Below are 72089 nucleotides of genomic sequence, written 5' to 3'. Positions count from 1 at the left end.
AAATACTGGGTATTGACGAGGAAATAAATGCATTTATTTGCAATGATAAAAATTTCACTCATGAATTGCTTTTGGGACTGGATTCAATAAAGAAGTTTGGGTTGACCCATGACGGGAATTTAAACATCCAACTTCAGAAAAACGCCAACCCAAGATCAAGAAAACATATCAGCCCAATAGGAGACAAGAAATACAACTATTCAGAAATTGAAACCAAAGAGTATAAGTCACAAATATTGAATTATGAGATAAATTTCAATGAGGGCATAGATGTGAATAAATTTGATATAGATACTACGTACTTGGAAGATGAACAAATAACAAAAATTTATACATTATTAGATGATTATAAACACATATTTGCGAAAGATAAATTTGATGTTGGGCAAGTGAAAAACTATGAAGCATTTATAGACCTACAAGTGGACAAATATTGCTCAAAAAGACCATATAGGTGCTCCTTAGGTGATAGAGAAGAAATTGAGAAACAAATTGGTCAATTGCTGAAGAATGAATTGATTGAAGAATCATATAGCCCATTCGCAGCACCAGTGACATTGGCATTTAAACGGGATGAAGGGAAAAAGTCAAGATTGTGTATTGACTTCAGAGACCTTAATAAAATTATTGTTCCACAGCCACAGCCGTTCCCTCTAATAGAAGATCTGATGGTAAAAACAATAAATTGTAGGTATTTTACTACGCTTGACATTAATTCTGCTTTTTGGTCTATACCATTGAGGATCAGTGACAGAGCGAAGACAGGCTTTGTCACACAGGAAGGTCATTATCAATGGACATGCCTGCCTTTCGGTTTGAAGACATCTCCGGCAATTTTTCAAAGGATCCTGACTAATATAATAAGAAAACATAACCTGTCTAATTATGTAATGAATTACATAGATGACATAATGGTATTTTCAAAAACTTTTGATGAACATATGGACCATTTATCGAAGCTGCTGAATGCAATAGCTGAAGAAGGATTCCGTTTGAAATTAACAAAATGCAAATTTGCAGCACAGTCAGTAAGATTTCTGGGGCATGTAATAAAAGGTAATATAATCACACCTTTGAAAGATAACCTCAAATCTATAGCAGAATTTCCAGCACCACAAAACAAGAAACAAATAAGACAATTTCTGGGTAAGGTAAATTTTTATAATAAATATATTCCTAATGCTGCAATAACTCTTGATCCATTACACAATTTACTTAGAAAAAACATCAACTACGTTTGGTCAGCTGATTGTGAAAAAGCTTTCCAAACAATAAAAAGCAATTTATGTTCAGCCCCAATTTTGGCTATTTTTGACCGAGACGCGCCAACTTTTATTTACACTGATGCAAGCATAAAAGGCATTGGTGCAATATTGAAACAAACACAGAAATGTGGAGAAATCAAACCAGTGGCATACTTTTCAAAGAAATTGAATGAATACCAAAAAAAGAAGAAAGCTATATTTTTAGAATGTCTTGCAATTAAAGAAAGTTTGAAATTTTGGCAACACTGGCTAATAGGAAACTCATTCACAATTTATACGGACCACAAGCCACTGGAAAATTTAAACATAAAGAACAGAACAGACGATGAACTGGGAGACATGACTCATTACCTATCCCAATACAACTTTGTAATAAAATACCATCCAGGTAAAAACAACACCGAAGCGGGCTGTCTAAGCAGAAATCCTGTGTATGAAAGTCACGAAAACGAGGAGGATAATTTGAAAACAATAAATATTATAAAGATTGAGGAAATATTAAATGACCAGGAAAAAAATTCAAATTTAAAGAATAAGCATATTTATATTAAAGAGAATGATATTTATTACAAGTGGAACAACAAGAAAAAAAAAATCGTTTTGTCTGAAGACTATAGTAAGGCATTAATAAAAAAAGTGCATGAGCATTTCTGTCATATAGGAATAAATCAGATCGAATCAAAAATAAGACCTTTCTACACAGCACCAAACCTACTGGATAATATAAAGTTGATCTGCCATCAATGTGAAGTTTGTATAAAAAATAAAACACGATTGAATAGAAAGTATGGACTTATGTCACAATTAGGACCGGCAGAAAAACCTTTCCAAATTATGTCCATAGATACAGTAGGAGGATTTGGTGGTAACAGGTCTTCAAAAAGGTATCTACACTTGTTAATGGATCATTTCACACGTTATGCTTATATTTCATGTTCAAAGACACAACTGGCTAAGGACTTTATAAAATTGATAGACCAAGTGATTAAGGACAATAAAGTGGAGATAATGCTTTCAGATCAATATCCAGCACTGAATTCAGAGGAATTTAAAAAATATTTAAGGGATCACTCTGTTGACTTGATCTTTACGGCTGTGGATGCTCCTTTTTCTAATGGTCATAATGAAAGGTTGAACCAGACGCTGGTGAATAGGATTAGGTGTACCCTGAATAGCCAAGAAAAAAAAAATTCTTGGACAACCGTGGCAAAGGATTGTGTAAAAGCCTATAACTCAACAAATCACACAGTGACAGGTTATTCGCCTCTATACCTGTTAAGTGGAGAACCAACAGATTTACTACCAATGAACCTAAAAAGAAGACAAATTGAACCCGGAGAACTGGAAAAAGACCGAAAAATAGCATTTCTCCGATCAAAAAAAAATGTCATGAATTGAACAAAGCCATTTTTGACAAAAATAGAATAGATTACAAGTTTAAAAAAGGTGATATGGTCTACATAATGGACTGTAATAAGTTGAATAGATCTAAAATGGATGAAATTAGAATTGGTCCTTTTGAGATACAAGAAATGATATCAAATTCGCTATGCAGAATCAACACTGGGAAAAGTAAAAAGTCCTTGGGACTTTATCATGTAACAAAGCTCATTCCTCAGTTTGATTATTCAAATTAACCTCAGTCAATTTGCACATTTCTGGGGGGGAGATGTAAGCTTTGTATACTGTCTGCTGTGTACGCGGCCTAATATTTATACCGTGTGTACGCCGCCTTAAAAGTTTGACGTAGCGACACTGACAGGAGATTTAAGAGGGTTATGAGTGGAGTAGAATAAAAGCCTGCTCGTAAAGTGATTTAAATAGCTAACTGTGGTTGTAAGAAATATAAGTAAATCATATAAATTCATTAAGTTTAATAATAGTATCGATCTACAAAAATGTTGGAAGTAAAAACCTTTAATTGTCGATTTTTCTATTTTTAGGTTAGTATATTGCGTGTATAACCATTTAGTCTAAAATTTCAATTCATTTGAATATTGTAAATTTAAAATAACATTAAATGTTTCTATTTTTAGATAAATCAAATTGTGCGTTTTTGCTCCCCGTATCATCCAACATATTATATACGTATAAATATTTAACACATACTCCGAAACGTTAAGTGTTAAATGTTAAAAATATTAATAATTTGAAGCCTGCAAAAGTTGCCTTATAACATTAAAGTTCTTCTAAACAAATATAACATTTGCTCATAACAACGGTACTGCCATTTTATATCTCGACTGTGTAAGTAAGAACTTCTAATATAGTGTTCTTATGATTTATATCAAAATGAGGTAAAATGAAAACATAAATATTTGACCCAATCAAATTCCTGTAAAACGGCCGGCTAGGCTACTACATGCCTATTTAATAAACTCAGATAGCAAACTTAAGACAATCTGTACCAACCAACATTTGTATCGATTCTCAATTTGTTGTATTTAAATATATCCAATAAATTAACTTACGCAGTTTTACGCAGGCGATCCCACTGGCTATCTAATGAAAGGCTTGAATCAAGCTAGGTAGTTATTTTTATTTAATTCCAAGACCTCAACAAACATCGTCCTTGACATCTGCCGTTTGCCGCCATAATACCCTTTTGTTTTTTTTTAAATCACGAGTACAGCGTTACAGCCAATTAAATATGTGGCCAGCATTATTTTTCGAGTGAAAGGTTTTAAACTAATTTTAATTTAATTTATTTTTATAATGTTGAAGTAACGCAGTAAGGTATAATAATAAATGTGACCTTACAATAAATACTAAGAAAAAATGTAAAATGGTGACGGTCATCGTGGTGGTGGTCATTAAAGTGAGAGAACAGCCTGAAACATTGCATACAAAAATGCATATGTATGAAAAAAAATTTTTGTATGACAATTTTGATATATTTTTTTAACAAAATGTTTTTTATCGGACTATAAATACCCACAAATACCTCATACTTTGTAATGATATCAAAAGAATACAAGTTTGAAATATTACATACAAAAATACATGCATATGAACTTTTGTATGACAACACTGATATAATTTTTCACCATAATATTCAAACTGTTAAAATCGACAAACACCTCATTAATTAGAATGACGTCAGAAGGAGACAGCAGCTTGAAATATTACATACAAAAATGCACATGTATTTTTTTTTGTATGACAACACTGAAATATTTTTCCACAAATTTGTACAGTATATATGTACCACTAAACACCTCATACAGAAAAAATACGTCAAATGGTGTCGGTCATTAAAGGGAAACAACAGCCTCAAAGTTTACATCCAAAAATACAAATGTATGAAAATTATTATTTTTTGTATGGCAATAATAAAATATTTTTTCAAGAAAATGTGAAGTCTATTAGTACCTACAATCACGTCATACATTATAAGGCAGTCAAAAATATACAACAGCTTGAAATATTACATACAAAAATGCATATGTATGAAAATTATTATTTTTTGTATGGGAACACTGAAATGTTCTTTTACCCAAAAGGTTAAAACTGTTAGTATCTACAAACGCCTCATACATTGGAATGACCTCAGAAGGAAACAACAGCTTGAAATATGGCATACAAAAATGCACTTGTATGAAAATTATTTTTTTTTATATGGCAACACTGAAATATTTTCAGTACCATTAAACCCCTCATACAGAAAACTGACATTTAGTGATGCTGGGCATGGTGGTGGTGGTCTTTAAAGGGAGACAACAGCCCGAAACACCACATACAAAAATACAAATGTATGAATTATTATTTTTTGTATGGCAACACTAAAATATTTTTTTACCAAAATGTGCAGATTATTAGTATCTACCAATGCCTGATACATTTTAATGGCATCAATACAAGACAACAGCTTCAAATATTACATACAAAAGTACATACGTATGAAGATTATTATTTTTTGTATGGCAACACTTAAATATCTTGTTACCTAAATGTGAAGTCTATTAGTACCTACAATCGCGTCATACATTATAAGGTTGTCAAAAATACACAAAAGCTTGAAATATTACATACAAAAATGCATATGTATGAAAATTATTATTTTTTGTATGGGAACACTGAAATATTTTTTTACCCAAATGTCTTAACTGTTAATATCAACAAATGCTTCATATATTGGAATGACCTCAGAAGGAAACAACAGCTTGAAATATGGCATACAAAAATGCACTTGTATGAAAATTATTATTTTTTATATGGCAACACTGAAATATTTTCTCACCAATTTATACAGTCTATAAGTACCATGAAACCCCTCATACAGAAAACTGACATTTAGTGATGCTGGGCATGGTGGTGGTGGCCTTTAAAGGGAGACAACAGTCCGAAACACCACATACAAAAATACATATGTAAAAAAATTATAATTTTTTGTATGGCAACCCTAAAATATTTTTTTATCAAAATATGTAGAATATTAGTACCTACAAACGCCTCATACATTGAAATGACATCAAAAGGAAACAACAGCTTGAAATATGACACACAAAAATGCACTTGTATGAAAATTATTATTTTTTATATGGCAACACTGAAATATTTTTCCACCAATTTATACAGTCTATAAGTACAGGTAAACGCCTCATACAGAAAACTGACGTAAAGTGATGCTGGGCATGGTGGTGGGGGTCTTTAAAGGGAGACAACAGCCCGAAACACCACGTACTAAAATACAAATGTATGAAAATTATTATTTTTTGGATGGCAACACTAAAATATTTTTTAATCAAAATGTGCACAATATTAGTACGTACAAACGCCTCATACATTCTAATGTTACCAATACAAGACAACAGCTTGAAATATTACGTACAAAAATACATATGTATGAAAATTAATACGTTTTGGATGGCAACACTAAAATATTTTTTTACCAAAATGTGCAGTCTATTAGTACATATAAACGCGTCATACATTATAACGTTGTCAAAAATTTACAACAGCTTGAAATGTGACATACAAAAATGCACATGTATGAAAATTTTTATTTTTTGTATGGCAACACTGAAATATTTTTTTACACATTGGTACAGTCTATAAGTGCCATTAAGCGTCTCGTACAAATAAATGACGTCAAATGGTGGCAACAGCCTGAAATCTTCGATAATCCTGTAGGAAATGCATTTGTATGAAAACATTTTTTTTGTATATGGCAACATTGGATTTTCGATTTTTTACATAGGGTCCATTTGAAATAAAAAATATCTCCCATACATAACTTATATGCTCTGTCTACGGTTTCCGCCCAAGTACTCAAAAAGTGAAAATCATGAAAAAAAATTCTGTATCCCAGTGTTGCCAGTTGATTAAGATGAAAATGATCAAATGTCATTACGGCACCCAAAAAAAATAGTCCTGTGAAAAAAATTCATTAAAAATATTTCTCCTTCTACTTTTTACATTTTTGAATGAAAAGTTCCAAAAAATGTATGAACGATGAAAAAAAAAACTTTACCTGGCAACACTTCGAGTCGAGCTCCATGACCGCCCGATACAAAGCGACTCGCTCAAATGTTGCCAACCTCAAAATATTTCACTTCGAAAAATGCATTTTTTCGTACATTTTACAAAATGGCAGACACAAGGTGCGCCATCTGGTTTAAAAAAAATAATGTTGCCATATGATAAAATTGAGGATACACACCGGCGAATAAAATAAAAATATCGAAAAAATATCAACAAAACCACCGCGCTACAACCCCGCCAACACAACTCGAAAAATGAAAGATTTCAAACTCAAATATCTCGGCGGCCATCTTGTTTTTCCATTTTTTTCTAATTTTATCGTAACATTCGTCCCATAATTAGCCGAAAATGATACCAATCTCAGGTAGGCGCGCAGAATAAAAAAAAAGTTGAAAATCGCAGGAGGGCCGCCATCTTGAATTTTGTATGTTTCCCATTTTTCCTATAACCACCATAATATACCGAAAAAATATCTCATACATTATTACTACCCCCCACCAATAGTTTAGGCTGGGCTACTCGAAATGTCAAAAAAGTGAAAAAAAAAATCTAGCTCCCAGTGTTGCCAATTAATTTGGATGAAAATGGTCAAATGTCATTACGACTCCCCTGAAAAATACCCATGTAAAATATTTTCATTAAAAATGTTTCTCCTTCTACTTTTAACATTTTTGAATGGAAAGTTCCAAAAAAAGTATGAACGAAGAAAAAAAAACCTAAACCTGGCAACACTTCAAGTCACGCTCCACAACCGCCCCATACAAGGCGATTCGCTGAAATGTTGCCAACCTCAAAATATTTCAATTCAAAAAATGCGATTTTTCATACATTTTACAAATTGCCTGACGAACGATCCGCCATCTGGTTAAAAAAATAAATAAATCCGATTTGGTAAAATTGAGCGTATGTCCGGGGAAAAAAACGAAAAAAATCAAAAAAATATTAAAAAAAAAACATCAGTGCCACCCCGCAAACATACCTCGAAAAATGAAAAATTTCAAACTCAAATATCTCGGCGGCCATCTTGTTTTTTCAACTTTTTCTAATTTCATCGTATCAGTCGCCCTCAAATTAGCCGGAAACGATACCGATCTTGGATAGGTGCAAAATAAAAAAAAAAGTTGCCTAATCCAGCTCGGCCGCCATCTTGAATTTTGAAAGTTTCAGATTTTTCCCATAGACATGGAGGCAAATAAAAAATTCCACTTATACATCAAACCCTCTCCCCACCACTCCTTCAGGTCGATGAAGTCGATTTTTCGTAAAACTGAAAAAAAAATCCTGCGGCCAGTGTTGCCAGTCGACATCGACGAAAATGGTCAAATGTCATTACGACAGCCAAAAAAAATATTCTTGTGAAAAATGTTCATCAAAAATATTTCTCCTTCTACTTTTCATATTTTTGAATGAAAAGTTTGAAAAATTGTTAGAGTGGGGAGAAAAAAACTCAAACCTGGCAACACTTCGGACCGAGCCCCACGACCGCCCCGAACAAACCAAATCGCTAAAACATTGCCAACCTCCAAATATTTCACTTCAAAAAATCCGTTTTTTCGTACATTTTACAAATCGCCTAACAGACGACCCGCCATCTTGTTGAAAAAAAAAATAAATCCAATTTGGCAAAATTGAGAATATATTCGAGAAAATTTTAAAAAATGGCAACAAAATATTAAAAATCCCAAGAGATACGACCTCCCAAAAACACCTCGAAAATTGAAAAATTTCAAACTCAAATATCTCGGCGGCCATCTTGGGTTTTCATTTTTTTCCAATTTCATCGTAATACCCACCCGAATATTATTCGAAAAAGAAACAAACATCAGCATAAAGTCAATAAATAAAAAAGTTAAAAATTTTAAATCGGCCGCCATCTTGAATCTATGGCATCTCATATTTTTCCCTTTGCCTCGGGGGGGAGAGGAGAAAACCCGCCATAGACAACAAAGTCGCTCCTAGACGGCAACATGGAGAACGCATGCCATTCCTTACAGGATTATATATATATAATAATAATATCAAATTAAAACGCGGATAAAACGGTTGAAATCACAAAAAGAGTTATAAATATAGAACGGAACATTAGATCTAAAATAGTAATATTTATCATCTATGAATAAAGCTAGGCGCAGACCAGCGGTCGCGCGCCAGTGGTGCGCGGCGGCGTTCGTGGAAGCCGCTTTCATGTCGGCGCCCCGTACTTGGAACGCTCAAACACAATTTTCAGCACATTCACGAATATTTTTGTGCATCTTGTTGTTCCGATACGCAGCGACGGATTCGATAATTTGTTTTAATTACTAAGTTTATGTTTGGTTTGAATTAATGCTTGAAATAACTGCAAAACGTTTTATTTTCTTGTCCATGTCTTCAACAAAACATGAAAGTTACATAAAATCATAAGAACAAATGAAAATTTCGACTTGTAATAATTTTAACATACGGTTATTTTATTATTTACCATCAGATTTGCAGCAAAAACTTTAGAAATGTATAAAAAAATCAAATATTTATCTTGACCGGATCATATTCATATAAATTTCGTTATTAATTAAGCGTGCAGTACGTATCTATTTACCTGCTGTATTTTTATTGGCAAGTGTAGAGATGAAATGATTGAACAGCACGTTTAATTTAGCAAAGCAACATACCTCGTCGAGATTGCTCGGCGCTCAGTGGCGCAATGGGCCGCGGTGAGCCGCCGCGCACCTTGTCGCGGCTCATGTACCTCTGGCGTGCCTGGCTCATTACATCATATAAAATATTCCTACTCATATGTCATATGAGAGCAGTCATAGCTTATTGGTTTCAATTTCACGATACAACTCCTAATGTTCAAGGTAGAAATCTAGGCCCCCGATTTTGAGAGCTATAGGCATGCTTAAAAATAAGGTTAAGTGAAAAAACTTTGTCAGCTCTTCAAATTTTTCTCAAAATTTTGCGAAGCGAACCGCATTTCATTAAATTGATGGACTTATAAAAAAATAAAATAAAATAAAACTATCTCATTCTAATAACTCTTACATTACGATATTATTTTTAGGTTGGTAAAAACGATGATGACATGACTTTCAGTGCATATACCTATTTGATTAAATTCCTACGAGTATGAGTAAAGGAGCGATCAAGCTTAAAAAGGAATCACGAAGTAATGAAATATTTACAATAAAATAAAATAATACAATTTCAGTACAACTATATAATACGTTGAACACTTGAAGTTTGAAATGAAAAAACAATGCTACGTTCAATTGCCCACCTCGAAGCAATGCTTACACAGTGCTCAGTAGAGCGTTGAGCCGCACTGAGCCGCATTGAGCCGCAGTGAGCCGCGATGAGCTGGAGTGAGCTGCAGCGAGCCGCGCCGCCGCGTGCGACACACCTCGTTGCGACATATGTACCGTGTTGCTATTCAGTACCCACCATTAACTTCATCAGGTATAAATTCAAGTTGTCTACAGAACACAGAAAGTAAATTGAGATATTATTTTTCTACATAATACTTACATTTTAAAATTATATAATTTATAGTTTGTGGTTTATTAACATTGTATTCGAAAGTTCGGACCAAATTCGTTCAGTGGTTTTCCAAATTAGACCGTAGAAACTGATTCACTCAATGACAAATAAAACTTGAAATAACAGTGTTTATTAGGCTACCTTCATTATATCAAGGCTTTATATACCTACTTAGTACCTACGTATCTAAAAATAAAATACGTTGTATTTGTCTCTCGTATAACATGAATAAAAAATTGTATTAAGATTAGAAAGGTAATTTTAAAAATTGTTTAAGAGGAAACTGTTAGTGATTTACAAAACGTCATCAAATGTAATAACACTCATACTTCGATTTCGATACACTCGACTATTTGACAATTTTGTGATATCTTGTAGCCGTAGCGGTCGCATTTCGTTGCGACGGTCACAATATATTAACACGCGTGTTTTAAATCGCATCACTTAGTTCCGCGCGCTTTCCCACTGAAACACTGTTGAAATTTTCCCAGTCGGCTATAAAAATATTAAGAAACAAACCGTGAAGACGGTTATATCGTAACAGTTGAATGAAACTTCATTACCTGATTGAATTGTAGAATCATTACTTACTCGTAACATAAAATATAAGTAAGTAGCGAACGATCATGTAAGTAGGTAATTCGTCTAATGGTATCTAAGTGCACTACATATAGTAGTTGGCCATACAAGTGTTGCTGCTTTTAAAAATGTCGGAAAATCTTGTATAAATAATACCTTCCTATATTTTATGTACCTACACCTTGAGACCACATTTCCCTTCAAACCAGAACGTAGCTATATTTAGCAGTACCTACTGTTATTAACTTATTATGCAGAAATAGGTGCGATGATTCTATCCGCAAATAGGCAAAACATTGGATACTTTAATTATTTATTTATAAAGGCCGTTAAACAATAACGAATGTCCTTCAGATATTTATGGTGGACGGGGCTGGTCGTTAATCAGGCTAAACGTTTTATTAGCTGGGCTTGTGCGGCGCGGTTCCGCCATCCGTCGTACAAACAGAATGGCGTGACAGTTGGCGGAGAGCTGGAGATGGCGGTGGGTTCCGGCTTTGATCGTCGCGAGTTCGCGACACGGATTGATTCATTGTTACGTGTGGAGTTGTGGACATCTTCTTTTATTATGTGATTGTATGTACCTAGGTACTGTAAAAACACTAGTCATAAAATATGTAAACTGTATAAAATGTATAAACTGTATAAAAGTTATTTGAATTACATGCATGACATTTTGGACCAGATTACTTTGATATAAATACCAATTTTTTATGATTATTTTATTTAATGCATAAAAATAATAATTTAATGAAAATAGCTCTCCATCTGACTTTGGCGTAGTCTGGTAAAAATGCATCCGTTTCATACATAAATCTGTTCAAGTGTACATACTCTCGGTGAAGTAACGATAAGTAACTTACTCATTTATTAGTATTACACATGTAGTCAATTATGTACATTGTTTACTTTCTTGTTCATTAATCAGACTAAACGTTTTATTAGCAACGCTTGTTCGGGACGCGGTTCCGCCAGATCCATCGCAAGTGACACGCAAACAGAACAAAACAGGCCGTTTGGCGGAGAACGCCTGTAAATGGCGGTGGCGTGGCCGTGCTTTGATCGTCACGACGGATTGATTAATTGTCACGTGTAAGTTGTAACGTTCACTGTTCAGACGAGCGACAAATCAAAGCAGAATTATGAATACCGTGTCTAAATGACAAGGGACATAAGTTGTTATGGACACGTGAATAGTTGCGTTAGTAAAAGTTATATTCAACATTTTCACGGACTGAAGTAAAATTGGACTAAAAGAAAACAAATGCAGGTAGTTTCTCTGTTATTAAAATACCCTAAGGTAAATCTAGGAAGATTAAGAGTTGACTAAATCTATCTAAGGTAAGTTTATAAGTACAATGATAAATACGTGTAATTGATTATTTTGTAATTTGTGTAATAAGTATTTTATGGTCGACAAAATATGGATAGTTAATATGGATGACGTGAGTATTTTGTGCATGTGAAATATATTTTTTTAGTTCTCGTACACAAGTGTACACAAAATAATCTTTTATAGGCATTCAACTATAAAACATCAAATCTTTGTTCACGTATAACAATCCGATTAAGCTATTACTCCAAGAACTTTCCGTGGGACGTAAACCCGATCAGCCGTGCATCCTTATTCCGAGGAATACGAGGTACGAGGGGCTGAAAAAAGCAATTAGCTGAAATGCTGTCTCCGGCTAAATCTGAGCGGCGGCCGAGCGTTCACGCATGCTATGAAAAATGGCCGGCGGACACTCGCGCACACAACGCTTACCAAATTAGATACAAAAAATACATAAGTGTAAAATTAACAGTGTCTAAATAATAGCGTTATTTATTACACTCATACGACTAACATTGGTTTAATGGATTTTTGTTTTATGTGGCGTGTAAAACTATAAACTTAATTTATATGTACGATTGCGAAGTGTAAAACGTTTATTTTGTTGTCTGCATTTATTACTGTTAATACTGCAAGCAAAACATCATCGTTTTTCGTAAACATTATATGCTATGCGCAAAACTATAATATCTATCAAATAATGATCAATAAATTGCTGTACAAATAACGTCTTGAATATGTGATGTTCATGTTACATGAGATATTCCAACTTAGTCCTAAGGGGTAACATCAGTATCAGTGGCCGATCTTAGGTAGACCACAAATTTTAGCAAATGATAGGTCAAAAATCCGTTGAACTACTTACTCGAGTAGCACTTCAATGTTATAAAATAGTCTAAGCACATATTTAGTCGTCTGTACCGCTGTTTGTATTCATCACGCATTTTTCTGTTTGACGGCGCGGTCACGCTGTCGTGCGCGCCGCCAGGACGGGCTGACGCTGCGGGGACACGCGGAGTTCCTTCCACATTCCGCACTCTTCGGATATTTCATCTTGCCACAAACATTTAATACGTAGTTATTAATACTTTCAAGATTATTATCGTTCTTTTAGTGGCGCCAAATTTAGTAATTGTTCGGTCCTATTTGACCTATTTGGGCTCAATAGCAGCGGTATTTGCGCTAAACTGTTCTAGTTTTAAATCATTTTGATTTACTCTTAACGGGTAGAAATACACCAGTGATCAAAAATGACTGAAGTAACCTGTACCTACATGTAGAAAATGTGGTCTGGACACCATCAGTAGACTTCAGACTGCAGAGCATAAAAACTTGTTTTTATTAACCGACTTCAAAAAGGAGGTGGTTATCAATTCGGCCGGTATCCTTTTTTTATGTATGTACACGAATTACTCCGCCGTTATTGGACCGATTTTAATCATTCTTTTTTTATTGTATAGAAACGAGCTGGAAGTTGGTCCCATTTAAATATGGTTAGGATCCGTCGATGGGTTCTGGAGAAAATGAGGGGAACTCCTCCACCCATGTAAATATAACAGCCATGACTTCGCCGTTTATGAACCTATTTTAATGCCTTTAATTTCGTGTGTGTACAATTGCTACAAGTTGGTCCCATTTAAATATGATAAGGATCAGAGTGGGTTCTAGAGACAAAATATGTAACTCCTCAACCGATGGGTATAATTGAGTTTTGTTTGAAGATATTTGGTGTAGGTTCTAATGAAATTGCAAAACCAGTTTATCATTGACTATTTAAGAGTCTGATAATGTGGCTCGGAGACAAAATATGTAACTCCTCAACCGATGGGAATAATTGAGTTGTGTTTGAAGATATTTGGTGTAGGTTCTAATGAAGTTACAAAGCCAGTTCATCATTGACTATTTAAGGGTCTGGAAATGTGGCTCGGAGACAAAATATGTAATTCCTCAACCGATGGAAATAATTGATTTGTGTTTGAAGATATTTGGTGTAGGTTCTAATGAAATTACAAATCCAGTTTATCATTGACTATTTAGTTAGGTTAGGTTGGAACATATAAGACAATATAAAAATAGTTTTCGTAAAATGTTGTCTTTGTTCGTTTAGTTGTTCGTTGGATAACGACGTAAACAGCGTGTTTAATATGAGCGCCGACTATCCAACGAAATAAATAGATCGCCGACTTCAGAAATATGTACTAAACTAACATTTATTTTAATTATTTTTTACTTTGTAGTGACATAGAAGTCGGTTGTATTTTTTTGTTATTTTTTTTGTGTAAGAACTTTGTATAATAAAAACAAGTTTTTATTTTGTGGTTCCTAGCTCGAATGTTAAATTTCTGTCATTGTATGAAGACAATGATACCTCAGAATACCTAGGTATAAAAATAGATAGGTAATGGTAATATAAATATGTTTGTCGTACCTATTGCTTAATTCTTAGGACAGATGTGAGTAGGTACTTATAAAGAATGCTTCAGTAGGTATTAGTAATGTGGTGGGTAGGTATGGGGATTAGTCCATTATAATTGTTATGAAGGTGGTAGAACCCTTTGCGGTTCCACTCCGGCGGCACCACCAGCTACCTATTTCTATCTAATAACAGCAGTGTTAGGCGCTGCTGTATTCCGGTTTGAAGGGTGTGGTAAGGGAGACAGACTTTTCCGAGGCGTTCCAGCTTAGTCCTCAGGGGTAGCGGCGCATCTGTGGCCGACCTCGGGTAGGAGTACCTAGTCCTGTCTGGGGTTGATTACAGATGTCCATGGGTGGCAGTAGCCACTTACCATCAGGTGACTGCATGCTCGTCTGCTACTCCTATATTATAAAAAAAAATGTTAAGTATAAATAACTCTTTATAGGCATTTTCAAATTTAGTATTTTTTCGGCACACGTTACTTCCTCATGCCATACAACATAATCATAGGCTGTCAGTACCCTGTCATACATTGATTGAATCAAGGCGGTTTGGCAACAGCGGCGCGGTCGGGCTCGCGTGAAATTAAACTGTCCCACGGACGCTCGCCAGATGATTTATTGGCACCTATAAGATCCATCAACCTTTTAAAAAGTAGGCAAGATGCATAACAAAACTAGGAAGTAGATTAAAAAAAGATTATACGCCTTAGACATCGTTACTTCAAGCAGACAGGCAGTACCATAGTTATTTAATATGACTGTACCGTGTATCTGTTGTGTGCAATGCACGGTGCAATGCGTAGGTAGGTCTGTACTTGGGATTGCAATCCTGGAAATTTAGAATGGGAAACCAGATTTATAAACACAATGCTGTCCCTACTAATTTATATGCATCTACCAATACCTATATGACATATAAAATTACTTTTTCAAATAAACATTTCATTTTGGACGTGTGCTCCCGAGTTGACTCCCATCTTAACGCGCTTCTTCTCGCTCTCTTACACCACAGGACTAGTACCGTCTTCGTGGAAGGTTGCTTTTGTTCATCCGATCGATCGCAGTGACCCGGCCAACAACAGACCTATAGCAATAATATAGGGAGGTTTCCCTGCTCTCAAAGCTAATGGAGCGTGTGACAAATGCACAGCTCCTAAGTTACCTCGATGACCACCAGCTGATCAGCGATCACCAATATGGTTTTCGCAAAGGCCGTTCAGTTGGTGATCTTCTAGTGTCCCTTACACACAGATGGGTGCAAGCCATTGAGAGCAAAGTTGAGGCGTTGGCAGTTAGCCTGGACATCGCCAAGGATTTTTCCTTAATGTGTCTGTCTGATGATGAGAATAACGCCATCTAGTATTCAATAGCAAAATAGTGTAAAGTGGCATTAGCTAATGATAAAGTTAAATTATTACATTACTAGCGCCATCTAGTATCTAGTAGTAGACACGTTACTACAATGTTATTTTTTGTTTTAATTATTTTTAGGACATTTATCTATTTAAAAGCAAAAAAAATAATCTGCTGATATTTTTTATATTTCAAAATTATATTTTTACTTATATAAATATTATTAAATAAGGTGTATGTATATGGCAATACTTTCATTATGCACTGTCTTGCTTTTGCTTGTCTGTATGAATGTAAATTTCAGAAATTCAGATTGAATTTGTGAAGTGCTAATGTTCATTTATTCATATTATAGTTATTCCTCATATTATGGGCACGGAAATAGCTGTATCTTTTAGTGCGTTACGAGCCCAGTTAGAAAATGAAAGGAGTAGTTTGTTTAAAATAGATGAAAACATTAAAAAGATAGTACAAACAACAGGACGTTTTTCTAACGATAGGTTAGTGTTGGCTTGTCATTCATTTTATGATTATGATTAGTATTTTTGTGTAATACATATCGGTAATTTATAGGTTTAACCCTTCGGGAGACTATGCAAGAGGAGGGTCTCGCCAAGGCCGGAATTCATACCCCGACGCGGGCAATAACTACAAAAATGATGATTTATTCAACAAACGTAAACACGAGACTAAAACTGTATTTAGTAGGTGAGTTTAATTTAAAATAACAATACATAGGCTAATACATTATACACCATCTCGGTGCACCATGAATTCTGCTACTAATGACATCATTTCATTATCTCTAAGATCGGAGCTAGGTACTTGATTACTTTATGTACTTTTAATTAATGTTATTTAATGACATTCGTTCCGGTCAGCCGATCGGTTTTAGTATTTATGTCTCATGTATCCCTTTTTTTATAAAGTTTACATACAAAACTACTATAAACTTTTATATATACACAGTTATTTATGCATTAGAGGTGGATGTCTAAAATGCTGAACATTGCACATTTTTGTTATGTTATAATTGGCATAGAAATTAATCGATTATTGTTACAGCTATCACAATGTTAATCTATATTTATTGTAATCACAGTATGAATATTGATAACAAATGGCGGAACAACTTCCGATATAACAAACTTATTAACTCATACTTTAATTATGTGTACAAATAACCATTCTGGCATTATTGCATTGGATTCTACTTTCTAGCACTATTTTTATTTTTGTTTATAGTATTGTATATTGGTTGATCAATCCATCCATCCATCAGCCTCTAAGTATCCACTGCTCGATATAGGCCTCCCCTAATCTGCGCCATTCAGACTGATTTTTGGCTGACTCCAGTCCGCTTCAGATCATCAGTCCGCCTGACCAAGGTTGTTTTGTACTCCTTTGCCGAGACATGATCTCCATTTGAGGACCTTCCTACTCCATCGTTTGTGTCCTGTTTATTGAGTGAAAACAACTCTAAATTGTATATTAATTATTGTTCAGGCTCTCAGCAAGAGTAAATGACAGTGATGGTGAAGATGATGGGCCGGGTACAAAAAAGGCGCGAGTGCCGTCAGCCGTGTGCCGGGAGCTGCCGACACGGGCGGCTGTGCTCCGCGCCCAGGGCGATGACGAACAAGCTAGAAAACGCAACCGGAGAATATTTGGCTCTCTACTTGGCACATTACAGAAATTCAAGCAGGAAGAAATTACCCTTCAGACTAAGGTAAAATTTGTGGCCAGGTTGATTTCATTTACTCGTAAAATTTACTAGAAGTTGTGACTTGTACATTGTAGGAAAAAGTAGTCTATTTACTTACATAATTTTAATGCTTTTATGATGTTTTTCATCATAGCATCATGTCTACAGATCCTATTATACAATAACATTCACATCATAAAAAGTCAATTAAAACATTCAGTCTTTTGCTTTAACTATACCTATAATTCATTTCTAGGAAGAGAAAAAAGCTCAAGTGGAAAGAAAAATAGAAGAACAAGCACGGTTAGAAAAAGAAAGGGAACAGAAAGAACGGAAGACATTGTTTGCTGAGAGGGAACACAAAAAGTCCACTATTAAGGCCTTGGAAGCCAAGATGGGCAGGGTTCAGGAGTTTGAGAAGTGGGAAGAGTCACAGAAGACCCTGGGTAACTTCATCCTCACCAAAGTGAAGCCGCACATATACTGGCTGCCAAAGAAAATGTCGGAGAAGGCACAAGAGAGGTTGGACTCTAGTAGAAAATACCATGAGAGTAAGTATGATTCGGTTTTGATATGCATGTTAACAAATTTAATATTGTACTTGATGCACGTAAATCATATTGTTCAATATTACAGCAAAGTACGGTCCTTTATATCGCAGTAAGTATAAAGTGTGCACAACTACTTATCAATAAATAAAGGAATTTTATTTATAAGCCTTTCTCATAATTATTGCTAATTTTTCTTTTATTACTAAATTCGAATAAGAAGAAGATTGTATTTTTGGCTGTATTTTCTTTCTAACTAACATTTTAGCATTGAAGATTTATTTTATAACCAATAACACCAAATGGATGGTTTTGTACAGAATGCATGGTAAGAAAGAGGGAGCAGCTTCAAGAGGAGCTGCAGCGAATAGAGGCGAGGTGTCTTCGACCACGAGGACCTGGTGCTAAGGAAAATGATCCCGAGAACTCACATGAAGATGAAGATAAATCAGGACAAGTACATAAGGATGTTGAAATTAAGGTTAGAATACAACAAATTAACATAAATTACAGTAAATACGACACAGACATTGTTGGAACTGATTTCAAGGCATGCGAAATACTTCAATGTTTTTGATTTTGTAAGTCAATTTGTGTTGTAATTTTTTTTTTAGTATTAATAATGTAAATTAGGCACACAGATGTGGCACTGATTTTTCATAAAGAAACACCTTTCAAAAAGAAGACACCTATAATATGTTCAAAAAGAATTTCTATAAGAATGAATTATTAATAAATCCAACTAGAATTGAATTTGATTGTTCAAACCACATACCTATCAAAAAAACAAATACAGGTCTATGGTTCAAACACAACAATACACTAGCTTCATTTGTACAACTTCTTGCAAGATTGTTTCTAACTAACTTAGTGTATTTTCCAGGATGAAGACAGAGGCCGAAAGCGAGACAAGTTTGCTATGGACGTGGATTTGGAAAAGGATGACAGTGATGGAGATGATAGACATGATGATGCAGCTGAGAATCAGGCTATTAAAGAAGAGAAAGGTAAAGAATAAGTATTAATGATAATAACTAACACCACCCGCGTGATGACCTGCGTGGCGGAGCGGTCACCATACCCATCTGACGCGCAGAGGGTCCCGGGTTCGATCCCCAGCCAGACAGAAATCTAATTGATGAATTTAGGTTTCTGTCTCTGGGTCTGGGTGTTTGTGTATTTGTCTGTGTGTGTCCATGGCAACCATGACACAGGGAATCCTAGGTTGGGTCAGTGAGTTGAAAAAGCGTACCAATGTACAACAAACTTAAGTATATGACTGTGTATGTGAAGATGAAGGGTTCCTTTATGTATACAGCAAAGTCAATGCAATTTTAGGTAGTAATTTTAGGCAACAATTAATAAGGAAAATTTTATTTATTGGAATACTAAAGTGTCGCGATAAGATAATTATTTAATAATGCAGATGTGTTAATTGTATTAATTATGAATCTTGTTGTTTTGAAAATTAGTGCATTATGTAGCATTAATAAATTGGAAAAAAAATCATATCAATTTATTTGTTTATTACAGAGTCAGATGAAAGTAAAATGGATACAACAGCAGAACAGGACATCACCCCAGAAGCACCGGAGGCAACAGTAGAGAAAGTGGAAAACATGGATACAAGCGGAAGCAAAACAAGTGTTAATGATGCAGACAAACCCACTGAGCCCTCGGAACCTTCAGATCATTCCTAACTGTTTAACCATAGTGAGAACCCAACAAGGAGTTTACTTAAATTTGAGCCTGGATAAATGAATAAATCAACTTATTTAACTAATTCAATATATAAAAGTCAGTATTTAAATATGTGCGCCTAAGGAATATTATTAATTCTATAAAGAAAAATCAGGTTGAACAGAGTCAATTAGATGATATATATTTTGTATTATTTTTACAAGCTGGGAACATAGAATATTATAAAACATTAGTATGGTAGATAAGAATACAATAGAACTAAGACTTTGCTCTTCTTTACAAAACTGGGGTTCTAAGATTATATTGCCCCTTTCTCATAATGTCCTTTCTCGCAGAGTATGGACAAGGATATACATTTTTGGGAAAAAGTCTTGCAGATTATGCACTGAGACTTTGCTAGAAATGGATATCTTCAACTAAAGGTACATTAGGTATGTCACTGCACATTAAATTGCATAGTTATTGGAATAATTCTTCCTCAATATGCCTTATAAGTATAAAATGCCTTATAACATTTTGTTACAATACCATATAGTCCGCTATAGACTGAAAATTCAAAGTTTACATATTTTAACCAGACTCAAGTTTAAGTTCCAATCCTTCTGGCCACTGCGTACTGTGTAGTGAAGTGTGCGCTATATAGTGTATTAAGTAAAATAGATAACTTGTGAGCATCGGAATATATTTGCCCAATCATCGTGAAATAAAACATCAAATCTTATAAGGCTTTTATTTTATTAAAAATGTCTAGTACAAAAAGGTGTAATATAAAATAATTTGCGACAACACATATCTTGGCAGGAATGTTAAATAATACAATTAATTTTGTTGCATAAAAAGTATTAATTAATTAGGCAGGTTTTCTTAATCCTGCTGTCTTCAGGCCCTACATATTAATATTATTTTGAATTAGTAAATGCTATGCAGAATATAAAAGCAAGTACAAGGGTACTAAAATAAATAAATAGTTGACACTATAGGAATACTATTTGCAACAATATTTACGTAATATCAATATGTGTGCATGTGTACAATTTATAATATCCCTATATACCTTTCACATAAAGTGTATACCTTTATAACAATTATAAGCACAGTTATAAAGTAAATTGCAATTATACAATTGTTATGTTATTGCCTTTTTTTGCATATAGGGCTTAAAATGGCCCATGACTCACTCATACCTCACTTGACATTGTAAAATAGCAAAAATATAATAAATACATTAAGTTGGTCATAAAATACAAGGGGCGTAATCAATCGAGCGTAAATATCCGTGAAGCGATGTCGTCTAGCATCCAGTCCATACCGTCCAGCAGATTCTCGCCGGTGACGGCCGAGCAGCGCACGATGCGCCAGTGGTGCGACTTGATGCTGTCCAGCTCTAGTGCCTGATAGGATCACATAGTACATTAGAAACAGGTCCAATTTTACTTGCGTTTCCTTATGCTACGGAAGTTTTATCGTTAGTATGATCAGTGTTAACAAAACGAAATATTATTTCATGTTACTTTTAGTTCATTGGAGCATTGGATTGTACACACATTTTTGAGATAATTTACAATTAATGATTTTTGAAGAACCCTAATTAATTTTTAAGGCACTACTATGAAAACTAGGGCTAAAATTACAAATTTCTATTCCTATTTTAAGAAACAAATTCTACAGACATAATTATTATCATATAATTCAATTCATTTAAGAAAGCTCCTTTAAGAATTATAGTATTACTACGAAAGCTACTTCCAGAGCTATTTCATTGCAAAATCTTAGAACTAATTGTATTTTTTCTTTAATCAGAACATATTCATATTGTTTCAATCAACCAACCTCTCTAATCTCCTGCAAGTTGAGAGCACCAGGCAGATCAGACTTATTGGCCAGCACCAACAGAGTGGCTCCAGCAAGCCTCTCCTCCCTGAGCAGAGAATGCAGCTCGTGCGCGCAGTCCGCCAGTCGCCGCGCGTCCGCGCTGTCCACTACCCACGCTACACCATCTGTGCTCTCGAAGTAGTTCTTCCAATATGATCTGTAACAAATAATGGAAAAATGTTAAACCCACAGGTGTTGCCAAGAGTAGGCCCCGTCCTCCAGCAATTCAAAAACCATGTCATACATTGGAATTCTACCATTCCTACTCCCATTACCTACCTCATCCATACCTCCCCTCCCTCTTTGCCTCCCTAAAATCCACCATTTCATATACCAGTTGAAAAATTGACTGACTGGCAGGTAGACTTGTAGTTTTTGGTATTGGTTTGAAGTACTAAAAAAGTTTGGATGAGCATGGAAATAATGATTATTTAGTTCACAAATATGTCTTATGTGTCAACAAAGAAGTATGGGAATGAAATAAGGGATCACAGTGATCGAGAATTTGCACCCACATAGATCGACACAATAGTTACAAGTTTTCTTATATATTTGCTAACATAACAATTTCAAGTAATTTGTAAGGCATCTTACATGTATCATAGAAGTACATATAGTACATTACAATACGAGGACGAAAAATTTTTTTCTGACAAGTGTGAGTTTGCAGGCCGAGCCGCAGGCGAGGACTGCAATCACACGAGTCAGAAAAACATTTTTCGTCCGCGTGTTGTATAAAATTTTATATTACGGGGTCGGAAATGGGGGTTTTGCGCACGCGAAGCGTGCGTAAAACGTCCATTTACGCACGCCGTGATATAAAATATATTATTTAGTGATAGTTATCCTTACCTTAAGGACCTCTGCCCACCCACATCCCATATATTCAGTTTGTAGCCCCTATGCTCCAAGGTTTTGATATTGAAGCCTAGTGTGGGAGATATTGTGTCAATAGGTTCTCCATTGAACCTCTTCAATATTGTGGTCTTGCCAGCATTGTCTAGTCCTCTGAGAGATAAATGTAAGGGTATGGTCTGTTTTGATATTGTATTAAAAAGGTATTACACACTGTATTGTTTTTTTTTTGTGAAAGTAGGCCATAGCTCTTGTGCTGTGTAAATAATGATCAAGAAACAAATTTAAATTAAAACTGTACATATAGAAATATATTTCAGTTTTGGATCCCTATGAAGGATAATAAGAATTGAATCTTTGTTTTAAAATCCAATTTTGCAGTAAGCCCTATTAAAAATTAGCAGTTTATTATCTGCTTAGATATAACAAATGAAGACACTCAAGTTTTATGGTTTTTAAAAAACAAACCCTAACCCTAATGGAGTTAAATACGTTTTAAAAGCTCTTAACGGTATATAATAACAGTTGAATATACTTTAAATTACTTAATAAGATACCACCTGTATAAGGTTCAACATTTAAAACTAAGTAGAACAAAAATTAATTCCCAACTTATTAGTTCAGGAGACGCGAAAATAAATAAAGAATAAGTTATATTAATAGAAACTAACTTCATATCGGTATACTTTTCGTAAAACTTCCACGAAAATAAAAAGGATACAGCATAAGTATTCGCATTTCCTTCTCCTTCTGCCGCAGTTTCTTCAAGATGGTTAGGAAACCCATTTCGAAAAACTTAAATTCTTATAACTTAACCTTTTCACATGCCTTTCTTATTTCATTGAGGAAAAATAATTATTTATGAGAAAATTTAAAACGGTGATGGAGAAACAAAAATATTGAATCATGAAATGAAATTGAACAAATGTCAATGTCAACGTTTGTCAAGTATTACTTATTATCACAGATTACGTATTTTTTATCAATTTTCTGAAATGGGAGATATGTATATATAGTGACAATAATACTGACTAATATATCTGCAGTAAAATCATTTATTTATATTTTTCTATATAAATACTTAATAATGCAATAATTTTGATAAATCATGGTGGTGAAAATTATAATATATTTTATTAATTCAAGATAAATTCGCCATGACTGAATGTGAGTATCTAACATAAGGTTACTTTACTGCAGAGTATTATAACTACATTTTTAGTTGTTCCATGATTGTAATCAGATTTAGATCTAACGAGATTAAAATTTACAATACTAATGAAAGCCTGTGCATGCAACGGTTATTTCTCAGCGTTGTAGATGTTTAAATTTAGAATTAGAAACAATGATATATAGTATGTTCATCATTCGGTAATATTTGTTTATTATCACTTTATACTAATAAAATCTATACACTCAACAAGTACGAGGAAGGTGACTGTACTATATACGAAACACTCTGAACTCTGGGTTTTCGTCCAATATAATATTCTATTTATAAATTTCATCTAGGGTTTACCGGAGTGCTAAAGTATGTCTGGGTGTATATGATTTATATATTTGTTTTTTGCTACGGTATCTGTGTTACTACTTAGAAAACCCTACATTGAGGAATTGAGAGATTGAGGGGGAAATTTTAAAAGCAAATTACACATAAAGTTGATTGGATTAAGTTATATTCTTAAATTTTGTAAAAAAAAACTTTTACGCGTTTAAATAAGAATTATCAACATTTTTAGAGGATTAAGTGGAAAATATATTTATTGATGAATTAATGTATCGTTTAAGTACACAGCTTAATATTTAAGCAAAAACAACCCTTTGTTTTCTTTTTTCAGGAATCCAATAGGAATCCATTATTGACCATAGAGATTATAGAGAACATCCATCCATGGCCGATCTCGTCGCTGTCAAGTCTCTATTTCTATTTCAATTATGAAGCACCTTCAATGATTTTATGTGAGTTTATAGTGTGGAAGTGATCGTGTGGCGGCGCGGTCTTGGTGATAGGGCTTGTTGGTCGGCTGCACCATGTTCAGCGGAACGGTGCGCGTGAAAGTGTGTGAGGCGACGGGTCTCAGGCCGACCGACTTTCAGAAAAGGCACAACATGACCTTCGGGAAGCCAGGTGAGCCTCATCCGTACGCATAAATCACTCCGGGAAAACCCAGAATAAATCATTACACAAGCTTTTGAAATAACGAAGCATCGAGATGTTATAAATTTACGCTTAAAAAACGCATTACATGTTTACCAAAATGGGTGTTGCTATTATTTGTAAATACGCGATATTTTTGCAGACGATCAGCCTATAGACCCATACGTCTCGATCGACGCCGACGAGCACCATCTAGACCGTTCAAGCACGAAGCCTAAAACTTTTGATCCCGTGTGGAACGAAACTTTTATACATGAGGTGCACAATGTCACTAGGTATGTACAACCACCACTTGTTATAGAAAATGATTTCAAATTGGTTACTTTAAGAAACTAAAACTTTTCTTTTAGTTTGGGTATCACCGTTTTCCATGATGCTGCCATTCCTCCGGATGACTTTGTTGCAAACTGCACAATTCCTTTTGAAGATCTGATACATAGAGATAAGGACGCCACAGATTTTTGGGTGAGTAAATTCACTTTATGAAATGGTTTTCACTCCGTACACTTTTAAGTTAAACTGACAGTAAAATATATCTTCTTTAATCTTGAGATAAGATATGTGGATTTCAACCAGGAGTTGTTATCTAGAATCAGTGCAGTGTTTGTTGTGTGTGATAAATCTGTTTTCATAATTGATAAACAGTCTGAGATATGACTGACTGTTATAGAATGCCATTATGTTTGAGGAAGATGATTCAGTAGTACTTGATAAAGGAATCGTTTGATTCAATGATAAATGTGAATAAATTGTGTCAAAATTATACAACAAATTAATCATATCAAAGTGCTATATAAAAATAGTTGTAGGGAAATTGTGAAATATTTTTTGTTTTTTTAATGATGTGTAACCGACACATATGATGGCTGGTTGGAAGCTGATCCTATGTTCAGATCCACAGTATGCACATCTCGATGAGGAGGTGGGTATTATATATTAATTACATATGTGTTTGTGTCATAATACGTGATTCGTATTGGCAATGATGGAAACATTATCCTCATGGCTTTCCCTACTCTAACTACATGTATAATTAGTTGGTCAGATAAAATGGGAATTATGTTCTGTCAAAACAATGAACAATTACATTTATATTGTTATTTTTAGTTTTTCATTGAAAATTAATGATTTTATATGTGAGGAAGGAACAAAGAAGGGAAACCAAATTTTGTTTATGTAATAAAACTAGAAAACAGGATATTGATTAACATGAGGTGTTATGTACTTTTATGGACCTTTAGCCAATCCAATTAAAATATCAGAAACTGCTTTAATCTTTAATTTAATATTTAATAATTTATAATATATTCACAAACTCTTATGAGAGAAAAATTTGAAAATATACCAGATTAAAGAAAAAAAAAAACATTTGTTACATGGCTGAACTTTCATAAGATTGGTAAATAGACTACAGAACTATGGGTTTAGGCCATTATGTTAATGTAAAAATGTGTGGTTAAGGTATAAAACTAATTTCTGAGATCAATTCCCGTATGTTTAATGGTACTATTTGTATTATTATGTCCATTTGTCTATGATCATGTAGTTTTTATAACTCTAGACAAGCACAAAGTTTGTGTGCTCTTATCTCCTACTGCATTTTTTTGGATTCCTTGCTCATCGATGAATTGCCACAATGGTATGTAAATTGTACAGTGTTACGAATAAATATGAAAATTGATTAGTCACTAAGGATAGGTATGAGGAAATCAGTGATATTTTATTACCTTATGAGCAATTTATTTTAATATTTACTGCTGATAGTGATTATTTTAATTCATTTTCTTTGTCTATAGGTGGATCTTGAACCTCAAGGAAAATTGCATCTGAAAATTGATCTGAAATGGAATTCTCAAGGTGAGTGAACATGTTTGTTGAAATCATTACCAGATGGCATTTAATCATGATTAAGCTAAGATAGAATACTGATTGGCTTTAAAAATATTTCTAATAATAACACTCAAAATATTTTGGGATAATACCAGTTAAATTATTTCAGTTAATGTGTCATCAGTTTCATGAATAATATTAATGATGTAATACAATGTTTTAAAAGATTTTGTATCTGTTTATATGTACTTGTACATATAGACAACAAGTCCATGTGGTGAAGGTAAATAAAGTAAAATGCATAATAATAAACTCTTATGGGCTTGATACTCAGACAACTCGACAGCCCATGATCCTGGTCACACCATGATTTTTTAATTTTGTGATTTTAAAAGAAGTCAAATTTTTGAACAAGTTTTTGTAATTGGGAATCATTACAGTACAATGTGGGAGATTGAGTTTGCCAACAGGATCTTACTTGTATATCTTGTATGTTTTTTAAAATATTATAGTAGTAAACAAGCATGTCTACCTGATGGTAAGTGGCTACTGTCGCCCATGGACTTCTGTATTCAACCCCAGATAAGATTAGTTTCCTACCTGAGGTCGGCCACAGATGCGCCCCTACCCCTTGTGTCTAAGCTGGTATGTTTCTCTTATCAAGAACCAGACCAAACCAGAACGCAGTAGTGCTTAATACTGCTGTTATTAGGCAGAAATAGGTGGGGAGGTGGTGCCGTCGGAATCGAACCAAAGAGGGTTCTACTACTTTCCGTATGATGCTTAACTTTAGTGACCATAAGGAGTAAATGTATATATAACGTGTGGTTAGGGAGCGGCGGGTCGGGCGCGAGCGCGGGCGGCGGGCGGGCGCGCGCGGGCGGCGCGGGGCGCGAGTTCAAGGAGGGCGCGGGCTTCGCGCGCCGCCGCGGGGCGCTGCGCCGCCGCGTGCACCAGGTCAACGGACACAAGTTCATGGCCACCTTCCTCCGCCAGCCCACCTTCTGCAGCCACTGCCGGGAGTTCATATGGTGAGCACCGCCCACATCTACACTTCGTTGTACGCAGACAGCACTAAGAAAACAAGATAATTATAACGAAAGAAAGAAATATATTAGGAGGATCAAAAAGTATTCAAAATTTCGTATGCTGGCGAAATAGTTGTTTATTAAAGAAATCTTAGATAATAAAAATAATTTCCATGATTTTCTAACGGTGTTACAAAATGAAAGATATTATTTTATCAATATCATTTAAGATTTATTTAATAAATAATTATGTTTTGCTGGCAAACAAAATTCTGATTACTTTTCAGTTATTACACCCACTAAAATTAAACTTTTAATGTAACCTAAAATATTTGTATTTTATTATGTGACATTATAAGTATGCACTTTATCTAAAACCAATACATAAAATAATTGGTCAAATATTATTTATGTTCATATTATGAATGTCGGCTACAATTTTCGGAATAATTACATATGTCATTAATATAAGCAGAAATTAAAATGCCATGTAACATCAACACAGCCTCCAATTATGGGAAAGGACATGAGCTTAGTATTTTGACCTAAAAATGGTTACAGCCAATTTGTCATATTATGGTATACATATAAAAGTAAACATATATTTTCAAGATTAATTCAACACTGCTTTATTTTGCTGTATAACAAGTGTACAGGTCATGAATTATGTACACAGTCCTTTATTTGTATGTAATTTGTATTGTAATACATAATTAATATTCAATCAACAGTTTATCTCAGAAGTATGCAAATTTTACTGCTAGAGAATCCATATTAGGTACTACATATGTGTATTTGTTTGCAGGGGTCTCGGCAAGCAAGGGTACCAGTGTCAAGGTAAGTCACAATGGTACTCGTATTTATCTATGATTTTTTTGCCTGATCCAATAGGCACAATAACAGATTTTGGTCTTTTTCCTTTTATGTAACTGTAGGCAAAAATAACAAATGTTATGGCGTCCTGATGACATCACTCCTTAGTGCACAAAGACTGACTGAGACATGGCGACACTCGCTCTAATTGGTGTTTTCTTTAACATTGCCAGCTGCAGTGTATTTTATTTTTATTCTATGGAAAAAATGATTAAACAAAGTTTTTGTTATGATGGCGTCATTTCTTAAAGTTAGTTTAGCATATATTTTTGTCTACAATTATGTATTTCATGATTCCTTAATACTACCATCATACATCGTATATATTATATAAGTGCAATCACTTGTTGCATCTGGGGTATAAAGATGTAGGTACATGGCAATATCGACACGCATTTCAAGTGGCCCAATTGTTAAAATGTTACCTGTTTGTCCGAAAAAATCTAGTCATAATATAGTCTTGTTGGATAGAATGAGGGCATATTAAGCCGTCGCGGCTGTTATCATTGGATAACAGTCGTTAAACTTTATCAAATGTCTCGTGAGCTGCTTTATGTTTAAAAACATTTCACAGGTCATTAACCTTTGTTTTCCTCTACTTATCCTTATACACCATTCTAGAGTATGACAAAGGCACGTCTCAGGTATCGAACAGAATAAAGCTTGCTAAAAGGGTTGCAATTATTCACCTTAAAACCAGATGCACTCAGGGTACCTTTCCAAAAAAGGTATGAGAGGTGCTGAGTTATATATAAGGTTGAATCTAAGCCACGTAAGATGAACAAGCAAAGAAAATGTGCTATGAAAACGCCATAGCTATATCGGTCGCGATCCTAAGCTGTTATTTCTCCATATAAAAAACGCAGCCGTGCTACCAGAGCTAAGTTAAGCAATGACAATCAAACAATGTTGACACATATCCATAGCTTAGCCATCTCTCATACCTCTTGTGGAAAGACACCCTTGTCTGTGTGTAATTAAAAATCTTTAGGATTGTGAATCATTAACATTTTTGCATATTAGATGCTTATAATTTTTATTTTGTTTTGACAGTGTGCACGTGTGTGGTGCATAAGCGATGCCACTCGTCCGTCGTTACCAAATGTCCCGGCATGAAGGAGGAAGTAAGTATCATTTGAATTTTCTGTTATCATACTATTTTTAATGAGCGTGAACCTCGGGATTTTTAATAAAGATATTTAGAGCGCGGCACTACCCACTTAATACCTGGTTAATGACAAGTTCTTTGGTTATCAATTTAGATCTCCTATATATAAATATACTTAAAAGTTCCATTTTAGCCCTCTTGACTTATATGAGAGGTAGGATACAATTTTTGAAGGTGAAAGGGGGTGTAAGGGGCCATACTTTTCCGAGGCATCCCAGTAAACTGGGACTAAAGTCTTCAGCGGTATCGGCATCTGTGATCGACGTCAAGTATGGAACTAATCTTATCTAGGGTTGATTATGTCTATGGGCGGCAGTAGCCACTTACCATCAGATAGACATGTTCGTCTGCTACTTCTATATTATAAAAAAACGGCCCGCGTGGCGGAATGGTCACCATAGCGGTCTGACGCGCTAAGGGTTCCGGGTTCAATTCCCGGCCAGATATCTGAATAATGAATTTAGATATCTGTTCTGCGTCTGGGTGTTTCTTTTCTGTGTTTATGTATTCTTCTCTGTCTATGTCCATGGCATCCACAATAAAGGGAATCCTAGTGTGGGTCTGTGATTATAGAAAGTAGAATCCGGTTATGTATTTTTTTATTATACATGTAGCCCAGGGTAAGAAGGCTTGCTATTAGAGTTATAGTCCGCTCTGAATTTGTTGCGCGCAGGTTTAGTCAGCATATACTCCGTAACGTAAGGGCACACTAGCGCAGCTATGTACCCGTGGGCGAGAGCGGGTAGCGGAGGATGCCGGGGGCGTCCCGCGTTTTTTTTTTTTTTTTTTACAATATAAGAGTAGCAGACGAGCATGCAGTCCACCTGATGGTAAGTGGCTACTGCCGCCCATGGACATCTGTAATCAACCCCAGATAGGATTAGATATTCCTACCTGAGGTCGGCCACAGATGCGCCGCTACCCCTGAGGACTAAGCTGGAACGCCTCGGAAAAGTCTGTCTCCCTTACCACACCCTTCAAACCGGAACACAGCAGCGCCTAGCACTGCTGTTATAAGGCAGAAATAGGTGTGGCGGTGGTGCCGCCGGAGTCGAACCACAAAGGGTTCTACCACCGTCAGTCGTTGTCTTCGTCCCGCCGATATCTACAATTTGCTATTGCGACGCGACTTTTCTATATTCGGAGCGGACTAACAGTTTGGCGCGGACTAAACTAGTGAACTACGAATTGTGTGTGAGTGAGAGTTTTGTGTGTTCGCAGCAACAGCACGGCGGGCTGTGCGTGTCGGGCGGGCAGCGGTTCAACGTGAACGTGCCGCACCGCTTCGTGGTGCACTCGTACAAGCGGTTCACGTTCTGCGACCACTGCGGCTCGCTGCTCTACGGGCTCATCAAGCAGGGGCTGCAGTGCGAAGGTAATGTACTACTGTTGTCTTGTAAATAACTTTTTTTTTAATATATTGCAAAATACGTGAATGTATAGAAGATTGTGTTGAAAATCCTTTCTATTTAAGGTTTCTGAAGATTATGATCTTTTACCCATAATATAAGATATTTTTTAGATATAATATAATTTTTAGAAGTTCTTAACTTCTTCACCTATTAAAAAAAGGTGCAGCGCTACTGTGTGTAAACTGCAATATTCTTATGAGTAAGCAGCAAATCTGTGGTCAATGTAGGACTCCTATTCTATATTGTGCTCAATAAATAGTATATAGATTGCAATGGTCACTTACCATCACATTGTTGCTCGTTTGTCAAAAAAAAAAAATGTAAAAGCACGTATTTCATATTCAAAATTTGTCGAATTTGTCCTCTTCAATTTGTAATTGGCTTGTAGAGTGTAACCTACATACCTCCTTATATCTCTGTATAGAAAACCTAATATTTTAGAGAGGAAAAATAAGAAAAGACAGTTAGGATGTCATGTCAATTGTGTTGATACGAAAATTAATATTTTATGTTTAAATCTTTCATTATTGTTCGCCTACTTTCGTTTGTTAATTGTATATATATAAATCTATAATATAGTGAGTCGTGTAAATAGCTTCGGAGTATCATTTCCAACAACACCATTACACATTCTATATTGGTGACCACCGACTAAAGCACGCCATTTAAGAAGATGGAGAAGTACGCGATACCTGTGGAAGCTACTCTGAACCTTATGGCAAAGCGTATAAGCGAACTTATTAGCGAAGTGGCAGAACTCAAAACTAGTCGGATGCCACGGAATCGGTTGCATTCACGTCCTAGATATAGACATCGCTCCCGTAATCACTCGCGATCAGCGCAACCGCCATCTAACCATCCGCACTGCTGGTACCACTTCACTTACGGGTTACGTGCGAAGAAATGCGTCAAGCCTTGCAGTTTCGTTGACTCGGAAAACTCACTGGGCAGCCGGAATTAGCGGCCAACCACTGCCCTTCATCTACAGGCCGCCTTTTTATTACTGATCGCTACACGAAAATGCTATTCTTAGTGGATACTGGTTCAGACCTGTGTGTTTTCCCGCGTTCAGCTTGCAAGGTGCCCTGTACCAAATCTAGCTTTGACCTTGTAGCAGCCAATGGTTCCGTGATTCATACATATGGTCCCATCCACCTGGATTTGAACCTTGGACTCAGGCGTTCTTTCAAATGGAAATTTACGATAGCCGATGTTACAAAACCAATAATCGGAGTAGATTTTCTAACTCATTATAATCTTCTTGTGGATTGCAAAAATCGGAGACTTATAGATAACACTACCACTCTCACTGTGTCTACCCTATGCATGAAGATTCCTGAGGACGTCGTGTCAGTTAAAGCAGTAGCTGGAGACACCCAATATCACGAGATCCTGCGTGAGTTCCCAGAGGTAACTCGTCCTATGGGTATGGTTACAGCACCCAAACACAACACAGTGCACCACATCAGAACCACACCTGGACCTCCTGTCACCAGCAGACCACGACGTTTGGACCCAGTCCGTCTCAAAGCTGCTAAACAAGAATTCGAGGGTATGATTTCTTCCGGTACTGCTCGCCCTTCAGAAAGCCCTTGGTCCTCAGCCCTGCACCTGGTTAAGAAGAAGGATGACGGATGGAGACCTTGCGGTGATTATAGAGCTCTTAACGCCCGCACCATACCTGACAGGTATCCCATCCGCCACATTCAAGATTTTTCATATCAATTGTCTGGATGCACCATTTTCTCCACTATAGATTTAGTAAAAGCCTACAATCAGATACCTGTCAACCCAGATGATATTCCCAAAACAGCCATAACAACTCCCTTTGGCTTATATGAATTCCCGTTCATGACTTTTGGACTAAGAAATGCTGCACAAACTTTTCAGCGATTCATGGACGAGGTTTTACGCGATTTTGACTTCTGTTATGGTTACTTAGATGATATTTTGATTTTTTCATCTTCTGAAGAGCAGCACAAAAGTCATCTACGCCAGCTTTTACATCGCCTCAAGGAGTACAGTGTGCTTATCAACTCTGCGAAGTGCACATTTGGAAAATCTGAGGTGCAATTTCTTGGATATCTAGTCTCAGCAGATGGAACCAGACCTATGCCAACCAAATTCCAAGCCATCCAAGACTTTACTGCACCTAAGACGGTTAAGGAGCTTCGCCGTTTTCTCGGCATGATTAATTTTTATCGCCGATTCATTCCTAATGCAGCTCAGATCCAGGCACCACTCACCTCAGCACTAGCTGGTCCGAAGATTAAAGGTGCCCATCCAGTCCATATGACGCCCGAGATGACTGAAGCATTTCAGCGTTGTAAGGATTCGCTTGTCCAAGCTACGCAATTAGCACACCCAGACCCTTCTGCTGAACTAGCCATTACAACTGACGCTTCTGACTCAGGCATAGGCGCTGTTTTGCAACAAAGGAAAAACAAAGATTGGGAACCACTTGCTTTCTTCTCTCACAAACTAACACCATCGCAAAAGAAGTATAGTCCATATGACCGCGAATTATTAGCCATATATGAGGCAATCAAGTATTTCCGTCATATGATAGAAGCAAGACACTTTGTTATTTACACCGATCACAAACCCTTGACGTTTGCATTTTCCTTAAATAGAGATAAATGTTCACCAAGACAATTTCGATACCTTGACTTTATCTCCCAATTCACGACTAACATTAAATTTATACCAGGTCGTGACAATGTTGTGGCCGATACACTATCCAGAGTAGAGGAAATTGGCTCATCTATTGATTATGAGGAGCTTGCACGATCTCAGGAAACTGACCCTGAACTGCAAGACCTGCTTCAACATGGGTCATCTTTGCGACTTGAGAAGGTGCAGATCCCCCAGTCGCGTCGAACACTTTACTGTGACACTTCAACAACATTACCACGTCCATTCGTAACACCTACCTTTCGCCGACAAGTCTTTGACTCCCTACACAGTCTGAGTCACCCAGGAGCAGCAGCTACAGTGCGACTGGTAACACAAAGATTTGTCTGGCCAGGGATTCGCAAAACTTGTAGAGAGTGGTCACGTGAATGTCTACACTGCCAACGCAGTAAAGTTTACCGCCATACCTCATCTCCTCTTTCCCCTATCATTACCCCTACTTCAAGGTTCTCTCATATTCACCTTGACATCGTCGGTCCACTACCACCTTCATCTGATTTCACATACTGTCTCACCGTCATCGACAGGTTCACGCGATGGCCTGAGGCTATCCCGCTCAAAAACATTACCGCTGAGACCTGCGCATCCGCCCTTGTGTCTGGTTGGTTTGCCCGATTTGGATGTCCACTAAAAATCACCACAGACAGAGGTCGACAGTTCGAGTCCCATCTATTCAATGCACTTTCATCCATGGTTGGAGCTAAACATTTCAGAACGACCGCATATCATCCATCAGCCAATGGTATGATCGAACGTCTGCATCGCCAATTAAAAGCTGCGATTATGTGCCACAACTCTTCCAACTGGACTGAGGTTCTTCCCTTCGTGTTACTCGGCATACGAAGTGCATGGAAGGAAGACCTTCAGACATCTTCAGCAGAGCTGGTTTATGGCGAACCTCTTCGCCTTCCAGGTCAGTTCATAGCTCCATCCAATGACCACACCACTGGAGACATCACTACTCTAGTAACTCGTCTGCGCACTAGCCTAGCCAATCTCACACCAAAACCAGCATCTTGGCACAGGAATAGTCCGTTCTACATCCCACGTGACTTGAAAGACTCATCACACGTCTTCCTGCGGCAGGACCATGTTCGAAGACCGCTGGAACCGCCTTACTCAGGTCCACATAAAGTCGTCGAGCGCAACTCTAAATATTTCAAAATTATTATGTCAGGAAAGACAGTTACAGTCTCGATTGATCGACTCAAACCAGCCTATCTGATGCGTGAAGCAGATGTACTGCCTGCTGAACCTGCTCAACCAGCTCCAGAAGTCAAGAGAACAAGAAGCGGAAGAAAAGTTACATTCCCAGACTATTATCGATCGCAGTAGCGATCTCGGTGGGGGAGTACTGTAGAGTGTAACCTACATACCTCCTTATATCTCTGTATAGAAAACCTAATATTTTAGAGAGGAAAAATAAGAAAAGACAGTTAGGATGTCATGTCAATTGTGTTGATACGAAAATTAATATTTTATGTTTAAATCTTTCATTATTGTTCGCCTACTTTCGTTTGTTAATTGTATATATATAAATCTATAATATAGTGAGTCGTGTAAATAGCTTCGGAGTATCATTTCCAACAACACCATTACACATTCTATAGGCTAAACACTACTTTCTTGTAAGTAAAGTTTAAGTATTCAAAATTACAATACAACTATAGAAGGCATATCGTATTGCAGTATGCTCGATGAACGTGCACAAGCGTTGCCAGAAGAACGTGGCGAACAACTGCGGCATCAACACGAAGGCGATGGCCGCCATCCTCAACGAGATGGGCATCTCGCCCGACAAGAACCCGCGCCCCAGGGCCTCCAAGGTATGATAACTTAACAATTATCTTACACGTTTAAGAAAATAAATTGAATTATTTCCCTTGTACTAAGTGGATGTCTATTATACTAAGTGCTGTTAAAAATACTTTGCCAGTATGGTGCATTACATATGATTTAAACCTTTGTTAGTATGCGAAGAGGATGCGATAGTATTAAGCAGTTAGATGTTCTGATTAAGATTATAGCTAAAGTTTCATAAGGGGAGGAGGGGAGGAGGTATAAACAATATGTGATATAATATTTCGTGAGTCAACTTGGGACGCATCATCGCTATTCCGCCTAATAAAAGAGTCAAAGAAGTCATATTTTCCTTTGAATTTGAATTCTATTCTAATTTAATACTCATGGATAGAAATTCTATGTGGCCGACCTCAGGTAGGACTGACTAAATTGAAGATTGATTATAGATGTTTATGGGTGGCAGACCTCTTACTAATAGAAAAAGATTTCTTTTTATAAAATAAGTGTAGTAGTCGAGCATGCAGTCCACCTAATGATAAGTGACTACTGTCGCCCATGGTCATCTGTAATCAACCCCAGATAAGATTAGATTTCCATCTGAGGTCGGCCACCTCTGTGCCTCCCTGAAGACTAAGCTGGAATGCCTCGGAAAAGGATGTCTCCCTTACCACACACACATTTATACTAATTATATTTCCTAAAGTGGGTCGTATCCAAAGCAGCCTCGCTTCGGATCCTAAAGCTTCTTGGACGCTTATAAGGTCTAAGAAAGGTAACTAACCAAAACAAATTAGTAACGGACGAATTAGTAAGACGGGCGAGCTTCATCAGATCAGGAGTATGCTGAGGAGTTTGCAAGATTTTTTCAAACGGTGTACAAACCTGTGCTCGCTCGCACCGAGTCGCGTCGCAATATCAAAATGTAGATACGAGGGTGCGTTTTTAAGTCCGCGGAATGTTAGGGTTGGAGGGGGGATAGCGGGCTCGTTAAGGGCGGTACGTGTTAAGTTACTCATAAATAGTATAAATATAAAGTTTTATCACAATTGCATCATTAGTTTTAAAACTATCGACAATTAAACAACTCAATCCGGAAGAAAATTGGAAGTATGGAGAAAATCGAGCATCGCGCCGTTATAAAGTTCCTTACCAAGCAAGGAAAGTCTGTGCAAATCATAATGGAAGAGATGTCATCGGTTTACGGGGACTCTTGCCCTGGAAAAACGATGGTTTACAAGTGGAACAACCTTTTTAAGCAAGGCAGGGATTCACTTGAAGACGACCCACGACCAGGACGGTCTGTTGAGGTGACCATTCCGGAAACGATAGCGGAAATCGAAAAATTAGTACTGGAAGATGCTCGGCTAAAGAAGAAACAGCTTGCAGAAATGGTTGGAGTATCGGATACAACCATTTTTAAAATTCTGCATGACCATCTTGGCATGACTAAGGTCAGCGCGCGGTGGGTGCCGAGAATGCTCACGCCGCCTCAGAAACAACAGCGCGTTGAATGTTCCCGTGCGTTTTTGAACCTCTGTGGAGAAGATAAGGATATTGTACTGAATCGAATTGTTACTGGTGATGAAACTTGGGTTCACCATTATGAACCTGAGTCTAAACAAGACTCCATGCAGTGGCATAAAAAGGGTACAGCACCTCCTAAAAAGTTTAAGGTGTCACAATCGGCCGGCAAACTCATGGCGACAGTCTTTTGGGATGCAGAAGGAATTTTGTTAATAGATTACAAAGATAAAGGTGTCTCTATAACCGGAGAATATTACGCAACAATCTTGGAGCGGTTAAAAGAAGCCATCAAAGAAAAAAGACGAGGAAAATTATCCAGAGGTGTCCTGCTGTTGCACGACAATGCGCCCGTACACAAGAGCCGTATTGCACTGGCTGCCCTGCATAAGGTGGGCTTTGATATTTTAAATCACCCACCCTATAGTCCAGACCTGGCTCCCAGCGATTATTATCTCTTTCCAAAAATGAAAAAAGAGCTTCGTGGAAAGAAATTTTCTACAGACGAAGAAGTAAAGGACGCAATTTCCTCGTATTTTTCCGACAAGGACAAAACATTTTTTTATGAGGGTTTAAATAAGTTAATACAAAGATCTGAAAAATGCATTCGTCTTGCAGGAGAATATGTAGAAAAAGAAAAATAATTTTGACATTTTATTTTCGCTCCTTGTCCCTCATTCCGCGAACTTAAAAACGTACCCTCGTATTAGTGGGACGAAGACGGCGCGGGATCTCCCGGCACCCTCTGCTGAGCTGGTACATAGTTCAATTACTGTGCACGGGTACATAGCGCTCTTACTTTGCTACGGAATATATGCTTGTAGTTGTGTTCGACCGTACTGGCTCTCTGACTACACGTGCCCCCAACAACTTCCGAGCGGAATAGACGTTTAGCGCGGACTCTACCGCATAGGAGGCTTATAGGAGGGGTATTCAAAATTTGTCATCATTGTCATTGTGTCACTTCCAGTACCAGAACACGGCGCTGCTGGAGGGCCCGCCGGAGCTGGCCTCGTCGGGCGACTCCGACGCCAAGGACCTCGACAAGCACGACGACAAAGGTCGGTCTTAATGAGCTTCGTATATATACCTCATGTTTATCTATCCATAACATTATTAGTATATTATATTTATTTATTATATACGCTGTGCAGGTTATATGTGTTGCTTATTAAAGCGAGGTTGCAGGAACTGTATTTTGGTATATTGGCGGCCAAAGATTCGTTTCACTTTACAATATGTTCATAAAATATTGGTATTTTCGTCCCTACCCAATAGAGGTAATTATGACTGATAATGAATTATATAACACGTCTTATAGATATGTGTTAACAATGTACATGCCAAATTCATAAACAATAAAATATTTAGGATACAAATTTTCATTCATAATTTTCTTAACTGCCTGGCCTGATAGGATCGAACGTTATACAATGTTAGGCAGCCTGGAAAATAAATGTTTTCAAAAGAATTGGTTTACGCTCTAATATTATTTTTTTAAAAGTGTAGTTCATTTCTAATCTAACTTTCGACTCCAAAATACAGTTCATCTGGTCTTGACTCGTAGTAGTGAGCTGTATGCATGTTTAATGTTTAAACGTGGTTAGTAAAAGTATTATTTATATGTGATAGCTTGTAGTGCAGCATACATGTATGACATTAGACGCTAGATTAACATTTTATTTGTAGAGATCGCAATATTTTATTGTGTTTACAGTATTAATAAATTTTATTATTACAAATTGGTTCTAATTTTTTTGCTTAAACCTACTCTTATAAAATTTAACCTAATGTATTTTTTTCAAATATTCTTCTATATTTTTTTAATTTAGACTAGTCATATACATTCAATTATTATGTTTTACAGAGTTATTGCAATTATTTGCATTTGAGGTTCATTAAATATGCAGTAAGCAAGCCCATATAGTGTTGACTTGATGTCCTATGAATAAAATATTGCAATGAAATCACAAATCTCTACAAATACAACATGTCATCTTCTTGTGAATAAACATTTATTACGCTTATTTTTTAACTTTATGTTTATTTATATAATATAACAGAAAATAATAATTTTAATGAAATACAGAAATTTTTGTGATGTTAAATTTGCTTGCACTTGTAGTGTCATTACTCAGTTATCAATTACATTATACACGTCTTTATTCCTTATAGTTGTGGTCAACCGTACTATAGTGTTATTTGCTTTTACATTATTTATTTGGGCAACCACACAGTAGGTGTATTTGTTAAGTAAATGCCCCTAGCGTTCGTCTTAACACAAAGTAAATCATCAAGTGGACCGTGGTATATGGGTTGGACATTCAAATGTTTTTAGTTTATAGATAAAATACATGTGCCATTTATTTTTAAATGTCTCAAGAAGAGGAGGTTCTCACGTTTTAAGTATTTTATATAAGTAGAAATGTAATATTTATCTTAAACATATTACATAATGATATTACGACCATAGGATACGTTCAAATATTGAATGAAAGTATGAAGATTTTGAGGACCTCCTTTTTATACTTTTATATTATATTTTCAAATAAAGTAGAAACTCGATTAACCGGCCTATTTCTTGTTATGAGGAATCCGGATATACGCAAATTAAAGCTAAAATGCGATTCAGAATTAATGCAGTCACTAAAACACTCTTTTTCTTCACCGAAAAGTGGTGTAGCCGTTGCAATCGTTAAAACGCCAATCGCAAAAGCGTAGCCAGCCTGCAAAGACTACAAAATTGACTGGCAGTCTCGCGTGGTGAATTATGGCCTAATCCTTCTCATTCTGAGACGAGACCCGTGCCGAGCAGTGGGACAGTAATGGGTTGATGATGATGGTTGGCAGTCAAAAGTGCCATTATCCAGATTATTATCCAATTATCCAGATAATTGCAAATCTCTATAATTGTGGTCCGGATAGTCGAGTCCCTACTTAAGTTATATTTTGAAATATGTTTTATACATATGTTGTCGTATGTGTGTTGATGTGCCTCCTGTCCGCTAGGAGCGTGCGTGGCGGAGTGGCCGGCGGACATATTCTCGTGCTACGAGCGAGGTGCACCTTTGTTTGTTGTTGTCGGGGCTTTAGGTGGCGGGTGTTGCTGGCTGCTCAACTCGATACATTATAATATTAGTTGCATTTTATAGAAGGCTTGTTTAGTTTTGGTTTTGTTGTGGAAGTTGGTATGAATGAAAAGAAAATATAGGATGATTTATTTTGTAAAAAAAAATATTTTTCTAAGAAATTTAGAATGAATAATAAACGCAAGTGTTTGAAACTTGGAAAGTATGAGAATAACAAAATACTTTAGAGTTTAAACTTAAGCATAAAATTTAATATGGACCAACTTTCACTAACAAATCCTGTAGTTTAAATTGCAGATGATATTATAATATAGACGAATAAAATTTATTACTTAAGAACAAGTCAATAATATAATATCATCATTGTAAATTATTTTTTATATTAATCTTGTGACGTCTGGATTAATTTTTGACAATATAGATAAGCTGAAGGAAGCCATCCCGTGGCGGTCGCACTGGGACGATCTCGAGGACATATTTGGGTGTAAACAAGGTTCTTGTAACTATATTACGCTATACTTCCCAACGGAGAGCTTGACGTCATCACACGACTACACTAAACACTACACGAAATGCTAATAGAGATTAGCATTAATATTGTAATGCTTTGTTCAATAAATAAAGCATAGTTAACAGACACTAGTGTAATTTACTACTTCTTAGATTATTACAATCATTGCTTCTGTATTTGCTTTTTAACGGTCCTAAATATGAAGTTTACAAGTTAACCTGACAATAATGCTTCAAGAAAAAAGAAACTTCTCTTTTAATACCATGACTTTACATAGTAGACATATCACTACTTAAAAAGTAAAAATAATTTATTAATTAGAATGTCTCAAACGCTACAGACGCTTCAATATTTATTGCACTGTGGCTGAGTAGAAAAGTTGCAAGAATCACAAAATCACACATACACAATCATAAAAAAATATATTTATATGCAGCTAGGGAGGTGCCACTCAAACTGGTATCGATCTGTCTTCAAAACAATCGATTAAAACACTAGTAGATAGTACGCTCCATGGGCGTATCTAAGGGGGGCTTAGGTGGCCCCTTAGCATAAGTGAGACAAAATAAATAAGAGGATTTTTTTAAAATATGTACATTGAATCCGCCCCCGATTGGCGCAAAATCCACATTACGCCCAATTTGAAACCCTTCTACAAGCTGTAGTTACGTCCATGGCACAATTCACCACACAAGGCCTTAATAACCTTATACTCGCGTTCTCGGAGCTCCGTTGGCAAGGCTTGTGGTGTCGGGGTGGAGTTGCCCGGAGCCGCTCGGGGCCGCTCGGAGTCGCTCGGAGTCGCTCGGGGCCGCTCGAGCCGCTCGGGGCCGCTCGGCAGTCACTGGGTCGGTTTGCAGGTGAGGAGCTCGGTGACGGCGGCCGGGACAAGGTCACACTCGAGGACTTCCACTTCATCAAGGTGCTCGGCAAGGGCTCCTTCGGGAAGGTCATGCTCGCGGAGAAGAAGGGCACCGAGGAGGTATGTTGGACGGTTGAGGGTTGGGTGTGTGTGTGTGGGGTTTGTGTTGTTGCTTGCGGGTAATTGATTTGGATGTATTTAATATTGTTGCAATGAAAGGTTTAAGTGACTTTTATTTTAGTTATAAAGGGGTGGTAGTTGGTAATTGATTATTATGTATTTTTAAATATTTTTTTACTTTTATTCATATATTTATAAAAAATAAATGAAATTGATTAGGGATTTTTAAATAATTGCTATTTTGTATATTGCCATTGTTTGTCATGATATATTTTTATGTACTATACTATATTTCAAGAGATATAGTCTGTTCTGATCATCTGTCGAAGTTTCGTTCGCCGTAATTTTGGTACCGACATTAGGATTTACAATATTATTAAAGTATTTCAAATTCAGAAAATCGCCGAAGTTTTGAACGAAACTTCGTCCGAAACTACGCATATCGCGCGTACAATGTTGAACATTGTTACGGTAATGTACGCGTCCGTAATTACGTCGACGAGTGACGTATAGCGTGTGATGCGTGACGTATAACGTGTGACGCGTGACGTATAACGTGCGATACGTGTATGTGTGCGTGCGCCGGCGCGTATGTACGTCGACGTATAATGTGTGTCACGTGCGTGTGTGCGTGGTGTGCGCAGGTGTACGCGGTGAAGGTGCTGAAGAAGGACGCGATAGTGCAGGACGACGACGTGGAGTGCACGCTGACGGAGCGGCGCGTGCTGGCGCTGGCGGCGCGCCACCCCTTCCTCACGGCGCTGCACTGCGCCTTCCAGACGCCGGACCGGCTGTTCTTCGTCATGGAGTACGTGGACGGCGGCGATCTCATGTTCCAGATACAGCGCGCGCGCAAGTTCGACGAGCCGAGGGCTAGGTAATATAACGCTTATTTACCCACTAAGTTATGGAATGCTTAGATACTCGCCGTGTACAGACATATAATGTATTTGGTACTCTCCACGATCCACGTCCTTCACCTATTCTTCACCTGTACTCGTTATTGTTTAGGGAGTTACTCTGATATTATTCTCGAGTATCAAAATGACATGATATGTTGCAAAAGTGTATCCTAGATGTGTAGACCCTTATTTCCCATTTTACCTATGCCTGTTTAGTTTTTAAACATAAACCCTCTCTTTACACCTTTTATATAAACTTGCTAATTTAATGCAATTTTTTTTTTACTCAAGTTACTAATCCATTACTAAATGTATTTCGTATATGTAACCCATATTTATATCTCTACAAAAATATCTCGCAATGCATGCGAATGTGATCCGCAGTGAATATTTATAATTCTTATTATGAACATCTGACTGATAAATTTGCTTTGGATGCCTAGCTGGTTTCGGACACTTATTATAATACAGTTATTGTGATCCCGTGTAACGTGATGCAGATTCTACGCGGCGGAGGTGACGCTGGCGCTGCAGTTCCTGCACTCGCACGGCGTCATCTACCGCGACCTGAAGCTGGACAACATCCTGCTCGACAGCGACGGACACTGCAAGCTCGCGGACTTCGGCATGTGCAAGGAGGGCATCATCGGTAAACACCAAATACACTTACAACATTCTGTAGATAAATATAGAAATCAGTTAATAATCATTTGTCTGTTTTTTTAGTGTTACACAGTTTTGTGAGCGTATTGATCCGTAATGTTGACTTCAAAAGGTTGATTATAAAACTTGATGATGATTTAAAAACTTGATTATATTGTTATTATTATATTGTTATTGTTGTGAAATGGGTATTTATCAAATAAAACTATGTGAAAGTAGGTGTATTTTTAAATTTAAATGGATTTTAGAATTTAGAAAGTAAATAACGTTTGTTATTGTAGATGGCGCCACAACCACAACTTTCTGCGGCACTCCGGATTACATAGCTCCTGAGGTTAGTAATAATTATGAATATTTTTGCTATTTTTATTCATGTTCATTTGTTAATTTCAGTGTACAATTCAGAATATTTAGTTCTGTATGTGTCACGTATCATCTAGTACAGTGTCTTTCAAAGATATAGATTTTGAACCTCTGGTCTGGTGCAACCGACGCGGATAACCAACGAGTGTCTAATGCCGCACAAGCACCTCTGACGTTTGCCAAACATCTGCAATATTTAGCTTAATCAAAAGTTTTGCCACAAGCGCCTGCAAACTTACACAAGTTAAGCGCACACGTTACCCACACGTTTGAAATTACGATTGGCGAATAGACGATACGGCAAGTGTTGCGTTCGGTTTCATTTAAATCATCTCAACATTTTCATAAAAAAATAATCTTTTTTGACACGCTTTTATTTTTGTTTATGTATTAATTATTTCCGCCTATTATATGTTATATGGGATGACTAAGGAGTGACTGAGTAATGTTGGCTTGTTACAGATCCTGCAGGAGCAAGAGTACGGCGCGTCGGTGGACTGGTGGGCGCTGGGCGTGCTGCTGTACGAGATGCTGGCGGGGCAGCCGCCCTTCGAGGCGGACAACGAGGACGACCTGTTCGAGAGCATCCTGCACGACGACGTGCTCTACCCCGTCTGGCTCTCCAAGGACGCCGTCTCCATACTCAAAGGTAAAGTCCGCGCCAAACTTCTAGTCTGCTCTGAAGTGGTTGCGCGCAGGTTTAAATAGCATATACTCCGTAATGTAAGGGCACTCTATGTACGCGTGGGCGAGAGCGGGCAGCGGAAGGTGCCGGGGGGTACCCGCGCTGTCTTCGTCCCGCTGATATCTACAAATTGCTATTTAGACGCCACTCGTTTCTATATTCGGAGCGAACTAAAATTTGCGTCGTATCTTATATGTAGTGGACTTGAGTAATAAGGTTTTTTTTTATCTACAATGGGATATATTTAAATTATTTTTACTAATATCATTATTTTATTTTAGGGGTTTTATTTATTTTGTCGAGTTGTATCTATGGACAGTGGCAAGGCAAAAATAATATATTCACTCAAAACCAGTGACTGTGGTTAAGTGTATTCTGATCACAACCATATATTAATTTACAAATAATATTTGTAAATGTATTGTGTTGTGTTTCTTCTCCATAACGAAACACCTTGTGAAGTGACGGTTGTTGTATTGACATTCAAGAAACACCTAATTTGAATAAAAAAAAATGATTTGATTTGCTTTGATTTTAGGGTTCATGACGAAGAACCCGCAGCGGCGGCTGGGCGTGGCGGGCGGCGAGGAGAGCATCCAGGCGCACGCGTTCTTCCGCGACGTGGACTGGCCCGCGCTCGAGCAGCGCCGTCTGCGCCCGCCCTTCCGCCCTAAAGTGGTACGTGGCCCTTTATACCTTAACCTAATGAACGACGCTTGAGGATTATGACGTCAAGTTGGTACGTACGCACGAGTTTACCTCCTTAGCGACGTCATGAACGCCGCGTGAAGATTATTATCACGTAATGGTGGTGTGTACGCATGCGGCCCTTGAAGCAATAAGAAAAAGAGGTTACGAATATGTGGAACTATAATTTTATAGGTTTACCAGCTTTTGTACGCATTAATCATATTTTAATTTAAACGAAGTATAAGCACAATATTATCCATTTAGTACAATTTTCAAAAGCAATAAAGTATGTTTCATAATTTTTAATCAGAAAGAAGTAGCCAAATATTTAGTTTCATAAAACTTGCTTTCTTACTGGCAAGATTGGCGCATACGTTACAAACTGTCAACCCCTGTATAACCTGTTTATGGGAGTCATCACTTTCAATTCAATCACTTACTATATGGAGTCAGAAATAATGCCTAAGATAATGTATTACAAATCCAATCCAAACGTGTTGAGGAAACATGTTGAACGTGTCGCAATGTGTTCCAGAAGAGCAAGCGCGAGGCGGCCAATTTCGACGCGGAGTTCACCAAGGAGGAGCCCACGCTCACGCCCGTCGCCGTCGACATCGTGCGCGCCATCAACCAGGTACGCACACATGCAGACACACACACACACGCGTACACATACACATGCACACATATACGCGCACGTGCACATGGACACGTGTACACGCAAATACCTGCGCGCACCACACACCCACACTCTAACATGTACATAGGACCGTACACACGCTAACGAACGTACAGAATAAAATTATACTGTGTACTGTGTGTTTCGTGGTGGTAGGACTATGATGTTTGCCAGTGGCTTGAAGTAATAGCATAAGCAAGCTCCTGTTGTAGCTATCCTGTAACACTAGAGTGTCGAGAGTGCGCTAAGGCTGATCCACTTTTTGCGGCGCCTCAACTTGGTACTCAGGAGTGGCATCAGTGTTCCATTTTAAGTAGAAATCTGACATCAATAACATTATAAGTAATGTGTATCATACTTTGGGAAATTAAATTAAATTTTAATGTATGTGAAACATTGCAGGAGGAGTTCCGCGGGTTCTCGTTCGTGAACAAGGACTACATCCCGTCGCCGTCGAGTGACACCAAGCCGCCGGTGGCCTGAGCCGCGCCGCCCCGCCCCCCGCGGCCCCGCCCCCGCCCGGCACGCCCCCGGAGGCCCCGCCCCGCGCGGCCCCGCCCCCGGGTGGCGGACGCGACGCTATCGTGATCGGTCGTCGCGGTTTGCGATCGTAATCCGTAAGAGTTCTTTATGTATGACGGACCGACGAACCGAAGCGGACTAACCGAACGGGTGACAACTATTTTCGTGACGTACTAATGTTCCAATTTAAATCTTTTGCTGTCCGGGACGCTCAGGCACGTGTGGCGTTCTGGAAACGAGCTAATAGCTAATTGGTCACAGATCTCGATATCTGTACCGCATTGAGGTGTGTTCGGTTTGTACTGTAAAACCATATTGATTTTGTAAATGTTTAAAGTGTTACTATTAAAGATACTTTGAACGTTTAGACATAGATTTGAAGAGAAACTATTATAAATTAAAGTAACGTATGTAGCTACGTACTAAAGTAGTATAGCGCGAGTGAGCTTAGTCCGCTTCAGTCCGCCGTCCGCCGCGATCGCCGGACCCTCGCGATTTAGTATTAACTTCGATCGAAGTATTATTTTGTTTTGTTTGTCGTTCCGTAAGTTGTTTGAATGTCTGTCTCTTAGCGTTAGCGTAGGTTAGGCGTTTCGGCTTCGGGGGTCCGCGACTGTGCGTTTTTGCGATTCTTGTCCTCTCTCAAACTTCTCATTTAGTCGTAGATGGAACATCACACCGGGGTCCCTATTCCGTGATCGCCTTCGTAATACATTAACAAATATTTATATTAATTTTTAAGTGATAAAATCTCTGTCGTTTAAGTTCACTTACGGAATAGTCACCCCGACTGCGTCATCGCATAATATCGTATCGTAGTGCGAAGTAAGCGAGTACCTCAGTAATCGTTAAAGGAGTATATTATATGCGTTATATAGATATACCTCGAAACAGAGTATAAAGGAAGTTGCCAAAATGTTTTAACACGATTTGTTTCTTATGAGATTCTGTCCACGTATCGAACACTAGCCAGATTGTTTAGCACATATGGTCCTGTGTTAGGGTATCGCATAAGACACCACGAAGCTTGTTGGAATATGTTAAAATAATTATATGAATTTATATTGAAAAGTTTGCTAGTCGGCCGTTTAGTATCTACGCGTTGTTGAAGATTTAAATCTCGAAAATAGTTTATTAACGGTTTACTTTTTGAAAGGAATCAAAATTATATTTATAATTATGATAAGTTTTAACATGGATTTAACGGAAAGCTTGTTATTTTTGGCTAAACATGTAAAATGCTATCACACATGTCTACTGTTACATGCAAAAAAATTGTAAAACTAAAAAAAAAAACTAAAAATCTAATTGGTTTGGTAATAAAATACACAAATCTTTCTTGAGATTAAATTTCCTCTAATAAAAGTATATATTTGTGAAGAGGTTAAAGCAATTATATTATTGATTGTTGTAAATATAAAAAAAAAACTTAACGCATATGGTAAGGTTACTAGCGGACGCGAGTGTTGCCATATCTTCGATAGATAAATTACCCACTTGAGGGTAGTTTATTACGATGGCAACACTGGTCGCGGAGAGTTCGCGGGAGGAATCAGTAAACCCCACTTGCATTAGTAGCGTGTTATTATTGTACTTCGTGTGTGTGTGCGGCGCGTGGCCGTGTGTGTGTGTAGGGGTCGCTAGGATCGCTGCCGGGTTCCGTTCCGATTCACTGTTATTTATACGTTGAATATATTTATAGAAGGATTTGAAAATAGTGATTTGGTTTAGGTTACGGTATTTTTTTAGTTATCAGCACGTCAATAATGTTTAATCTTGCCATTTTGTTGTATAAAGATATAACTGCATCAAAATATAGAATAGTATCAAATATTTGCTGTATTAGTTTAATGGGAGAAATATTTACCTAAGGCGTTCTCTTAGCCTCTTAGTCAGGGGTAGCGGAGCATCTGTGGCCGACCTTAGATAGAACTAATCTTATCTGAGGTAGACTACAGATATTCATCGGCGGCAGTGGCTACTTACCATTCAGCTGAACTGCACGTTGTTTAGCTAGTACTTTATTGTAAAAAAATACACCTTCACAAATCACTATTTTCAACATCATTCATTATCAGGAACATAGTCAAACTTAATTAGCGCTAAGTGTATCTTGGTTTCTGTATTATTTACCGAGCAGGTGCTTTTTTGATAGTGAGTACGTTTCGTTTAACATATTATTATAATTATATTATTGTCGTTTAGTGATCGCACTAGGTTCGTAGTGGGTTCCTGTGGGTGTTTCGCTTCTAGTCCTGCGTTGTGTAATACGTTAGAACCGGGGTAACACATAACACTGCATTGTATTATATGGGAAATAAGCACGTATATTTCATTGTTATTTTATATTGATGAAAAGATGTATTACGCGGTTTAGTCTTACATAAAATTCAAGTGGTTATTTGGTGTGGTGGTTTAGTCTTAAATATTGGAAAATAGTAGGAAATGAACATGCTGTCCACTTGATATTACGAGATGTTGCTTTTTGACATATTATTGATAAAAAATTATGTAAAATCTGTAGAAAATATTTCGACGTGGGAGTCCTAACAGACTTTGTAAAGTAAAAAAAGTAAACAGATTAAAAAAATAGTTTTATTCTGTGACGTCGAACATATTATAGCGTAAAAGGTACATAGAATTTTCAGTTTTATTCATTTGAATAGATCAGTAGTGTCCTGAAAACCCCTCTATCTTTTTAGAAAAACAAATAGCTATTTCCCATGCACAGTATAATTGTATACTGTTACTCTTAGCAAATTGGCAAATGAGTATATTTTACAATTAAATCGTTACATAAAAATGGAATACAAAATTTAATAAAGTTACATATATTTCGGTACAGTGCAGTGTTGTGTGTTGCGCCCCGATAATGTAACCATGTGATGCATTTCTCCAATACTCAATACGGTTGGGTTCCCCACTTGCAGTATTCACTTGCGGTGCAGGTTACCTATTGTGTATATATCTTTAAAAAAATATACATAAATTACAGTACTATCTACCTTTTAAGAGGATAATAAAGATGTAAAACGCAAAAGTGCACCGGTTTTATTGAATGACACAATATTTAAATTTACTTCTACAATTGGTTAGAAATATATTAATAGTTATATGACATGTATTCTAACTGACATTACGGTGTTCTGGCAAATAGTAAATCAAATGGGAATAATTGGAAAAATATTTTTTTTAAATCATAAATGATAATTTTGTTGCCTTTATTTGACTTGGTTGGAACCCACAATAGGTAATCTGCACCCACTTATTAATTAATCGTTTGTATTACATATTTTGTTAATTTTATTTTTGACGTATTTGATACTGAGTATTGAGAGTACAAAACTTTTTTTTGTGATTATACTGGCTTTTTTATGATTTCTGTTGTACGTTATCGTAAGGGTTACCTTGTAGGTACTGGGCCTTTTTCTTAAACTACTGTTCAAATAATTTGAAGTCTATTTAATTGTTACATCTACGATCAAACAAACAATTAAGACCCTGTTTATGACCACAGACATTGAACGTTTCAGACACGGCCTGTAACAGACAATCATATTTTCATATATTATATTTTGACAGGGACTGCCCGTGTCAGCGAGGCAGTGTTACGGCAAATATAAATATGTCAATGCACATTATATAGGAGAATACTTATTGTCTGCCAGTTATTTTGAACAGAGTTTAACGAAAAAGGCTCATGTTTTTTTATGTTCTACTTGTCTATGTTATGTGTTACATGCCTCAGCGCATTTCTGAAATCTAGTATTATTCGTTAGTTGTAACTTTTATTTGAAAACCAAAGGTTAAATTATGTTACGTTAGTCTCCATCACATTTCGGTGCAATCGTGTTTTTAGTGAAATGTTATTTATGTGCGGTACGTTCATCCTAGGTCGAGCAGAGCAATGGCACAAATGTAATGCTTTATGTAGTCGTTAGTGTATAATAATAAATTATAATAAATAAATAAATAAAAGAAAATATTAATTATAATTCTCTGTACGTGTTCTATATACATGTTATCGTAAATGGAAAGTATATCTTACATTTTGACGCGTCGGCGTCACTTACTTGTTGCGTATTGTTTATTTTTGATATATATGTAATAATATAATCTGACGTTTTGGATGTTACTTTTTTTTAATTTTAAGTTGTCGGTAATCTGTCACTACACGCCTCAGGCTGGGTACACACGGTATTGTATTGTATGTTTTGCTGTTCGTTAAAAAGCAATTTAGCGCAATTGAATACAAGTTTATCCGTTTTACTTGATAATTTTGTTTCCATTCGTTCAACGTGTGTATTCGTAGACGTTGTTCTTCGGTACAATAGTAATAACAAATACGTTCAATATAATGTCGTGTGAACCGATACAGTACGGGAGATGTGGGTGCGTACTGTGTGGGCGGAGAGTACCGTGCACGTGACCACGTGTTAGGTCGTAGATGTTCACTCGCTGTACGTGCGTTTGTATCGTAACAATTCTGATCGTTTCTCGTTTATAGTGTTTGTGCGGTATTAATTTTTTTGATGTGATTCGTACTAATACACGTTTTAGAATGTAGTGGTCATTAACAGTTTGTACGTGTGGCCGCCCGCGCGCCGCCGGCAACAACCTTAGTGTAATGTATCATCTCTACGTAGATTATTAAACTCTACTTGGAGTCAGAACGAATAGGATATCTTCACTCTATGCAAACTAAATTGAGTTCTGTACCTTTTAAGTATGTCGAATAAAGTCGGTCCACATTTTCCTGGTTACGTTTCGCCGTAGTACCGCGTAGGAGTTGCGTTTACGAATAAATAGGATCTCCGTAATGTCGTCTTTTCATGTTTATTTCGAATCAATATTCCGGTGTTTAGATGAGATAGGTATTAATATTAAAGTTAAGGCGTTGTACGGGCATAATAATATTAACGAAATAAGTACTTCGTATGTGTACAGACGCCGGCGCCGCGCGGGCGTGTGCGTGCGTGTTGTGTGTGTGTGTGTGTGTATCGCTGACGTCGTGCTGTAGCGCATCTCGCTGTATACCCAACTTACTAAAATTAAAAGTTCTGAACAATTAGAATTTACTGTAGATGAAGTAACCAAAAAAAACTTAATACAATTTCTTTCTGGGGAAAAAATTGTCAATCGGATGTTAAGTAAAGTCTCATCCCTCCCGCCTATAACATTCGCTCTAGTTTCGTACATACTATTTTCTAGTAAATATACATATATGTTTATATTTCAAAAATTTTGGTTAAGTTTTAAACGCCTTTTCGTATTCTGTTCCTCCAGAACAATTTGATTTTTAATGGGAGTTTTTTTACCATTTAATTTTCTCTATAACCGTAGGGCGTTTAATTGAACCTCATTTAGGAGTAAAATAGGTTATCTTTTGGCAATCAAATAGCTAATGTGTTCTACTGTAACGTCTAATAGTATATTCCCGGTGAGATGCGCGTGTGGCGGCCGCAGCTTCCGACATTCGCCGCGCGGGGCGCTGATACGAACACGACTTTGAATAATATTACAATTATATTATTATTATTATTAGCACAAATATTGTTAACTTGACAAACTGTGAAGGTATTTTCAGGTTCCTTATTAGTTTTTCCTCGTTATGGATGCGATATAGAAATAAATATACTTAACATTTAAGAATAAAGTGAAATGTTATCATTAGGTGCAAATTTAGACGGCTAATCGTGTTCGTAGCAGCGCTCCGGCCGTCGACACACAGCCGGCTGAGTCGTCCGCGTGTCGACGGCCTTATAACACTTATCATTATCACATAGGGGAGCGAATATCTCCGGTGCACAGTTATCACAATTCTACATAAACTCTAATGGAAAACTTACAAATTTTATTGAGATTATATTTATTCACTTGCGATTATATTTACAGAGTGTATCGTGAATTAAATGTTAAGTAGGGAATCGTAATAGTTGCGTCGAGGCGTCTTGCTGTCGCCCGTACGTGTACAAAGAGTCGCTGTAATACATTTAATCAATCATTATACATATTGAGAAATAGATTGTGGGAGTATACTTTGTACTGTCGTGATAAAACCGTTGGCTTCACACTAAACATACTGTACCCTTAGTATGAGTTTTACGTTTTTACAAAAGTGACTGTTTTTGTATTTATTTACGTATTTCCTATCAGTTCCGATACAGTCCGCTGAGGACGTTGATTGGAAATGTATGGGCAAATACCTTAACAAATACTCAAACAATCATTTTTGTAAAAAACGTAAAAACTCATACTAAGGGTACTGATGTATGTACAATTTACTATTTCGCGGCCGTCAACTGTATTATCACAACAGTAAATAAATATTAATGTTATTTTTAAACGGATTTTAGTGTAGTTTTTATAATAGACACATTGTCGACAAGAGATTTAAACATAGATATATTATTGAAATGATCTGTTGTGCTATACATATTTTAAAACTTATTGTTTTGTTATATTGACGTTATATTGTAAATTATACACACGAGACCTTCCGTTATACAATGATTTACATGTTTTTTGATAATTGTTTATTGTCTAGCCTTTCAGTGCTTCTATACTTTGTTTCCTTTTGTATTCATGTTTTGTATTGTATACATTTATTTAAATATCGTTGTCGTGTTATTAGGCTTCAATGTTTGTCATTTTACCGAAAATGAATTGTGCAAACAGTTGAGAATTATAAAAAGGAATACGTATTTTTACCAAAGTTAAACGTTGAAGGCTAATAATATGATACGCTGAGACATTTTACATGTTATATTTATCGACATATTGATCAGTTAAAATTAGTCCTAGAAGCAGCCCAAATAAAAATAATGCCGTTGATAAAGTTATGCACAAAAATCACTGCAAAGCTATATACAGATATTTTTTAAATGAAATTAGTCGTTATTATCGAAGCTATGTAATAAATTTGGAATTGGAAACAACTCGTGGTTAAGCTAATGCCCTTAAAGTTAGCACTTCGCAAGTGGAATAGGCAGTCCCTATGTCCATAAATATCATATGTGAAAAGTCTCATAACGTAAAGGTGCCAAAATATGTTTTTAGTATTTACTTCAATTATGATCTACACCGCCCAGTTTAAGCGGTCCATTTTTATTAAGTCATCTTTTATAGTTATCATAATTTGTAATTGTTTCGATTTTCCAATACTTATATTTTATAGTGACGCTTGAAGAATCTTAGGAAATCAATACTTAATAAAAATGCATTATTATATAGGGATTTTAGTCAACCAAACGCCGCCTTATTTATAAAAACAAAGTGTTAATAAGTATCGTAATATGTGTGCGTTAATAACTTATTACAAACCCGAAATATATATTTATCGGTTATTCGATTTAAACTTTGGAATTACTACTAATACATAACATTATTTTGTGTAACATATTATGATGCATAAAATAATATAAAATTTCTTCCGAAAGTTATGTAGCATGCTTGAATCGAGAGTAGTTTTCTTATCAACGTTTAGAAGGAACAGAAAAGATAACAAAGATTATATGTAAAAGATATTTTATTGTAATAAGTGTAATAACCTAGTAGCAGTTTAGGCTTTTTGTAATTGATGAGTTGTTTCCATTGCCCGTTAGCCTAAATAACAGAGTGTAGAGCAGTACTTGTCGGTGTTATATTGTAATTCACTCGTAATAGTTATTTTCTATTATTGAATCTCTTTGCGACTTGCAGTATTAATTTGTGAAATAATCTCGTGCACTAGGCATTCGGGACGACTTATCTTGTTTGTTGTGGTCAGTATGTGCTCGGAGCTCTTCCATTCTAACAACTATTATGCGCTTATTTTATCCTGGTTTCTAAATTATATTGTCCTTTCTATTTCAACCTCATTTTTTCCTACCTATAGGAGAGGTTACATTAATATATTTGACTAATGAGTTGTAATTACGATAGTTTCGCTGCCCGAAGGCCTAGTGCACGTATATGAATTTTTTTTAGTCTAATTAGATCCACCGCATCATACAATTTATTGATTGCCATTTCAATTTTGTTTGCAAATATGTTATATCAATGTACAGTGTCGCTTCTATATAAAGTATGAAAGTATCAATTTACGAATAGAAGTACAATTTTTAAAACTTCAGAAAGATACAGAAATCTATGTATATCCTAGCACTATATATTTATTTCTGGATCGAGTTACTAAATTCGCACAAGGTTAATTACTCGATTTATATTAATACGATTTCGCGTAACAATTTTACTTAATTCTATAGTTTATCTGGTTCCTATGATATCATCTGTTTTAAATTTTAATTTTTCAAAATATGTAGTGACTTTAATAGTAGATGCATGGAAATCTGTCGCCATTTTGAAATTATTTAAGCTGTTTATATACGAACGGTAACTTGACATATCAAGGGTATATTATGTATTTTTGTTGTATTTTTTATTTCTATTTTATTATATTCAAAATTAATGTTATCCGTCAGATGTTGTATGTAGAACATAGTGTTTTAATAGTTTATTTGCGATATTCGGGACTAAAATAAAATATATTTAAAGTAAATATTATAAATAAATGGAATATAGCACAAACTGTTGAATATTATATGGAGAAATTTACGTAATTTTTTTAAACACAAATAATATTTACATATATAATAATTTGATTGTTGCAAATGAACAAAGTTATTTTGTACTAAGTTAACGATGAGATATATTTTACGCTTCCCAGAGGTGTTATAGCCAAAGAATGGATTGTACAAAGCGGCTTAAAGCCTTATTATGTTGTTCTTAGTTGAGATGTGTTGCCAGTGTACGTGCTACCAGTTATGTGTATAGGAAACTGTTTGGTGTAATCATGTTTTGTATGGAGTATCGCAGTGAGAGACACATTGCCATTACAGTAAAGTTGCAATCTTTACTTTTCAAGTATATGCGCTATTTTTAAGGGAAATGTGTAGAGAACCTTTGCATCACAATATACGCTTAAATACTAGTTTTTGTAGTGAATATGTTTAGTTTTTTTTTTTGTTAAGTTTGTAGTGTTAGTAAATTTTATTAGTAGCAATTATTTCATGTAGATAATTCGTTTAATTATTTATCGGCGTTTTAATAACATTTTAAGCAAAACTTTTCGATGTTGTCTGTTTTAATGTAACAAATACTATAGATTTTAAAACATGTTTCGCTGCTTGTTTTATTTTAAATAATCATCATATTTATTCAGCTATGGTTAAACATGAAAGAAAAATAAATGTTTTAAGAGTTTGGTCCATTTGTAAACTTAACAACAGTACAATGTCTTTATAAAATTATAATTACTACCAAAGTAAAATGAAATATACCCCGTTAATATGAAAAAGTTGTTAATTGTGGGTATAATTTGTATCTACTAAATAGATTGTAGCGCTACTGCCGCGTGTCTCCCACTGGCGACGGCGTACGTTTGCATTGCGTTAATTAATCGTAGCTAACACTGTATGTGAGGGTTCGTCCCGTTCCGGCACGCGCCCGTTTCGACACATCGCGCGTACAGTATCCTTAGTACGAGTTTTACCGTTTGCTCGAAAACGTTCGTTTACGAATTCGCGTTTACAGCGCTCACGTGGACCGTATCGGAACTAAAATTCCACAGCATAAGTCTCCAATACGGAACTATAACACTATCAAAATTAAATTAAAAATGTAAATCTATTAATATTTGTAAAATTGAATATCGTTACAATTGACTATTCAGTTTTTTAAAACTCATAATGCGAAATTTTAGTTTCGATAAGGTATACTGGGGCTTTGTATGCGCGAACTCGTTAACGTAGAACGTTTTCTAGCAAACGTAAAACTCATACTAAGCTCTATAGTCTCACGTGGAAGTGGTGTCGAAACGCGGTGCCCGGACGGGACGACGCCGAGGCTGCGAGCGGTCGGAGGCGAGCGCCATAGTAAATTTATTGCAGTTATTTTTTCTCGCCACCGGCCAGCGCTCGGGCAGAGCCTCCGTATATATGTTGTTTGTTCACCGATTCACGACTAGAATACATTTAGCTGAGTAAATTAATGCATATTATAATATAGTTTTATGATGAAATCAGAATATGTATATGTAATCCTACATGTCTATTAAATCAATGAAAATAGATTAATTGTTGTGTATTTGTTGTCCATTTCCATATTCCTGCTAAATCCTAATTCATTATTTATAAGGTATAGCTGGTCAGCATTTGCGAAACATGAAGTAGGTATGCGTATTGCGTAGCCTGCTCTATGTAAAAAATCTGAATCTGATCTGACACAAGCATGTTATAAAAATCAGTTGTGAAAAACATTGTTCATGTGCTCACAATATCTTGAAATATCTAAAGTAATAGTGCCTTAAACTGAAAAATTGTACCCAGCTGAAAAATTGCTGCAGTTATTCTATGTAATGTTGAGTGAATTTATTATTAATCAAATAATTATGCATATAATTATTTTGCCGTTCAAAATAGCATTGTACCCTGCTATTTTCTTTGCTAAATATCAAGCACAAATCATTTACCACACGTCGTTTTGGCACAATGGCGCCACAGGCAGAAGCACGCCAACGTGAATATGATCATTAGGATGAAGGTTAACCATGTTAATCGCTCGGGTCACATTTTACCGCCAAAGATTAAAGGTTAACCTTCGGAAGATGCTTATCTGTCTTTGGTCGTGATTTATTATCTTTAAAACGTTTATCACTTTTATTATAGGCAATTTCTGTTAGTTATGGATTTTGAAATGTAGTAGGTGACTAATATAAAATTTATAAGGTCTATATATAAAAATAGCGATAAAGAAAGTAAGTATATTCTTGTCTATATACCTATGCATTTTTTTTAAAAGAAACCTTTAACAAAAAATCAATTTATATTTATTATATTCGTTTCTGTACATAGCTACATTTTTATTTCTTTCACCTTAAGGGATTATTTTTGTATTTAGTCTTTTTATTTCAACTATTTATCTTATAGCTCTACAAGATTACCTAACTACTTTTACTTTTCCCGTTTTAGCAGCGTACTTAATCCCTTCGCAAGTGTTATCAATAATAATACGAACATATCGACATACGTATTGCCCTTTATAAAGCTTTTATAGAACCGCACTGCAATAAAATCCACCCTAAAACTGTTTTCTAAACAGACTTTGTTGATTGTTCGCTGCCCACTTGTTGCAGCTTCCATAATTAATCTTATCAATGGCAGAGGGGTTATTGTAACGAGAAGCCGGGGTCGCTCACAATGCGGCCCGCTTGCAGGTTTTTTATAGTGTCAGCTGCACAAGTGGATCACTTCATTATTCCAACAAAAATGGGATTAAGCCGCGATCCAAATTTTTAAACCACGCCATTATTCGATGTTTTTGTTAGAGAATAAAGGTTAGATTTGCGTGGGGCTTAAATTAGCATGTGCGTTCAATTGCCCCGCTGTGACCGGCGAACCCTCGCGAAATTTATCTTTTTATTCATTATACGGATTATTGTATTTATCCGTGCGGCGGAGCGTGAAATCGCATCGGTTAACGCTTCATCAAGAGGAATAGATTATCGTGGCGATATCGAAAGCGATTTATCCGCTACCGTTAGACGACGGTCGAGTCGTGACCAATCGGGCAATTTGGAGTCAACGTAATGCGATACGCAGTTCCAATTTATTTCATTAATTTTAGCTACTGACTTCTACATTTAATGGCTATTAATGCCTATCTAATGAATATTGATCGGTGTTTTTATTTATACCCATTTATAAAGCTACTGGAGCATCTGACGTGGAATGTCTGACCAAAATATGTTTCCATAATTTACCATAATGTTTTTAACTATTGTTGCACGTTAACTAAAGATGTGATTAATAATAATTAATGGACTACTATTAATAAAATTAATCAGTTTCATAATTTTTAAATATCTAGAAGACCTTTTAAATACGAACATAACTTGAATACATAACACGTATTATAGGCACCTAAATCTATAATTATGTAAGCTAGGTATCCGCTGTCCCATGCCTAGCTTTATCGTGCTCGGGCGTTACATGACAGCAACAGCTTAATATATAAGCTCGTGAGAGGGTTAGTCCCTTGTATAAGTTCATCGCAAGTTGTTTCACACTCCGAGAACGTCAAGCCGGGCTCCAATAGATAGCCTGCATCCAGGACATTACGGCGTTGTACGATCGTGACCGTGACATAACTGCGCTCGTGCACTTGTTGGTCGTCCGTTTGTCACTTCCGTATGCAGAACACCGTTAACTGCTGGGCTAATTAGACCCACAACATTACAGCCACGGGATCTCGTACGCGCGGCATCGGTTATTTTGCTCGTGATTTTAGGTACTTGTAGTGTCTAACGAGTTCAATTTTATAACAAACTTGTGTATAGAGAGTCCGTAAATTATAATTTAATTGTACATTGAATTCTAATCAACCTATGACTGTAGGAACTTTTATTATATTTAAACCATATAATATATATTGAACATTGAGTATTTATTGAAAATTGTTTCGTATTTACGTTTTCGTACCTACTTACCTATCTATTTAAAAAATATATATGTATTTGCAATACAATGGTGTAGGTACGTATTGGAAATATAAACTCTTGGTGGTACTTTCGTTATAGAGAAGAAACGTATTTCTGGCTTTCAAGTTTTATTTGTACAACTAAGGTGCTGAAAAATATCGGAAATATTATAGGGACCTACTTTATTAATAAATGGATAGGTATAACTTGCAAACTAGTGGATAGCAAGTTCATTGTATAATATGGATATCGTAAACAATACAGGTACCATGATAAAGCTCCAAGCAAATTGACCATCGCGTGGTTTCGCTCGTCGATTACCGTGACGCTGAAGGTCCGAGTGCCGACACGACGCCTGCTAACGAGGCTCGTGACCGTGTCAGCTGCACTACACCACACACTCGTTACCGCAGCCGGCCCCCGGACACTTCCTTGTGCACTACACCGCTAATAGTTACGCTAATTAGACCCGCGACACAAGACGGTGCTATTATTGCACGGTGATACAAGGCCAAAGTTTAAATAAGCTGATCATGCCTTAAAATATTTTTTAAGGGCTTCGAAAAAGGAGGAGGTTCTCTGTCCAGCTGTATTTTTTTATCGGGTACGAGGCAAATACCATAAGTAAGCGACATCAGACAATACCATGTGTTGATGGTCCAAGTGGTATCAAGATCAGAACCTGGATTTTCCAGATTAATCTGTGAGGATTTATAATTTTATTCATTTGGGTAACTAAAACGAAGATGATATTGATAGTAGGAATACGTACTTAGATATCATTTTTGCCTTAAGAATCTGTTGATAAAACAAACAGCTGAGAATGTTTGTCCACTTTATATATTTTTTACTTTACATAAAGCAAGGCACCAACTTGATGAGGATTTTATCCTATCGGTCAACACAACCAATAGTAACATTACAGCGACCTTTACAATCGTTTGTCTACAGTTTATTACAATCGTCACCCACCATTAGTAAGCCGAGATGGTACATTCTACACTATCAAACACATCTACTGTAACGGTAAGTTTTAACACCGAAGGAGCTTATCTGGTGCTTTGTCGAAGTCCTCGGTCGCAGGTGGTCTGATGGTTCTACGTGACAGGCATTAATGAATTCGATCCCGTAATGTTTGCTTACCGGTAATTAAAAAACTCGGTAATGTTATGTTAATTACGAAACTAATCTTAAGGAGATCTCTTTATGGTTAGAGCACCGGTGGGTGGCTTGCACTCGTTTTCTTGTTTTGTTTTTCAACGAAGAGCTTTAAATCTGTTAATGTTTAAAAATTACAGTGGATCTATACCTATAATGCAATTATTTCGCAATACATAAAATGATTAAAGTAACTAACTAATTAATTCATAAGTTAATTTATATATGAGTGCTATTATATGTATATGTTACGCGCGGAGTTTGGCTTCCACTGTCTTAATTCTTACACTCACTGTGTTTAATTAACACATTTTATTTTATCGAAGAATTTGACATAAATGCTTATAGAAATATAATATAATGTAATTCTAAAATCGATGATGATTTCGACGAACGAATTTTCAACGAACTCTTTTACGGTTTAAAACGGCTAACAAATTATTCCTTTGGTTTTTATTTGGAGATAGTTCGATATACCAGCATAGATTCGATTTCTGTATTTACCGTTACATGATTAAAAAGCAACAATTAACACAAAACCAATTTCTAGGCATCCACTCCCTGTAATTAAAGCTGCGTCCTCGTAATTGAAACTCTTACCGAGCGCGCGTTACATTTACATAAACGGCGTGAAGCGACACGAGCGCACCGCCATTAAAATGCTAATCTATGTCCCCATACTAGTTGTAGTGTGAACAGAAGTGCAACTTTGTATACGGTTTGGAACCAAAAGAATTTGACTCGTCTCGTATTCAGTTTAATTAAAGAATTTTTTAATTCAAGTGGCTACGCTATAATTTTTTTTTGCAATTGTTTGATTTCGAAGGGATTGATTTACTAACGGTATTCATTCAATTACTCGAGTGTATTGCATATTGTAGATTTTATGATAAGCAAAAGTATTTAGCACTTACATTGTATAAGACAAAAATTAAAATAAAAATAGCCTTAAAATACCTGTATGAGCATCTTTATTTTCCTAAGTGCTTATATAGGTAGGTGGTTTTAATAGCTGACACGGGCAAACGACGACGGCCGAGTGCTTCTAGCGTGTCTGTGGTCTCGACAAAGGACGTCTAGAGGCAAACCGAGAAAATCCAGAGGTGGGATTTTAGCCGATCGGAGTCCGGTATATCCTCTCCGCTTCTACCGGGGCTGATGAAAACCCATGCAGAGATATATAATATCTCCACGTAATAAAGGTGGTTTTAATACAATTGTTTGTATATAGTGTCTTTTTAGATGAAGGTATAATACTTGAACTCTATATTGTTACACTTCTGTTAACATCACTTTGACCATGTACGGTACCTATACAATTTATTGGTTGCACGGCGGGTAGTGCGCCCACGCGTGGGCAGTAAACGGTTACAATTCTACAGGCATTTTTATCGATACCGCATTAAACCTCGTACATCGTCGGATTATGGATTATTTTGGAAATTAAGTAGTTGTATAGAGAAAGTAAATGTAGCGTATTGAGGTAGAATTTAAGAGAAAACAGACTGTCCTCGTAGAGTTAAACTACCACTTTACCACTGCTCATGCACAGCAAATTCTAATAGAATAGTAGTATTGTCTAAGGTCCTAGAAATGCCTAGAATCAAGAAAACAAAGTATTTTTAAGCCTACATTAAGACTTACTTCTTAAGACTTTGTATCTGTATGTAGGTAGGTTTTCAGTAGGTCTGTCTATTTATAAGACCTGTACTTACGAGTCACCCTCAAGTTGGTTAAGGACTGGGGATGTGCCTGTCATCAGGCTAGATAACTTAATATATTGCGTTAACGACGGTATACAGGCAGAAAAATATATTACAGTTCCTTAGTTTCAAAACCTTGTTCAAAAAGGAAGCCAATAAACAAGACTCGCTCTAGCTTGAAATAAAGGGTTCTCCAATACTTCATCATCAAGTACCAGGATGCTATAAATACTCAGATCTCTTTTATTTTTCGAGCGAGTTTCTCGAACTCCACCGAGCTAGTAAAGAGAACAAAATTACGCTTATTTATCCGCCGTCCGCCGTGCCGAGGTCGGGGCCGGTGTTGCTAACCCTTCTGAACAAGAAAGCAGTAAATCGTCATTAAAAACAGTAGATAATAGTCAACTTCATAAAGTTGATTTTAAATGTCTATTTAGTTAGACGAAGAAATAGTCGACGGAAAGACCAAAACGTTAAAGTTATGAAATGCGTATTTGTCGACGAAAGTTTTAGATGACACTATAAAACAGAAAAAACAGAAAACAGGGATGGTATGGAAAAATCCCGAAATCTACTGTTAAAACAGTAGAGTTGGCGACACGGGTCGGAGCGCACGTTGAGTTGCACTGCAGCCTCTGCAGTATTCAATAGGAATTATAAGGAAGCCAAATTACTATCTATAGTGACGCAAAAAGGATATTTAAGGTTAAATAATAATAAGAAAGCAGTAATTAAAAGGCTTTTTTTGGTATTTACTTTATTTAAAGCTTAGTCGACACAGGATTTTCTAATTAAACATTCGATGTACCTAAATAATAAAAAGTAAATATAAAAGCATTCATTTCGTGACCGATTACCAGGGTAACATAAATACTGAAGATCCATTTGGTAATAAGTATGTATCTCGTCTCGTATTGTTGTATTATTGTGTGGCTCATCTCGCGGCGGACGGAACATCAAACCGAGGCAGTTGCTGCAGCATCCGTGACAGATTTCAGTCGGCGCGACCTCTGAGGTTGCGAGCCTGCGCCCTGCGCTTTGCGCTAAGCTGCCCAGGATTTTTTAAAAAAAGGACAATATATTGTTATGAGTAAGATATATACTGGCTTGCATTAAAACGCTAAACATTTCAAACGATGAAAGGTATGTGCATATTCGTAATGAATTAGTCATTATATTTATCTTCCTTCATTGCAAGGGAAAACATACATGTTGTTAAAATCTCTGAAGGAAACAATTACAAACATTTTTAGTCTGAAAGGAAATCCATACCAAGCAGTAGAAAATAGGCTTGATGATGAGAATGTTAAACATTGAAATCTACGAAATACGTCACTAATCATGTTAAGATCAGTTAGGTTAAGCATCAACTTGCGCCGTAATCTTCGGAAGACTGGCTAGTGATAAAAGTTCATAGCATCGATGCTTCGGAGCATTCAGAGGGCACGTCGAACAGAACAATTCATCTAGTAACATACATTAACGGGCGATAGAAGCTTTCGGATTGTGTCTAAATAAAAAAATGACAAACTAAGTAGGTAATAAATATTCATTTTTTTAAATAAATTTACCTGAAACCATGCATATTAAAACGTTGATTTACGTAAAACTATTTCAACGAATCTTAGCATCATTACTGCATGTTTAATTAGCAACAGTATTTAACTGCAAACTGCCCTAACAATAAAATTTCTCGAAATTAATTTAAAACATTTTTATTAGTACTTTGTCACTTGCGCATATTTAATTCATCACCATCATCAGAGATCTTCCCAACGGTAATTACATTAGTAATTAACCGTTTATTGCGTCCTTTGTCGTTAATTGGTGGGAAGAAAGAGCCATTAACGTTGAAGAAGCAATATTTATGGGGGGCGCGGCGTTGTCGCGTAAATCAGCCGGCATCGACCCGACTCCTAAATATGGAGGCATAAACCAAATTACACTCAGATAAGGCTAATACCCACGTTAATTGAAATAGAACGGTCGTTAATGTAATAATTGTGGAGTCAATAAAATGTCTTTATTTTTATTAGTAATACTTATGTTCTGAAGTATAATTAGCGAGGCGGCATAACGTAAAGGAAGCCAATAAATACAAGCAACTTAAGATTTGTCGTGTGATTGTGTAAGATTTATAATTTAGAAATGGATAATAAATTCGTGGCAGGTTATTTTGGAAATATTCTACTCGTAGATGTATTGTACATTATATTAGGGAACATATAATAAATAATCCAGGGCAAGCTTACTTAATGGTCACCCGTCAGGTCAGGTGCATGTCTCATTGCAAAATGAAAAACGAGGCGGTGCGGCCCCCAGCCCGCCGCGACCGCCGACCGCCGGCCCGCCGCGACCGTCGCGACTGCCGGCCCGCCGCGTGACGTGTAATTGCGCCTGTACTAGCGTGCTCTACGCTGTTAATACTGTCCGTGTTTTTAAATCTCGTTCCAAAAGCAGTGATGAAGGTTCTAGATTTATAGAGATGCCGTAATAATGCGACGGTAGTATTCGGAAGCATGATCAATGCAAGATTTAAGATGCAGATGAATTCTGATAATTTTTTTTGGACTTTTATAAGAGAATCAGCGAATGAACTCGGTTCTTATTTTTTCTGTCTACATAGAGATATAAAATCAGACTTGTAACGTAATTAACCTCTGTTTTTAACCGAAGGTATTATTTCGTTTCCTAGTTTGTCAGTTATTATTTAAAAAAAAACAGGTATTTATAAAAAAAATGTAAATGATGGTATTTAATGCTGATAACTAATATGTTGATACCTAACTCGTAAAATACCTCATAATATGTTTAATGAGTTACCATCTCCTGAACTCCTACTTCTGACCTCCTATCGCATCGTACACGGGGCATTCCGGGCAGCGAGCATAGTGTCGTGGCGAGCGTCGTTTGTCCGCCGCGATTTATTGGCTCGATGCGGACGCCGATACCGACGCCACGACCCACTGCAGCATCGCGGAGTAAACCATCCAGTAAATGGGGCAAGTATGATGTATTAGCGAAAGCTTTGGCGTTACGTAACGTAGAAATGACTAAGAGTTGTTTAAGAATCATGTTAACTATAATAGTAATGTACTTACCTAGTATACAAAAGTCAAGCATATTTATAAATAAGATATATAATAAAAGATATAAGTACGATCTAAGTATATATGATCTAACCTTAAGTTTAGCAAAAAGCTCGTAAGCTCCATTGATGGATAGCCTTGTCTCTGTGTTCTATTTATACAGGTAATTAGGCCGTCACATAATATCTAGTTGCTAATATGTAACATAGGATCTTGATAAACTGTTTGCATAAGTTTATAAAAACAAAGGCAAACATATTTATATTGCAAATGTTAAAGGCACTGCTTAAGACTCCTTATTTTTTGTTTAATAATTTATAATTTATATACTAGTAATGAAACTTTATTAAGCTGATGTTTAGGTATAATCAACTTATTTCTTGTATCATAGTTATTTAAACTATTAATTTAACAAAGTTATAAACGAAATCACTAGCTAGACATTCTTGCCCGAAAGATCGCGAGCGCACGCCAACAAATCAGATTGAAGTTCACACTTGCAGCAATCTGATCGCTCTCTGATTGGTGCAGGGTGCCGGCACGAGGCTCTTCAGTAAACGGCTGTAATGTGAGCTGATAAGCTGGGGTTCGTGCTACTCGTCCATTTGTTGAGCGCAGGGATCCGCTCGCGTGCTGATGTTCCTGGGAATACGATACGAAACATCTTGCTCTCATAAATCCTGCCTCTTATCGAGTGGCAGGCTGGATTAGCAGTCTCTAAGTACCATGCTAACTAAATAAAAAACATTTACAATTTCTAAAGGGGAAAGAATTTTTCAGTTGGTTACAGCAGTCACATCCTTGCCTATTCTAATTCGTATGATTAGTTCCATCTATGTTGTTCTGTTCCGATTTGAAGGTTTCATTTTTTATAGAAACATGCCGGATGCTATTGTTTTAAAAAAGTAGTTGTTATAAGCTATAGTTAGTATAATTTTAGGGCCATTGTTAGATCTGTGCTTCTAAAATAGAATTCTAATAATTAATTATAGATATACTACAAAAAAATGGTAGTGATTTTGCATGATGTGAGTTTGCATGATCCTGATATCATACGCCCTATCATTATAAAAGCTTCTTTAATAAAATTTTATGTAAAGTTATTGTTTTTGATAGCAATTTTTACTCCAGAAACTGATTCCAAAAATTCACAATTCTCTAGATCTTAAACATTCGCCAGCAATGCCAATGGCCTTTTCTCCGTTTTAGTCTCATCCGCGGGTTGCAACACTTCATTACTGTGCTGCGGGTCGAAGCGGGTAATTGCCCACTTGTAGATAAACACTCGCCACTTGGAGCGCAGGGAACGGACTTCACCGTCCTTTGTTGACCACTTTGTACATTGTTCATTTTTAAGTTAAAGTGGTAACAATGAAGGGTACTTGATGGTGGTCATTTGAGACAATATATACTTAGCCCAAAATATAAGTTGGACATGCACTACGAGTGCTACGAGCTGTTATATGGTTTGACGCATATTAAACGTTGAATATTCATTTTCTAATATTGTCAAGAAGTTCTTTTCTATGCACTTAACCTCATCAGGTCTTGCTATTGTACTTGTCTTGGTATCCACCTGTCGTATTACAGAATTGACCTTATTTGAGTAGAAATATATATATTTCATAACATAAATAATTAATAGCAATAATTACGTTCACACAATGTATTCTTGGACCACATTTGGTTCTTATATTGTAAATTATAATCCCATGAACATGTAACTACGTCTAGAACCAGAGCAGAAAAAATAGCACTTAGGTTTCCCAGTTTGGGATCAAATTTTAATGGATCTACGTGTCAGATCGGTATAGTGACCGCTGCGCTAGTTAATAATGAGTTATACCTACTTAAGTTTAGAGGGAAATTCCTATGTTGTCTTATTACAAATGATTGAAAATGAGAGCTGTGACATCACAGCATTTGTTTTTGGCGTTTAGTAATATTGTAGCGGAAATTTTGTACATTTTTTGGCTTGGCTCTGAGTAATTATAACCGGTATAGAAATGAATAGGTATTCATACGTACTGATGTAATATGCTGGTTATGAAATAAATTTATAATTATAGTGGCTTAGTTTGGCTTCGCAGGAGAACATAATCATAAACAAGAGTTTTATTGCAGCAACGTGTTTCCTGTGGCTTCGAGTGCAAGTAATTAAGTATGAAGTGTAGCAAGCCAGCTATCTAGAGTTATGTGGCACCGTTAGATCCGTGTTGGCTGAGCACGATAGATAAGATTTCATCTGAGCTGGGGTCACGCGATGTCACGTAGCCAGGAGCGTGACGTGGGCGGGGTCGGGGGAAGGCGTGGTTTAGTGAAAGCCCCGTCATTGGCGGGGCAGGAGGCAGCCTGGTCAGCGAACAATGGTGGTGCACAATGACTGAAACGTGACTCTATTGGCTCGTGTTGCAATCAGCGGAGTCGGGCAGCGTTGCCGTTTCGCAACGATGTTTTCGTTTGGAGGCTGTAACGTGATCTTTAGCCTCACTGCTCTCTTAAATTTGCTCTAGAGGTTCTCTGTACGGTTTCGTAATACCTCGAAGCTCGTAATACGGAAACGTTTGAAATATAGCAAAAACTGATAAAAGCTTCAAGAGAAGTCTTATGTATTACAAGTAATTGATTATCTAATACATATACCAAAGACGAAATTGTAAACCATTAGGTATTATATAAATACTTGGGTGAAAAGGTTAAAACCTACTTGATATGCTTGTAACCACCTGCACCTGCACCTACACACCTACAGCACCTGCAGTATATGCAGTTCTTAAGGGATGAAAACATTAATTTACGAGTACTACGATACGACTACACTTACCACGGCAGCACCGATGTACCTATTTTTACTACGCTTTTTTAGTAAGTCTCTTCAGTGGTAGCAATGCCTGTTACTACTGTTAATTACGAAAATACAACTATAATTGGTATGGGCTATCAGTATTCGTTTGTAACAGACGCCACTGTCCTACGTTTAAATGTATGCGACATACTTATTTATTACCCAGGTAATCGGCATATTAACTCAAAAATATGCCAATCTTGTGATCATTTTTTTTTCAATAAGTTAAATAGATATGTTTAATAACAAACATATTTTTTGTCATTCAATTCCTACACATCATGGCCAACATTTAAGGCGGCAAATATTAATCTCTAAACAGATTTAGCAAGTCACAAACATGTCTCAACATATTTATTACAATAGTCTGCATAATTTTTTACCTGCGTCTAACACACGGCTCCACCTGACAGCCTCCGACGATTCATCTCCACTGAAGTGCTACGGACAATCTATAACGTTATTAATATTCATATATGCGTGCCGATTTGTTTTAAGTATTTGTAAGCTTGTGATTTGAAATTAGTAGGTAGCTCTTTATGTTTCGAATTGGAGGTTGACTTGAAGTAAATTAGAACTGTACCTATTTTGACAAAATTTTGGTATTTCCACAGACCTGTATTTCCCATATATTTCTAATCAGTTCTGATACAATCAGCTAGGGGCGGTGATTGGAAATGCATAGGCAAATACGCAAACAAATACCAAAACAGTCATATTTGTAAAAACGTAAAAACTCATACTAACGGTACTGGTAGTTAGTTTTTTGGTTACCTTTGGAAACTTACCATGTGATACACTTAGGTAGATATAAAAGGTAAGAAGACAACCCGTGGGATTGACTAGATAAATGTTTGGTACTTCATTTATGAAGTAGAGATTATAAAAACAAAAAATTTCAACCGACCGAAAACTTCACCTCATACCATTATCCCGTCAAGCTATTTGGGCTACAGGGCGGGCCAAAAAAGCGTGATATAAATACAGTCGAAAAACATTACCCACCCTCCGCAATCTGGTAAAAAGTGTCAGGTATTTCCGTCATCGAATATTCCGAATGTGAAATACTGCGGACTGCCACCATTGCATTTAAAAACATTTGAAATGTTATTCATCACAAGATTTACATCATTTTTTACCACCCGCCTGGCATTCACACGACCACCGCCCGCCGTCCGGAGGTGCGAGGAAGGCAATCTATAATGCCGCTTGTATTTACATGAACGTGGCGATGGTGCTAAAACGGGCGTATTCTACTATATTTTGGTCTTAGGAAAAATGTAGAAACTAAGCTGATTTGAATAAATTAAAACTAATCAACGAACGGTGAAAGAAACATAGTAAATCTAGCCGGATGAGCGTTCTAAAAAAATTAGAAGTCGTCAAACTTCAAGGGTGTGTGAGGTCTACCCATTCGCACTTGGCCAATGTGGTGGAATAGAGCCTTAATTCTTCCTAATCTGAGTGGACACTTGTGCTCAGCAGTGGGACAATAGACAATGTGTTCACGTCAACTGTAGGTGTTTGTTTCGGATGACTTTTTTGATGGTGTATTTTCGTTTTGGCCGTGGAGTGGAGTGGCAAAGATCGGTAATTGATTCGTTTGTTCTTCACTACAACAATTTTTGTGTTACTTATGAACACTAGTTTTGTAGTAGAATGAGGCTCCATGTTAAATATCTCGCACAGCAAAACTTAGGAATGCAAGGTATGCACATTTCTCTGCTATTATTAATGGTAGTCGGTTTTGAAAGTCCATCAGCTGTATTTTGCAAGAGCCTTCTCGAAGTCAAAACGTAAATTTATTATGAAATGGCTAAACGTTCTCATTTCAAAGTCACGTGTCATTCATTTATGACACAGCAACCGTCATACCTGTCTCTCATGTAGCGGGTATCAGTACCCTCAGTATAAGTTTTTACGTTTTAACAAAAATGACAGTTTTGCTATTTGTTTACGTATTTGCCCATATATTTCCAATCAGCGCCTCTAGCGAATTGTATCAGAACTGATAATCTAATGTAGAAATCATTTAATTTATTGAAACCTGCTGCTCCACGCGAGAATTTAATTCAATCTTAATCAGGTAGTAATTCACACATAGAGGTGTCACCGAGGTCTTAGATCTTAGGCTCTAATGAGAAAAACTGTCAATGAGAACTAGTAACCATAGTAAAGTAGTGGTGTTTTACGGTGTGCCGCCACTATTAGTTTCCCCGAACTCCCGCTCCATAACTCCGAGGAAGACGTATCTTAAAAACCCGCCCTGTTTTCCTGTTTGTTATGCGGCGCGAATTTATGTGTCGTGTGGTTTTCACTCGCCTGTCTGATCGCGGTGGGGCGAGAGGTGAACGTTAATTTTTTTTGGAAATAGGTAGGTACATTGAATTTTTCGCATTTCGGAGTGCTGATTTTCTAACATGAAAGGTACTGGTAGAAACAGTATAGTTCGATAAGGATGGTACCATCACCACTCGTATTTCTAAAAAGCAGTACTTCTTGTGTTACATTCGTCATGAGTTGCATCTGTGGTAGGCTTCAGGTGTATTCAGGGTCCCTTGTGTATGAAGTGTATCAGAAAGGCAGTGAAGATTTACCATCAGATGGAATGCATGTTTATTGCTTACTTCTACTTTTCCCAAATATTGTAGAATTTAACATGTCCTCCGCAACTTTCCTAATGTTTATTTTGCAATTTGTTCTTTACCTCGCCAATTTGTTGCTAAAAACCTGTGTCCAGCGTCGGGACATAAAAAAATTCAATGAATCAACATCTCTCGTTACTAGCAGACAATCGTACACAATCCTTAGGGATTTTTTAGGCGTGTTAGTACAGCCAGGCACAATTAAGTACGTGAGGGGATTTTCTTAGTGTTCTCTGCGGCTGCTGCGAGCGTCGCATACAAACTGGCGGTAATGCGAGATGCTGCATCATCGGCCACTACATCAGATCGAGCTTTTATGGTAATTTAGAAACAGATAAACAACTCACAACTGATGGATCATTTTTGGAGAGTCACGAATTGAGCGATGTCGGTAATGTTAATGTTGGTTTGAGATTTGTGTGGAGTCGTTTTATCATCGGAATATTAAAATGTGGGCCATGTGAAACAGTTGGTACCATGTTTGGCTGCCTGCAGAATGTTCTATTGTAGGAAAACGACTGAAAGAACAACAAATACGGAGTACTATTGCCTCAAGGGATAACAAATGGCAAAAGTGTTGGCATAATTTGTTTGAAATAGAAAAATGCACGATTGGTCACTGGTTGCGGCCGCGTGCCTGTTTACATGTAGTATATTACGTGCGTTTTTGTGTTTTTGTGCATACGGTAGTTTACAGTAAGTCTTACACAATAAAGATCATTCATTTAAAAAGTGATATACTCGTAATATACTCGTATTTACCGTAAACTTTTCGTTTGCCGTGCCAGGTACCTACATAAGATGTGTGCGTTCTCAAAATCTAGACGTTTCATCAATTTTAACTGCCTTCAATTTGCATCCCCCATATCAACAGAGCTATCTCCACGTTCTATCTACTTAGAGGTCAATTAAGGTAATTTCATATTCAGCGCTGCACTTGTGTATTTTCAAAACTCTGAGACATGCTCCGACTGACAACCAGATATGAAATGTTGCTGGGAAATTGTTACATATCTTATGATAATGAAGTAGGTACTAAGCATTTACGTGATAAATGCTTAAGAGTAACAGTCTGTTATTCTTAACCAGCCTTTAGTGCTTTTCTTTTGCAAAGAAGTATGCAGTCTACATGACGGTAAGTTGCTAATGTTGTCTATAGATATCCGTAGTCAAACCCTGATAGAATTGGTATCATATCCAAGACCTGCTACTGTTTCGTTGCTACTCCAGAGGATTATTATATTATTAACTGTTTCTCCCTTATTGCTTATCTTACCTTCAAACCAGTTTAATGCTTAACACTGCTGTTATAAGGCAGAAATAAGTGTGGTGGTGCCTTCGGAGTAGTGCTACGAAGGGCTCTACCACTTTCAGAGCGTTTTGCATTTTATCGTTAAACTTGCAATAACTTTACAACAAACGTTTTTATTTTAATAATATACCACAGACATCTGAAGAAAACGCATCCTACTTTCCTATTAACTTGGGACTCGAATTTGGAGTAAGCAAGACCACAAAACACCGTACAATCTTCTATAGATTCAAAAGGCCTTCGGAGGTTCAGGGCTGGATAGAACTAGAAAACGCCCCCGACTACACTGGTTTATGATGATAAAGGAAACAGTTGGAAACATCTAACTTTAGATGATAGGACACCAATGTTCAGTGAACTATAAAAGGCGGTTAGATAGATAACATATTAACTTAATGGCAATATAAGGCAGATCTTAATCGACAATCTAAACGCGGGCGTCACGTTACTCGATAGCTGTAACTCGGGACGCGTGACGTCGGGACGCTGGTATCGGACTAATTGTACCGATACTTCTTGAGAATACATGCCCTCATTAGGATTACTTAGCATAGAGATAAGGCTCATTTGTGAAATAGTCCTTTGCACTAGTCTAAGTTGATTATGAGGATGCTT

At 36.6% G+C, this 72089-nt stretch overlaps 4 protein-coding genes across 6 annotated transcripts in view; 3 read left to right on the top strand and 1 right to left on the bottom strand.

Moving 5' to 3' along the window:
* LOC140742582 (uncharacterized) overlaps positions 1-796 on the top strand; it is a 2570-nt gene extending 1774 nt beyond the window's left edge. The window contains exon 2 of the mRNA XM_073073489.1: positions 1-796. This exon is cut by the window's left edge and continues 1409 nt beyond it. The gene's annotated coding sequence lies outside the window, so the exon portion shown is untranslated.
* Positions 797-16228: 15432 nt separating this feature from the next.
* Pnn (desmosome associated protein-like protein pinnin) lies at positions 16229-20629 on the top strand. Its single transcript, XM_073073487.1, has 7 exons — positions 16229-16451; positions 16525-16659; positions 17458-17680; positions 17913-18207; positions 18525-18685; positions 19088-19211; positions 19738-20629. The coding sequence occupies exons 1-7, from the start codon at positions 16321-16323 to the stop codon at positions 19902-19904; spliced, it is 1236 nt and encodes a 411-aa protein (XP_072929588.1). The 5' UTR covers positions 16229-16320; the 3' UTR covers positions 19905-20629.
* On the bottom strand, positions 20622-23568 carry Arl2 (ADP ribosylation factor-like 2). Its single transcript, XM_073073488.1, has 4 exons — positions 23354-23568; positions 22630-22785; positions 21736-21934; positions 20622-21296 (listed from the first exon to the last, which is right to left on the bottom strand). Exons 1-4 carry the CDS (start codon positions 23416-23418, stop codon positions 21162-21164), a joined length of 555 nt encoding a protein of 184 aa, XP_072929589.1. The 5' UTR covers positions 23419-23568; the 3' UTR covers positions 20622-21161.
* Positions 23569-24507: 939 nt separating this feature from the next.
* Pkc98E (Protein kinase C) lies at positions 24508-48602 on the top strand. Of its 3 annotated transcripts, XM_073073483.1 has the most exons (20): positions 24508-24760; positions 24933-25065; positions 25141-25255; positions 26587-26647; positions 27453-27651; positions 28454-28485; positions 29575-29645; positions 30911-31064; positions 35485-35621; positions 38090-38180; positions 40129-40179; positions 40630-40701; positions 41580-41701; positions 42346-42578; positions 43104-43252; positions 43548-43600; positions 44092-44278; positions 44853-44992; positions 45540-45638; positions 46086-48602. In XM_073073483.1, exons 1-20 carry the CDS (start codon positions 24664-24666, stop codon positions 46164-46166), a joined length of 2277 nt encoding a protein of 758 aa, XP_072929584.1. In that variant the 5' UTR covers positions 24508-24663; the 3' UTR covers positions 46167-48602. The 3 variants fall into 3 exon arrangements, with proteins under 3 accessions (XP_072929584.1, XP_072929586.1, XP_072929587.1); XM_073073485.1 differs by lacking the exon at positions 40129-40179; XM_073073486.1 differs by lacking the exons at positions 40129-40179; positions 40630-40701.
* Positions 48603-72089: the final 23487 nt, after the last annotated feature.

This window comes from Epargyreus clarus, unplaced genomic scaffold, assembly GCF_041222505.1.
Source record: "Epargyreus clarus isolate Ecla_fem2 unplaced genomic scaffold, WU_Ecla_fem_2.2 ptg000006l, whole genome shotgun sequence".
Lineage (NCBI taxonomy): Eukaryota > Metazoa > Arthropoda > Insecta > Lepidoptera > Hesperiidae > Epargyreus > Epargyreus clarus.
The sequence above is the reverse complement of the archived record's forward strand: the minus strand, read 5'-3'. Positions and strand labels throughout refer to the sequence as shown.

Bases quoted from the DNA above. Each gene is read 5' to 3' on its own strand.
- Arl2 (XM_073073488.1), bottom strand. From the start codon at position 23,418: ATGGGTTTCCTAACCATCTTGAAGAAACTGCGGCAGAAGGAGAAGGAA. The intron at 22,786-23,353 runs GTATCCTTTTTA...TTTATCTCTCAG, and splicing joins GAAATGCGAATACTTATGCT to AGGACTAGACAATGCTGGCA. The intron at 21,935-22,629 runs GTAAGGATAACT...TATTTGTTACAG, and splicing joins GGTGGGCAGAGGTCCTTAAG to ATCATATTGGAAGAACTACT.
- Pkc98E (XM_073073483.1), top strand. From the start codon at position 24,664: ATGTTCAGCGGAACGGTGCGCGTGAAAGTGTGTGAGGCGACGGGTCTC. The intron at 25,256-26,586 runs GTGAGTAAATTC...CTTTGTCTATAG, and splicing joins AGGACGCCACAGATTTTTGG to GTGGATCTTGAACCTCAAGG. The intron at 40,180-40,629 runs GTGCACCTTTGT...TTGACAATATAG, and splicing joins ATTCTCGTGCTACGAGCGAG to ATAAGCTGAAGGAAGCCATC.
- Pnn (XM_073073487.1), top strand. From the start codon at position 16,321: ATGGGCACGGAAATAGCTGTATCTTTTAGTGCGTTACGAGCCCAGTTA. The intron at 16,452-16,524 runs GTTAGTGTTGGC...GGTAATTTATAG, and splicing joins GGACGTTTTTCTAACGATAG to GTTTAACCCTTCGGGAGACT. The intron at 18,208-18,524 runs GTAAGTATGATT...GGTTTTGTACAG, and splicing joins TAGTAGAAAATACCATGAGA to AATGCATGGTAAGAAAGAGG.